Source organism: Typha angustifolia, chromosome 8 (assembly GCF_048772165.1).
Source record: "Typha angustifolia cultivar Huaian chromosome 8, ASM4877216v1, whole genome shotgun sequence".
NCBI classification, from domain to species: domain Eukaryota; kingdom Viridiplantae; phylum Streptophyta; class Magnoliopsida; order Poales; family Typhaceae; genus Typha; species Typha angustifolia.
In genome coordinates, this window is record NC_133246.1 from 10,077,130 (window position 1) to 10,149,218 (window position 72,089).

Here is a 72,089-nt window from a genome sequence, read left to right on the forward strand (position 1 = left end):
CAGGTGGAGTACGTTCGAACACAATTGTGAATGCTTGCATCACGTTCGCACATCTAAAGAGTGTGAATTGTGCGTTCGAACGCCGCGTTCGAATGTGCTGTGAACGTCTGCATCGCATTCGCAAATCCAAAGAAGTGGAAAATAGGTGCATTCGGATGCGTGTTCGAACGCCTATAGTGCGTTCGAATGCCTGCATCACATTCGCAAATCCAGAAAAGAGCGAACTAGGTGCATTCGAACGCGATCAAGCGCGTTCAAACATGGTCAGCGAAAATATACTATTTAGGGTTAATTTTCAATTGTTTGGTTAGCCTCTAAAGGATGTGAATGGCAACCATAGAGTCATTATTGAAGAATTGAGTTTTTGCCTTGCCTCCTTCGTCTTCTTCGCTCTCGTTCTCTCAATCCCCGGCGACACCGCTTCTAATCTCCCTCAACTGGCCAATCACCTTAGTCCCTTAGGGGTGACCCTCTCCTCCCACTTCTTCCAATCTATCCAACACTTGCCCTAACCCTTCCATCAACCATAACCCTTCCACCACCACTTTTCACCAGTGCCACCCCATTATCGCTAGTCTACCACCAATCACCATTATCTAGGATCTCGTGCCTCTATCCACGGATCCTGATTAGAACCTCTGACGTGTGTTCACTAATCGGACGATATCTCGAGATCCCCATATCCGATTCGCCTGAAATTTGATTTATTAGAAAGCTCTTTTCCGGGGCTACCACATAAAAATCTCACAATGATCTGATGGTAGCATCCTTCAGGATCTATTTATAAAGTTTCATGCCAGATCCAATCCAAATCTAAGAATTAGAAGAAATCGAACCTTAGCCAAAAGGGGAGATCGTATCAAGCTGGTATCAGAGCCACCGTTCCTCGGACAGGTGCTTCCTATGATGACAACCAGAGTCATGGTTTAATGGCGAGATGATGAAGAAGAGATTCTCTCAATAGAGGAGGGGGAAACGGTTGCGAGGACTTCCACCTGCGGAACCGCCCGATCTAATCAGAATACGAAAGAACCTAGTGTTCAAGCCGTGTTGGGGTCTCTTTTTGAACAAATGGCCATCAACAATCATGATGGAGATGATGCGGGAATTATGGGCGACGAGGGAAGCCATGGCGAACGGGAACGCACCATCGACCCCACGACGTGAGTCTTCTTCTATGAACCCACCGCCGCCGGTTCAGAATTTGCAACCACAACAGCCGCTGCTGCCACCACCCTATGGGCAGAGGCAAGCAAGGATGGTTACACTAGGTCTAGTTGCAGGTGAACCCATCCGATGAGCGAACCACTGTGGAGACCACCTTAGAGATCAAGATCCGTGGGCGGCTCAATACGATCCAGAACTACGACGAGTTAATCAAAACCGAAGGAGGGATCATCAACCCTTCATGGTGCATCCTCCTCCGGTTCGACAAGGACTTGGACATGATCTGAAATGAGACAACGGCATCCGTGGACAAATCGTGCGTCTCAAATTCCCCAAGTTCAAAGGTGGCAATCCAATCGATTGGTTGTATAGGGCGGAGCAATTCTTCGCATACCAAGGTACGATGGAAGAATACAAGGTGACGCTTGTGAGCTTCCACCTTGAATATGCAACGCTTCATTAGTTTCGAGCAGTCAATGCCAATGAGGCTATCAAAATTTGGGCTGAATTTGTGCTGATATTACGCGGCGATTTGGAGTGTCGGGGTATGAAGACTTCGATGCTCTCCTCTCAAAGACGATGTAAAAGACTATGGTTGGGGCATATTAAGAAGAATTTGAGAGGATAAGTAGCAGATGTCATCCCCCATGGATAGATCAACAACTTCGCAGCACCTTCATCTCCGAGCTGCGGGGAGACATACAAGCTGATGTGAGGGCTTTAAGGCCTAAAACTTTAAAGGAGGCCTTCGAAGATGTGGTGTTCATGGAAGACAAACATAGGACCATGAAGTTACACCTAAAACAGAGTTGGATGAGCCAAGGAAGCTGCAATTCAGTTCAACCAACCATAGCGGTAGGAAATGTTACCGGAGTACTAAGAATCGTTGCTGCAATGGTGCCTCCTCGAGCACCCCTAAAGCCATCCCAAGATATGAAGTACGCACCTAGAGGTCTGTGATGAGCACTCACACCTGCTCAAGTGGAGGAATGAAGGGCCAAAGGACTATACTTCCGTTATGATGAGAAGTTTGTACCCGGGCATCGCTGCGCTAAACCAATGGGATCGGTGATGCTAATAGATGGATTGGAGGATGTGGAGGATGAGTTTGCAGCTGAAAATAAAGGTGTGGCTGGACATCAAGAAGAAGTAGCTGAGGAGCAACCCGTGGAGGACATGATAGCCAAAATCTCTCTCCACGCCTATTTAGGGACAGCTGCGCTAAAGACTTTGCGGGTAAACGGTATAGTTAAGAAAACCACAGTGAGAATCTTGATCGACACCAGGTCCACCCACAACTTCATTGACAAGAGGCTCCTTAGGAAGATTGGGCTCAAGTCGGAACCCACAGAAGGGTTTGATGTGACGATTGGAGATGGCACCACATTACGAGTGGATTTTATTTATGGAGGTATGGAATTGAAGGTGCAAGGCCAAACTTTTACATTGGATCTTTATCCGTTGGCCTTGTGAGGTGCCGACATTATCTTGGAGACCCAATGGCTTCAAAGCTTGGGGCCCGTAACATTTGATTTCTTGAACCTCACATTGACATTTCGGAGGAATGATCGAAGGGTGCTGCTGGATAGAAATCAACCGCGACAAGGGCCGACATTGCAACCACTTATGGGCCTTCCTTGTGCACAGGACTGAGCTCTACTATTGCAAATGGCTGTTGCTGAACCAGAACATACACCACCAAGGGAAATAGTCGCTGACATGTAAGAGCTGCTGTAGGAGTTCAAGGATCTCTTCGAGGAACCCCGAGGACTGCCGTCGACTCGTCGACACGACCATTGCATCCAGATCATTCCAGGGGCTGAACCAGCAAATGTTCGGCCTTATTGATACCCGCATGTCTAGAAGGAAGGGATCAATAAATTGGTGGTGGAAATACTTGAGCAAGGGATTATTTAACCGAGTAGAAGTGCCTACTCATCGCCGGTGCTGCTGGTTCGAAAGAAAGACGGGAGTTGGCAATTTTGCATCGACTACCGAGCCTTGAATGCGATTACCGTCAAAGACCGGTATCCAATATCGGTGATCGAGGAGTTGCTGGATGAACTCACAAGCTTGGCTTACTTCAACAAACTTGACTTAAGAGAACGGTACCATCAAATCTACGTCGACCCGGAAGATGTGCATAAAACAGCGTTCTGAACTCACGATGGCCACTATGAGTTCCGAGTCATGCCGTTTGGGCTCACCAATGCATCGGCCATCTTCCAAGGGTTGATGAATGACCTTTTCCACCCACTCTTGCGTCGGTACGTACTCGTCTTTTTTGACGATATTCTAGTGTATAGCAGGAATTGGAGCGAGCACTTGCGGCATGTGCATAAGGTGTTGAATATCTTGCGATAAAACCAGTTTAAGGTCAAGATGAGCAAGTGTCTTTGGGGAGAACCACGAGTGGAGTACTTGGGATATATATCTCAGCAAGAGGAGTGGAAGCTGACCCAAGCAAGATCAAGAATATGGTGGACTGGCCGATTCCTACTAATCAATGGGAATTGAGGGGATTCCTTGGGTTGACGGGGTACTACCGGCGATTTGTTGCCAACTACAGCAAAATTGCTGCCCTGCTGACCTCCTTACTTAGAAAAGGTGGGTTTCAATGGACGAGCAAGGCGATAGAGGCCTTCGAAGCCTTGAAGACAACTATGTCTATCTCTTCGGTTCTAGTATTACTGGATTTCAACAAACTTTTTGTGGTGAAATGCGATGCTTTGGGCGAGGGCATTGGAGCAATTTTGATGCAAAAGGGCAGACACATGGCTTATATGAGTAAGGCATTGTCAAACTAGTCACGATAGCTATCCACCTACGAGCGCGAAATGCTAGCGATTCTACACGCCGTCACCAAATGGCGACCCTACTTGATTGGCCAACGGTTTACTATCCACACGGACTAGTGTAGCTTACCCTACTTTATGGAGCAACGTGTGCACACCCCAGCCCAGCAATGGTGGGTCACGAAACTCTTTGGGTATGACTACGAATTAGTTTACAAAAAGGGGATTGAGAATCAAGCAACCGATGCCTTTTCGCGCCAACCGGATACAAGTGAGCTCGCCTCTTTTTCAACACCAACATTTCCTCTATTTTCAGATATGTGGGGAACCAATGCAGAAGATCAAATCATGTTGGAGCTTGAGTCAGAGTTCAAATATCGCTTCCCAAATTTCAAACCTTGAGGACAAGGTTGTGGAAGCATGGTGGATTGATACGATTTGGACTTCACCGATGTCGTCTCGAGCATGAATACATTTTAGGGGTGTCTTTGTTTTTTGTTTCAATGTTTAATTTTTAAGAAAATAAGTTTTCTATAAGTCGCGTTCGAACGCAGGTGGAGTGCGTTCGAATGCGGTTGTGAACGCCTACATCACGTTCACACATCTAGAGAGTGTGAATTGTGCGTTTGAATGCGCTATGAATGCCTGCATCCGATTCGCCTAAAATTTGATTTTTTTGGAAAGCTCTTTTCCGGGGCTACCACATATCAAAATCTCACGATGATCCGACGACGGCATCTTTCGAGATCTATTTACAAAGTTCCGTGGCAGATCCAATCTAGATCTGAGAATTGAAAGAGATCGAACCTTAGCCAAAAGGGAAGATCGTATCAGCATGACCCAGCGCAAGTGCAATCTTGGCTTGTTTGGGTTTTGGACCCAACCTTGGTAGGTTAATGTTGTAATCTTTGGGCTGGTTGTAGCCCAGCCCATTGCTTTGGGTTTTAGGTTGGTCTAAGTGGTTTAATTGTTCTTTAAATTGTGGTAATTTACTTTAACCTATTCGTGTCAAACTTGAGCTTTAATTGTTTATCATCTTTAGAGGGTATTTTATTTAGTTACAATATTTGTTATAAATCCATAATACTAAATTAGACTCTATAGTCTAGAGTATCACTACTAATTGCTCTTAATAGAGAATTAGCTCTATTTGAATATTGTTAATCATATAAAGCATGCTTTCGTATTTAACAAAGTAGTTAGTTAAATATTGTCTATTTATCTACTTTAAATTGATAATAATTAGTGGAGTGATAAATTTGAGGTTAATTGGATTAATTACATCTAATAACGTACCATACCATTATTACTACTATACCATAATAAATGTACGAATTTTTAGGTGGATCTATCTAAACTCGTAGTTATTGTTCATGGATTAATGTAGACTTGTGGTTATATTTTCGAATTCTCCATAGTCTAGGAATAATATAGTACTGAAGTGATATTTTATTTTATGATTTCATCGCATTCATATCATATATATATATAGATATTTATTTATAAATCAACATAATTATATTTATTTTACTATTTTATAATTATGCATGGATTATTTGGTGTATTTCTGAGTATGATAACTTCGATTTGTATGTCATATAATTGATGACATTAATCACTGTACTACCTGCAAGTAATGCCATGTAGTTATGTCGCATCTTGCAATGTTTGTTTATCTGCCCAACCCAAGATTGGGGGTAGAGTGTATATAGTATTTATATTTTATTTTGATCAATGCCAAAGGTTGTTAGGATAGAAGGGGACTATTAGGCTATTACGTGCACTAGCTTGAATAGGTGTAATACCGTTAGTTACGAAAACTAGACATAGGATGATCTTAAACTATAATTGGGACTTAGGGTTGTAGACCTACCAGTACCCAACGTAAGATCAGGGCATCCATAAAGCTATGTGCTATTGATTTTGTAGTGTGCAATGATGATGATAGATGTGAGGATGTGGGCTTGTGACTTGGGTTCTTAGTCTAACGGCTCCATACAACTAGAATTTTAAATTATATTTATATTTGTAATTAAAGTATATATAGATTTTTAAAAATAATATTGAATAATAATAATAATAATAATAATAATAAATATTAAGAAATTTTATAAATCAAACCTTATATTTTACTTATTTTGTGATTCATACCTTGTTTGTGAGGATTTTGTAATTCGATCCTCCTTTTTTCCTATAATTCTTATTTAACACTCTATGTAATAATATACATAATAATTTATAAATATCTAAATTACCCCTATCTTCTTCAAGGGAGAGGTAGAGAGGAGAGGGCAGGGAGAGCAGGGTAGGAGGGGTATTTGAGTAATTTAGTCGATGTTAGTCGGTCAAAATAACCTTAGAGTGTTCAATCTTTATATAATTATAGACAAAAAAAAAAACAGTAGGGTTATAAAATTTTCAAAATGGGGTGTGGATTACAAAATAGGCAAAATATAAGATGTGATTTGTAAAATTCTTTAAATATTATTTTAATAGTAAATTCTTAAAATTAAGTATATATATTACAAAATTGCTTAATAATATAATATTTATGATTAGTTGCAATATTTTTTATTTTATACTAAATAAATAAAATTTAACTTAAAAGGTATAAAGGTTAGTAATTTATCCTTCCATGAAAATTAATACATTCAAAAAGTATTATTAGTATTATTATTATTATTATTATATGAGGTGGTATTATGCATGGATGGCCATGCATACTAGCACGTGGCACGAGAGGTGCCGCACAGCACCCCTCATAGTAGCTTTGTCGCTTGCCATTGACCTTATTATTAAGCTTGCCATCGCCGCTCACCATTCACCAAGTTGTCGTCACCCGAGCTCGCACCTTTGTTGGGTGCCCTAACGAGAGGGAGGGAGGGAAGAAGAAAGGTTGAGAGAGAGAGAGAGAGAGATTACAAATTTAAGTTGCGGATCCATTGCCTCAATGAGCAACGATGGTGATGGCAAAGGTGACTAGTCCCTTATCTTTTTCTCTCCCTCTCTTATAGCATGATCGACAAGTGCTGCAGCACGTACTGTGCCGTGCCAGCCAGTGATTGGCACGGTCCGTGCTTGTGGCATAACTATCGTTGGTATTATGTATTATAAGTGTTTGAGAGAGAGAGAAATGATGAATTATGATAAGATATTTGAGAGAGAGGAGAGTTGTTTAGAAAAGAGGAGAGAGGAGAGAGGAGAGAGGAGAGAGGAGAGATGAGTGATGAATTATGATACTATTTTGATAAGATGTTTGGGAAAAAGAAAAAAAGATAAATTATGATAAAATAATGATAAGATATTTGTAAGAGATGAAAGAGGAATAATGAATTATGATAGGATATTTAAGAGAACTTTGAATTAAATCAAGGGTAAATTAATAATTAGATTAATGTGTGGTATAAGATGTTATTATAATAAATAATATTTATATTCTAGAATATAACTATTTTAATATTTAGCTATTATTCTAATAAAGAGCGGTATTCTTGACTTAGAAAAATATTTCAAGAGGGAAGAACGTGGTCCATGGGTGTAAAAGGAGTTTAGAATAGTTATTTTAGGTAAAACCATGTGTGCCCATTTGTAATTTACCCTAGTATTTAGCAATATTTGGTCCATTTTCTCCCCTACCGCCTCTTTCTCTATTGGAGTCGGCGGAGTTACGCTGACGCGAGTGTCGTCGGTCTCTCTCTCTTCGACTGAGGTGCACTGATCTCTTTTCCCCTAACTTTCGGCGGCGGCGAGAACCTCCGCCTTGATTATTTCTCTTTCATGGTGGTACATGCTTGCTGTGGGTATCTGATTGTAGCTAGGGAATCTGTTGTCTCCTTTGATCTTCTCTTTCTCAACTTCTTTATATCTTTTCCCCTTCTGCTACATTATTTCCATGGATTGCGCAAGGCTATCTTGTGAATTTGAGGACTTACATGGTTTATTCTTCACTCAGGCTTAGTGAAAGCGATGATCAGGTTGAAAGGATTTCAAAGATTATTGGGACCGCCAGCTAGAAGAAGCTTTCCTCAGGTTACACGATATTCTTCTAATATTCATTCAATTAGCTTGTTTTTACTAGTTTATCTTTTAATACATGCGATTTCTCTCCATCCTTGTTTTGATATATCTTATATTAAATATCATTTGAAACTTTTTTTATCATTATCAGCTGGGAGTGTCATCAAAGTTCTACTAAGTGGAGGATTAGTGTTAAACGTTTAAATTTACATGACTACTATTGCTCTTAATGGGCGAGAAATTCATCTCCTCTTATTCCTAACTTTGGAGGGATCCTAAAGGTTGCCTCCACTATTTTTTTTCCCTGGGTTCTGATTTGAGTCTGGTACCATTGGGAATCGGTTCTTCAGTTTGGAAGATAGATACTATTGTAAAAAGAAAAGATTCTACTGAGAGTGCAGTTGATCCTAAAGGTTGTGTTTTTAGCCCCTTTAAATTAATAAAATCCTTCGGTTTGGACAGGAAACTTTCATATAGACAATAGTAGACTAGGTAATTGCAACTCACAAGAGCTTATTATTCTTCATTTATAGCTCGATAGTGACCAGTGTTGCTACTTTGCAGTGCATGTTAGCATGTAATGATCCTAACAAACATATAAATGACAGGAAACATGTTTTAATTAGCCTTTTTCTCCTTAAATTACTAGTTTATGAGCTTTTAAAGTTTTGATTTCATTATGATTATTGGAAATGTATTTGCATACTCAAATGTCTTGCCAAACTACCTTACCGGATATTATTGATCAGGAGTAATAAATCATAACTTTTAGAAAGAAACTCAAGCTTAAGATTAAATTTGGTATATTTTAATTGATTTCAAGCCATATATGAGTTAGATAGAATATATCTTTTAACTGATAGGATTAATGTCTTTGATTTTATGTAGAAAATTCTTATGAGTTATTTTGGTTCAAACCTATTGTATCACTTTTTCTAAAAAACCCTGCCTTTTATAAAAATATCTATTTAACATCTTGGGTTAATTTTAACTTATCTCACCTTAACATATAAGAATCTAGAAAAATCTAGAAATTTACATTAGATCTTATTCATAGTGGTGATACTTCTAAAATTTCTAGGTTATCTTCCTCAACACCTATAATGAACTCATATGTAATGGTTTTACACTAACAATCATATAATATTTTCTTGGGTCTTTTTCGTGTATATCTTTAAAAATCCTTTATTTGCTCATATGCCCCTCTAAAGTTGATATTTACGTGTATAGCCCTCAAAAATCAAAATATATCCTATTTGCATAAATCTCAGTAATTTAATAGAAAAAAGAAATAATACCTTAACTAAGAAAAATTTATGAAAACTAGAATAAGGATAATTTCATCTTTTTATATCTAAAATTATTCAAATTTTAACAATTAGTTAACTTCAAAATCCCCATGCAAACAATGAGGGTTTTAACATGTATACATGCAAAACTGGTGTATTTTGAAGGGTATACATGTAAATATCAAATTTAGAGGGACACAAGTATATATTGGATTTTCAAAGGGTATGTATGCAAAATCCCTTTTTGTTTCAATTCTTCCTTTCTAACTTTTGTGTTTTTAGTTCCAAATTGTTCATATGTCATTGGTATTCAAACTGTTTGCTCATGTTGCTGAAATTTAGATATAGTAACATTAGGAAAAATAAGTGATTCATTTTTAGCCCTTGTACAAAGAAAATTGATTTTTGAACCTCTTTTGTTCTCATGTCACATTGAGATGGTAATAATAGGGTGTTATTTGGATATTTTGCAAAACACAGGGGTTTTTTAAGAAAAGGAGATAAGGTAGGGTTCTCACCATTAAAAGCCCACAATGTAGTGGGGGTATTTTTGAAACTTTCCCCATTTTAAACATTATGAAAATAAGACTTAATTCAGTTTCAATGTCTTACACAGGTTACTCCTTCATCAAGAGTTGGGGAATATTCTATCTCATTTCGATATTTAGCTAGTGCTTCTACAACTTCAGAACAAAGCAACGCAAAAATATCACCACCAGTTGATTCTAATGAGGGGAAAAGGACTGATGAATCAGATCAAAAACAAGATTCTAAAAAGCCTGTCCGTGGAGCGGTAATTAATACCTTGTGTATTTAAGTGGTTCTTTGTAAAGATGAAATTTTATTCTCATATCCCTCTCAAGTTGGAGGTCTTCATCACTATTCATCTTTATTTGCTTTTGTTTGTGCTCCCAGCCATTTCAAGTTGTTTGATAATAACTAACTCATTAGTTGATATTTTGCAGCCTGTCTCGTGGTTGAGTCTTCTTTTGCTTGTCATGACTGGAGGAGGACTTATAGTTTACTATGATAGAGAAAAGAAAAAACACATTGAAGGTAGATTACTGTGGTGAGTAAATAGATTTTTTAATTAGAACCTTTGTGATACTTTTTAGTTTTTACTTCATATCAAGTGATTTATGAAAGATAATGAATTAATTCTGTTGAGTTTTCATAATACTTCAATTAGAGCATGTAGTACTTCACTTGATAGCCAGTATAAGTCCTCGGCAGTTTTCCCAAGGTGCTTTCTGTGATGGTGATATATAGACCTTATGGTGTGTTAGGATGAATCTCTTGTCACATTCTGACAGAACCCTGTTGCCTTCTTGATGTCCATCTGCCTTATATGTTGTGTTTTGAGATATGAAAATATATCTCCATCACATTTCTGATACATTTAGTTAGAGTCTTTTCTTATTGTATTAGTTGTTTATTTTCATTAAAATAAAATTCCTGCAGGTCGCGTTCGAACGTGAAAGGGGTCGCGTTGGAACGCCCTTGTGAACGCCTGTATCAGGTTCGCAAAAATAGAGAACGCAAAATATGCGTTTGAATGCGGTCGGGCGTATTCGAATGCCGCGTTCGAACGCCTGTATCGCGTTCGCATATACAGAGAATGCCTTTTGTGCGTCCAAATGTGATTGTGCACGTTCGAACGCGATCGGCAAGATTTCACTAGGATTAGGGTTAATTATTGTTATTAGGGCTTGTTGGTTAGCCTCTATAAAGGTGTGGATAGCAGCCAAAATCAGAATGCTATTGGATTATTGATTTTTTGCATTGCCTCTTATCTTCTCTCTATTCTCTCTATCCTAATCTCCCTCCTATCTCTTCACCAACCTACCACTTCTACCGTTGGCAAAGTTTCTCTGTGATGGGAATTATATATAAAATTTTTTGGATGTATTATTATCTGATTTGATTTTAGAGTAACCAATTTAATTAAAACTCCTAAAAATTTAGGAGATTTGATTATTAGTTTGCTTTAAGGTAAGTATTGTTAGAATTTGATTGATTTTTAAGTCAAAAGAGTTCCAGTTTGGTTATATATCAAAATGGGAAAAATCTTAATGAGATCAATTTGTGATTTGATGCAATCTCATTATCTCTATATGTAGAGTTGATAAGAATTCCAAAAAAGTAGAAAAAACATTTGAACATTTTGAGAAATAATAATTTTGTTGAGTATCTTGAATTTATCCTTTTGTCCTTCTTCCTCCTCTTTTTTGTGGTGGATATTGCACTTTCTTTCTCTCACCTTTTAAGTGGGTTTGATCTTATTTTCCCCCAAGCTTGGTGGGTTATCTTTTAACTTTCCTATCTATCTAGGCATGCTAGCACAAAAAGAATACTTGGAGTTATAGTTTTAAAATGCTTTTTGGCAGCCACCTTGGTAGCACTTGCACAAGTCGCCCTGCAAACCCGCAATGCGACTGACACAAGGCTGGAGTAGTCATATACCTATCTTAAATTAATAAGAGAGAGAGACTCACAAGAGCGGGGAGGACGTGCTCTTCCATCTCCTCATTTTTCTCTTCTTTTCTTTTGCTTCTATTTTTGTTTGTTTGTTTGTTTTTTTCCTCTATTTGCATTGGGAGCCTAATTTACCACCTTGCACTTAACTATCATGCTCTCCCTTTGTATATATATACATATACATACATATATACACACATACATAAATTATTATTAAAATATTTATATATGCTATATTAGTCTATAATTATTATTTATTATTTATTTTTTATATGTTAAAAATGCTAGATTACCTTGGTACTCGCTATCACGACGCAGGATAACAATCATGATCGATCATATATCCCAATAGGTTTGAGATATATGAAGTTTTAACTAATTATCCATAATATAATAAAACTCAATTTATTTAATAACTCAAAACTCAAAAACCTTCATAACATACCCAAATTACACAATCATGTCTTCCAATTATCACTTAATCAACATTTAACTTTCTAATTCAAAATTAAAAACCACTACTACAATTGAAGGTGCAAAGACCCAAAATCCTAACTAGAGATAGAGCCCTAGTGCCTCTGTTCATTTGTCACGCTACGCTAATTAGCATCTGAAATATAAAGTGTTTAATAAGCTATCAATTTTAGCTTAGTGAGTGAATCCACTCACGAGCTAGAAAATGAATATTTATCTAATATGAGATAGAAACTGAAGCTCAATAATTAAAAATAATAGCCAACAAACTCATGATATGAATAATAAGCATAAGCCATAAATGTAATTAACAAGCTAATATCATACTTTGTTTCATTATGCAAACCTTCTCAATCTTAATAATGTCAAACCCATCATAGTTTAAGATTGGGCTTATGGATCCACATTAACTAGAATTCATCTTGAGTTGCGCTCGAGTCTTTTTCTTATAAATGATCAGGCTAGGGTTACCAAAAGGTATCACTACGTGATAAACTCAATCTGTCTTTTCCAACGATAGTCGTGCCACAAGCACAGACCGTGCGTAAGAGAAGGAGAGAAAAAAATTAAAGGATACTCATATTCGTCTTTGTTGTCGCCGCTTGCCTTCGTCGTCGCTCGAGCTCGCGTCGGGTGCCCTAACCCGAGGGAGGAGAGAGAGAGAGAGAGAGAGAGAGAGAGAGAGAGAGAGAGAGAGAGAGAGAGGATTATCGGTTAAAAACTTAAGTTGCGAATCTAATCTACAACTTGAAAATAATCTTTCTTCCTCCATCGGGCTAGGACACCTGACGTGAGCTTGGGCGATGGGTAGCTCAACGACGAGATCAATGGCGAGCGGCGAAGCTATTAGGAGGGGTACCATGTGGCACCCCTCGTGCCACGTGCTAGTATGCAGCCGGCATAGCAAGTGCTGACCGACACGCCCTGTGTAGGCAAGGCCATCCATTGGTCTTTTCTACTAACCATACAGAGAGATTAGAGTCACCCTATGGAGATTTTTGGTTTAATTTAAGACTATTTTCTAATTGCGTTAGAGTTGCCTAAATGGATTATATAATCATTAGGAATATGTTTGTCCCCTGGACTGTTATTTAATTATGCTAGAGTCACCTAAATGGATCATATGTTAATTATGTCTATTTTCTAGATTTCAAGGTAAATTTGAATTACCATAGGGAGATATACGAAGAATATCTAGCCTGGGTCTGTTCTTAAAGTTTTACGATGTATCAACTATGTTTTTTCATTAATATTCAAGATCATTTCAACTTCTATTTACACGGAGTATAGTAATGTACTAAATCATATATTTTGTAGATAGTATATAATAATTAATTTGCACACAGAAATATAATAATTAATTTAACTAATATCTAATTTCTGAAAGAAAAATCTAATTTAATTATAAATGGGCCAAATTGAACCCAAAGCTTGGATGTTGAACTGCAGCCCACCTAAATATTTGAATTTGGGTTGGGCCAAGGCCCAAACCCAACCAAAACTAAGGGTTGGGTCTACCCTAGCCCAAGCCTAGTTCACCCAAACCCTAAATTGGGTTTGGGTTAGACTACACATGTGTTGTGATCTAAAGACTCCAACCAAGTCATCCACCATAACCCACTAATCCAAAAATATACACACAAAGCTCTTCATCCTCCTTAGGAGGACAAAGATAGGGATGCAAGGGAGACAACCGTTGGTTATTCCACTGTCAGCAATTCAAATTGTCGACACCAAAATGTTGACGCGACTCCGGCAAGCCACATGAAGTGGAGAGTAGTTGACCGAAGGGGCCAACAATGAGAGGCACACCATCCATGGCCGTAGACTATGGTGGTGGGTGAAATCAATCCTTAAGCCTCAATGCTCCAATAAATGATGGCAAGAGATTCTCCACAAGGTAGGAAACTCGTCCAAAATGGTGGACGGGGCCAGTGCCGAAGGCGGTGAAGCAAGATCTCATAGTATAGCCACCCACGGACACCAAGGGCTAAAATTAATTGAAGAAGGTGGAAGAGGACTCATCTGTGATACTTTTGGTGTTAGTCTCTCACTCTGTCTACTCCCTGGTGATCGACTCCGGCGGTGATGGCTCTGACGAGGTAAGTTTCTAAAAATAAAAAGATTAAGGAGGGAGTAGGAGATGATGGGCTCGTTGGACAAGAATCAGTCTTATGGGATCTTTCCCTGACGAAATCGTAAAAAAAATATCACTCATTTTGTCTCTGAGAGGGAAAAAGAACAGTGCTGCACGTGCCTGGAGATCTCTTAGAATCTTGAGATAAAAGCCATCATTTTCTAACAACGTAAACTTTTAGAATAGTTGATGAATTAACAATGCTGCTTGGTGAGGACCAGTGTTATCCTTCATACCTTTTACATTTCATGCTGCTTTGAAGTAGAGAATTGTACTGGTACTGTGACAGTTTTCATGGAGATCTTTCACTTTAGAAAGTAAATTGTTTTCTGGTACTTACTTTACTCTTCCTTCTTGATTCATAGTTTTGACAACTCTATCGATATGAATTGACAACTCATTTATTTTGTTTTTTTTCTCCTTCAATAAATTGACTTATGCATCTCAGAAAGCTTATATTCTACTATAAGAACCTAACTCATCTAGTAAGCATAATAAGGTCAAATTCCAAATGTGACTGTTATGAAATATCTTGTATTTACTATTTGCTGCATTAGGCATTACTGCTATCTTCCAAATTGTCCTCTTTCTTTTACCAGAATTGAAGACTAGATCAACTACAGTAAAGCAAGGACCATCTGTTGGCACTGCTGCTATAGGTGGCCCTTTCAAGCTTCTGAACCATGTGGGCAAAACTGTTACTGACAAGGACTTCTTTGGAAAGTGGACACTGCTTTATTTTGGCTTTACACACTGCCCAGATATTTGTCCAGATGAACTTCAAAAAATGGCTCTTGCTGTTGATAAGATTAGTAAGTTACTATCCCATTATGTGTCTGGAAAGTGGAAAGAATCATTGGTTGGATTAGGTTGTGCTGTTAATAATTCTCATTCTTCCAAACTTGTAATTTATTCTTGCTTAAATTTTCTCCTAGGTGACATGTTACTGTTAAATTTGCACTTTCTATGTTTTCCCGGTGGCATAGTACATAAATAATAGATTGGGAAAATATTGATATTTTTAGAAACCATTAGACTTAGAAGTCCGCTGCTAGGAAGTTGTAAATCTACTCTTTTGTTACTAACTTTTGTCTTTGTGCTAGCAAAACTTGTATGTGTAGGGAACGTTTATTCATGTAACTATATGTACAAGCACACTTGCATTTGACGTGACCTTTAAATGCAACCTGTTTAACTGTCTCCTTGATTCATCTAGGACTGCTATTCTCTGTTTGCAAGTGGAATAACTGGGGATAATCTATTTTCGGTCTAACCCTTTTACAGGTCAAGTATTAAAAGATAAAAGTGAGATAAAGCAATCCGGTTCCACCTTTTTATTAGAACTATTTATCCTAGGATAAAGAGATAAAAGAAAAGATTGTTGTGCCAGTTAAGGTTTGGAAACTTGGCATCATGATCGGGATAGGGTGTTCGGAAAAACGATATATATTGGCTGTATTAGTTGCTTGTATAGAATCATACTATTTTTTAATTACGTAAAATTTTAAATATTATTTAGAAATTTAGAAAAATTTCTAAAATTTAAAAAAAATAAGAAAATAATAAGAAAATAAAAATTACTCACATATGAAGCCTAAAATCTTAAGAATATATAAATTACGCAAAAGTCGAAACTTTGATAAATACTAAGCTGGCTCTCGTAAATTCTTAGCCTTTATCATCATAATTATTATAAATTTATAACTAATGATGTGTAGGTCTTGGTGCTCCAAAAAATGATTGCATCATACTAGTTATATTATATGGATCTTATTGTGTTTGAGGAAGATAATAATCACCATATGAATCTTGTCTCTGAAGGTACTAAGGATAATAACTAATATATGGATATTGTGATGGCTTCAAATAATAAATACTCGATGTATCATAATCATGAATAATAATATACTCATGATGACGTCGTTGATATGTATGTACATTCTTAGTTTCCTTTTCTTTAATTTTTATACATTTTTGACTTTTCTCAACAAGTATATAAGGGATGATCTCACCAAGGTTCGGAAAATTAGGATTGGCCTTCTGAAAAAGTGATACATATTGGCTGGATGGGCCATATTGGCTGTTTCAGCTATATTAGTCATCTGGATTAGATCGGACTTTTTAATTACATAAAACTCTAAATATTATTTAAAAATGTAGGAAAACTTCTAAAAATTTAGAAAAAAGTTTATCAAAAATAAGAAAATAAAGAAGGAAAAACTATTGTGCAATAAAAATTGAAAAGAAGAACTTAGAAAGAGAGTGAGTGGAAGAAAATCAAACAAAAGAAAGAAAAACCATGATACAGTAAAGGAGAAGAAGAAGAAACCATGGTGCGGTAAAGGAGAAAAAGAAAAAGAAGAAGAAAAGAGAAGAAAAAGGGAGAATCGAAGAAATAAAAAAAAACTAAAAGAGAAATAAAAAAATATATATAGGAATTTGTCGGAATTCACCGGAGCTAGATCTCTTCATGAGAGCAACAACAGTTATATGGTAAGGAGAGAAAAAAAGAAAAGAAGAGTGAAAGAAAGAAAGAGAGTGTGAGAAGAAAGAGTGAAAGAGAGAGAGAGTGTGTTGGGATCGGTCATGGATTGACCGATCCGTATCGAGATCGGCTGATCCGGCGAACCATGGATCTCACGAGCATGTATATCAGTATCATCATTAGTACTAGTTGGTTGACTATCTCTTACTTTGAACGATTCGTACTAGCTATAAAAAGCTGTGTAAATGTCAAATTAAAGGCATGCTAAGGCCTTGCTAATGTGGCAGCAGGACATGCCGAGCTAGTAGCGGCACACTCCGTTGCATCGAAATCCATGGATAAAAGCAAATCTGCCTTAAAATAGATCTGGATAAAAGCAGCACACTCCAATTAAAAAGCAAATCTAAAAAAGATTTGGAGAAAATCATCGAATCGTCTAATTGTTATATGACTTAAAAATAGATCTGCATTCTAGGTATTGATCTACTTTGAAATTCAATTTCTACTTGATAACATGTATGCAACTTTTAACTCTACGACACTTTTATGACTTGATGATGACTTATTTTGCTGTTTCTACACAATTTGGATATGCTATACCTATATCTAAGGCCAAAAGACATTTAGCCATTAAGACCTAGTTTAAGCTATAAAAAGCTGTAAATGTCTAATTAAGGGCATGCCAAGGCCTTGGTAATGTGCCACCAGCATTCTACTCAGCACACACCATGTTGAGCTAGTAGCGGTGCACTTCGATGCATAGTAATCCTTGGATTAGTATCTTTTTGCTTTTTTAGAAAACCAAGTTTGTCCATATCCTATTTCCTCAAAGATAAGTAGTATGGAACAACTCAGAACATTGGGGAATAAAGCTACTTTATCTCCTTTCTAGGACACAGTAGTTCATTTAACATTTTAATTGTTGAAAGGCTCGTGCAAACTTCATCAAGTATTGACATACACTTGCAAATTCTGTTGTGTCAGGGATACTTTTTCTTTATATTCTCATGCATCACAATAAATGCCTATTGTCATTTGCATATTTTTCTAGTTACAAAATTATACTTTCAGAATCATTGACAAAACCATTATAATTCTTCTTTTGCTCTTGTTTTGGTTGATATCTACTGTTTGGTGTTTGTAAGCGCATGCAAAATTTTCTGGTTATAAGTTTACTTTCAGAATCATTAACAGAACCATTGCAATTCTTCTTCTCCTCTTGTTTGGGTTCATATCTACTATTTGGTGTTTGTAAGCGCTTGCAAAATTTTCTGGTTATAAATTTAGTGTTTACTTTCAGAATCATTAACAGAATAATTGGAATTCTTCTTTTCCTCTTGTCTTGGTTCATATCTACTATCTGGTGTAAGAAAAGTGCATCATTGTTCTATTTATTGCAGAAGAAAAGTCAAGGATAGAAATTGTACCTGTTTTCATTACGGTTGACCCTGAGAGAGATACCGTTGAGCAAGTCAATGATTATGTGAAAGGTGTGTTTTCTATACTCAATTTTTGGTACTGTGGATTGCAACTTTGGGCATTTTGCTAAAAGTGGAATATGATGCTTAGAGCTTCCCAAAGCATATGTTATTAATCAGACCTCTTTTATATGCACCAAAATTGTACTACTTTTATTTGTGTAATGAAGACTAATGGAATAGAAAATGTTTTGCAGAATTTCATCCAGAGTTAATTGGCTTAACTGGTACAACAGAGGAGATAAGACAAGTTGCTCGTGCATACAGAGTTTATTATATGAAGACAGAGGAGGAAGATTCTGATTACCTTGTTGATCACTCCATTGTCATGTATGTATTTCTCTGTGCTCTTCATTTTAATACTTTTTGCATAAATTTTCCCTCCTTGATTCTCTCTTTTCTTTCCAAAACAAATCTACTAATCCACTACCTCTTTCCTTCTAATGTTCTTATGATTGATTGACAATGATGGCTTCCTCCATATAGAAGACACCATGATATGCTTGCTTAGGTATTGGGTGCAAATTTTAAAATATGTAACAATTAGAGGAGGAACCGAATGCCTTTATTCCAAGGGAAACCTTTGGTGAGTCTTCTAAGCCAAGAACCTTTTGCAAGGATTTTATTCCTTTGGACATGTAGGCAATCCTTTGACAACCCTGGACTCCTGGGAAGAGAATTCCTTATAGAACATTACCGCTGTCACATTCCTGTGTTCTCACTTTCAGTGGACTCTATAAACTCACTGCATTTACATGAAGTAACCTGATTTCATTTTGGTGGGTTCTTGTGAGTTCTTAAAAAACAATATTATGGATGATGAGCTATCTTAAAGGTTCCAGTATCACAGTACGGGTCTATGTTTGAAAGCAGGAAGCAACAATATTTACCACATATCTAGACGATGATGCAGAATTTAATGAATAACTGAAAACAGTCAGAATTCTGATGTTGATAGCTGAATAAATTCTTCCAAAAGATCTGTAGAAATTATGGTGGCAACACTTGGATTTTTGTAATAGTACAGTTCTTTGGATTAGACTGAAAGGGAAGATAGACTAATAAATGACATGTAGAGAGACATATAAGACTTTGGAGGCAAGGAGTAACTATCCATGTTTGGAATTTATTTTTGTACTGTATGACACATCAGTGTTCTACATTTAGCGACAACCCCCTTTTTTATCCTAAGAATTAGCATTGTCACATACTTTTCCTATGCAGCCTCCTAAATTTATGATTTAATACTTCTCTGTTCAAACCAAGCTGGTCAATTCAAAGCTGAGAAAAAGAGTAGAGCATAACATGCATGTAGTAGATATATATCCATTAAATGAAAAGATTCTAAATGGCCTATCTTCCTCATTAAATATTATAATTTTTTAATCTGAACTTGTAGATTATTGTCTTGATTTTTAATTTTCAAGTTAGGACACAAATCAAAAGGTATTGTTTTTCACACCTAAATCTGGAGATTTTTCCTTGGCAGTCCTACTTAAATGCCATGATAAGCTTATGCTAGGACTAGAAATTCATTATCTAGTTGGATGCTTAACACTGTTAAAAAGTGATTCAGTAATTAAATCTTCATGAATGGGAGATCCACACTTCAATATATATCGAAATGCATTTATTTGTTCAGTGCTAAGGAAACAAAATTAATTGTTCATCTTTTTCTTTGTGAAATAATATTATTATGTCATATTGTCATAGTTATGTTTTAAATAAAAATGCTTTATGAGAGATAATTAGCAGATTTGATAGATAAAGGTTCATTTAAAACCAAATTTACTTGATGTTTAGAAAAACTTTAAAAAGCATAAAAATTAGAATATATAAATTGATATATTATAATTACATATCAATGCAGTACTAGTGTTATGTGAAAGCAGATGATGGTATGATTGAATTGCTCTAGTAGTTGACATGTATATTGTCATTAAGTTTTTTTCTTTAATCTTGATCTAATCCTTATTTGCCTTGACAATTAAACAAGCTTTAAAAAGCATAAAATTTGGAAGGTATATAATTATATATCAAATTGATAGTTACAAACTAGTATTATGTGATTGCCGACGATGATATGATTGAATAATCGATCTGTTAGATGTGTAAAGTCATTACTTTTTTTTTTCTTTACCTTATCTGCCCCAAATGATGCTAAAGTTACAGCAGATTGTTAGTACATATAGTCCTTAAAGGGAATGGAAGTAACTCATAGTGCTTGCTGGTTCTAAGGTAATCAATTAAGTCCATAAAATGTTGTCTCAATTAATCTGCAGCTTTCTCTACTTTAATGCATTGTAAAATCTTTTCAATTCTTTTTAACTGATTGGAGATTTTGTTTGACAGAGTTTTGCTACGCTGATTTTATGCTTATCTACTTTCAGGTACTTGATGAACCCAAAAATGGAGTTCGTCAAATTTTTTGGTAAAAACTACGACACAGATGCACTTGCTGAAGGCATAATAAAAGCAATAACAGAGCACAAATAGAGATTTGTGAAGACATTATTAATTCCCTAGACTGCGATCTCTTAATCTTTCTCTGCCCATCTATGTAAGTGATGGTATGGAATACCATCTTTGGAATGCGGTGGCGGCATATAGAGTGGAGGAATTCCTTAAGCTACTTAGCTTCCCACAATTTCTTCTTCCGGTAACCTTTTTCTTTAATAAATGGACTGTGTCAAGCAGTGCCGACTTATAGATTTATGAGTAAGATGCATATGAGACCAATCTTTACATTGAACCAAAGGGTATTACCATTTCTTTGATTAAATCCATTACAGATTTCCATATTATTTTAAAAAGCTTTTTTCTTTCTAGTTTCTATCTCTTAGTTTTGTCCCTGATAGGGAAAATTCTTTGGGAATTTTGGACTAGATTGCCAAAGAATCTTTTGTGTTTAAAGCACAGTTGCAGTTTAATGATAATTTGTGGTTCTACAGAGAGGACAACTTGCTATGAATAATACTCTTTTCTCAGTGGTTGATGGGATTAGTGACTGGGATCTTGCTCTATGGCATTATTTCTCATTGTCGAGTTGCCCAAATCTTACTCTATACTTTGCAAACTTGATTGATACCATCAAACAAATATCACTGTACGCCATTGTTGCCGTATAGAAAGCCTCTGATAGAATGAATGTTTTATATACGAATTAAAATCACTAAAGAACACTTCACATGACATTTTAATTGCTAAGCTTGATAGTTCTTTGTCTAAGATTATGTGCCCCACTCACTAATTGAGGGCAAAGGTCCATGGCTAATCCAAGGTGACTTTAAGATTTAACCTCCTCTAACTAGGGGCGGTGTGTAGAGACGAGCTCAACTGAGCTGAGTTGGGCTTGGCACGGCTCAAAATTACAATCAAAATCGAGCTCTAACTCGAGTCAGTTCGAACTGGCTCCTCAATCCCAACTTATCACAAGAAAAGCCTCAAACGTTAGCTCAGACTTAAAAAAAAGAAAAGGGAAAATGGATAATACTAAGATTCAAACGCAGGTCAACGATAGCAGAATTTGTTTGGAAGATGGATACTACTGAGATACTGTCTGTTTGGTATTTTTCGGTGGCTATTTTGGAGAGAATATAGTAGCAGAGACTTGACGAGCCTTCGAAACTCCCTCTCAGAGATTTAGAAGCATTGGAAGCTCTCTTTCTCTTGTTGCTCCGGAATATGCTTTGACGAGTTCTCTGCTCGAACTGCCTTGTAAAGCTTTCACGACTTCCCTTTCACTTCTCCCCCTATATATTCTCCTTTCTATCACCCTTTCTTCAAATAAATATAATTGGGCTAAGAAAGTAGTTAGTTATATGAAAGCTATATTTTATATATATATATATATATACTCACAAGTTAATTTGAGCGAGCAAGCCAAGCAAGATCAACTTAAACTTGTCTCGTTTAATAAACATGCTAAAAAAAATTGAATCTTGCCTTATCTAGAGCTTGAGTCAATCTCAGAGTTGACTCTTAAACGAACGAGCCGAGTTCAAGCGGCTTGCGATCCAACCGAGCGTATTTGATACCCCTTTGGGTATTTCGTATGAAAAAACTTTATATTTTCAAACTTATGACATCGGTGTAACTATCAATTTTCTTTGAACACGAAGCCAAGCCAAATTCACTAGTTCTTTTCCAAACTGCTCTTTATTGAGATGGAAGAGGAGAGAAATCTACATTGCATTTAATGCAGTGTAGTCAAATATATCGTTCTATCATGTTTGCCTCGAGAAACAGGGGATAAATAAATTATGGCTCTCCCTAACAGTTAAAAGAAACTATATCATGTGATTTTAATTTTAATTTTATTAAAGGGAACTGAGGTACCAGCTTGGTTTAATTAAAATATCCTGGGGTTAGAAGGTCCCCAGGATTCAGCTGAGAGGATACATCTTAGGTCCGGTGGGATAACCTCCCCAACAGAAGCCTCAAAAATGGAATGTCTACCAAAATAGGCAGCCTAGTCACTGCCCTATTACAGACTCTGTAGACGTTCACGAAAGAAAATGATTCAAGTACAATAAATTTTTGCAATGACACAAAATGTTTCAGATTGATCACGACGTTTCGTCCGTCTCATTCATTTCCTTGATTACTATTGCCGAGTCCCCTTCAAAAACTACATGCTTAAGCTTTAGTTTAATAGCAATATTGATGGCTTTGAGTAGCGCTTGAGCCTCCACTTCCAGGGCTGTGTCCACCTCAATCGTCCCCGCATAGGAGTGGAGGAGGTCGGCTTGGTGCTCTCTAACCAACACTCTAACTCTATCCTTTTGGTTCAGAGGGTCCCAAGACCTATCAAAGTTAAGTTTTATGTAATTAGCAGACGGGCGAGTCCAACTCTCCACCCTTTTACTTAGGATGGTAGCTGTCTTCTCAACCCCTTCTTTTCCATAATAATTGACCACCATTTGAAGAGCAAGCATAGTGGTGTGCTCTGGCTTTGTTAACGCGCTATCAAAACACATTCTATTTTGCACCTTCCAAATCATCCATATAGTTGTAGTCACCACTATTTCCAAATGGTAGGAAATATTTTCTTTAGTAAGGTTTGGGTGGGCCCTAGTGTCCATATGAGGGAAAGGAGAGAGGTGTGAGTGGTGGGGGGCTGCTCCACCAATTTTACCTTGGTTGGTGTGAACAATATGAGACTGGCAAAACATACCAACATAAGACCCAAATCATACCATATAGTCATTTACATAGCCACCTCAGTCTGCATCTATCCATGCATGTATTTATCAGCATGACCAAGTTTGGGTGGGGAGAAATCTAGATTATCATCTCGACTTCCTGTCTCCCTCACAGGATTTGGAGATCCCACTTGATTCATTTGATTCGGACGTGCCAGGAGATGTGACTTGTTCACTGGCCAAGACACCTTACCAATGTCAACAGGGATTGAAGGGATAGCAAAGGCATTTGGTTTGGGAGTAGGCGACAGGACAGTGCCTTTATTACCTTCAGGTTTGACCCAGCCTGGTGAAGCTAGTTAGCACTTTTGGCCATGTAATATAAGCTAGGTCCATTCTAGCTTACCTGACCCAAGTTAGGTCCCTAGTTTTGGCCCGTGGTCTTTGCTCACAACCTTAGAAGGAGGTTGGCTATACACCATTATTCCTCCTTCGACGTTGAACGGTAACCCACAGGCCATTGGTGCTTTTCTCCGTAGGGGACTCGTGGTGGATTAGCCCATCCGCCTAGTCATTAGGGGTTCTCTCGGAGCTCTCCAGCCCTGTCGTAGTAGGCACGGAGCATTGGCTTTCCACATTCTCTTATGCCACCTTCTTCTCCGTTGGGGTTAGGGTGCACAAGTCAAACCGGTGCCCAACTACTCCACACCTGTAACATAGGACCGAAATGATTTTCTTATTTTTATGTCCAAGCCAATTAGCCTTTTTGATAGGCTTCAAAAGGTCAATTTCTATGCACACCTTTGCATATCGACCTTTTGATTTGTTTAGAGTAGTTTCATCCACCCAAATAGTCTGCCAAACTTGGCTGCCACCGGTATGAGGGCTTCAAGCTCCCACAATTCCATGGGTAGGTCGGGGAGCCATATCTACACCGGGGTTACCTAAAAAGCTTTCGCTGTGGGCTAGAAGTCATCCCTCCATCTTATCATATTAAGGACTTGGCCATTAATGGTAAGGTCCTTTGGTAAGGATATAGGCTAGATCTTCTTCTTTAGAAAATTGGAAGACATAAAATCTCTCAGCCATGTCGGAAACCGAGAAGGTCTCAATTCCCGACCATAGTTTTGCTAGAACTATTCTAAGATTTTCAAATGGTAAAGACTTACCTAGGAATTTGCGAAATAGGGTGAGTTTCCACTTTGCACGGCACCTCTCCATCATTTCGGGTTTGAGGACCACATAGTCTTTAGTCTCCTCCAAGATTTACGCTAGAACCTCATCTGGGATAACCTTGGGTTGGGTTTTTGGGGCCTTGTTGAGATCAGGGATCTCCCCTCCTCCAATAGGTTTGTCTTACTCGATAGTCGGGGTGGGACGTTCATCACTCTTACCTCAGCTCTTCGTCCCTAGTGGATCCTTTCCTCCACCAGGGTCATCAGCTTTTTAGGTCGCACCTGCTTTCGCGAGCTTCTTTGCCACACTCACACCAGAGCTTTTAGAAGCCATCTACATGTCCAATGTTTTAACCACAAGCTTTTTTAGAAAGTATTGGACTTAGGTATTATGTGATTTTAACTGCGTAATATAGTAAAAATAACTATATTACGTGATTTTAATTTTGTAACACCATCTAAGATATAAAATTTGAGATAATAACTATATGATGCATTCTAATAATAAATAACACCTTCTAATAACAAAACCTTCTAATAATAAGATAATACTTTCTAATAACAGCAGAATATCTTCTAACAACAGAGAAATACCTTTTAATTTTACCTTCTAATAATAACAAAATATTTTCTAATAATAGCTTAATACCTTTTAATGATAGTAAAATACCATATAATACCTCCATAACTTCTAAAGGAAAGTTGTTGTTAGAAGGTATTCCACGATTGTTAAAAGGTATTCTGCTGTAATTAGAAGGTATTCCATGATTGTTAAAAGGTATTCTGCTGTAATTAGAAGGTATTACATTGTCATTGGAAGTTATTATGTTGTAATTAGAAGGTAAGACACTATTGTTAAAAAGTATATCACTCTAATTAGAAATTAGAAAGTATTCCATAGTTATTAGAACATATTATGTTGTTTACCTCATGTAATTAGGGTGTATAGGAACCTAGCTCAATTGAGCTAATTCGTGCTTGGCTTGGCTCAAAATTACAAGAAAAGCATTAGATAATAGGTCAGCCTAGGAAAATGGGAAAATAGATAGTATCAGGATTCAAACACAAGTCAACAATAACAATCTTTGGAAAATGGATAATACTAAAATACTTGGCATCTTATGGTAGCCACTTTAGACATAACGTAATAGTAGAGTCTTCATGAGAGATGCTTTTACCGCTTCTCGCCTCCAAAACTTCCTCTCGGAGGTTTGGAAGCATCGCTCCAACAATTTATGCCGCAATCAATTAGAAGTTCTCAAACAATTTCTGCTGCAATCCATTAGAAATTCTCCAACAATTTCTACCGCAATCCATCATTTGCGGGCCTCGATTCTCCAATTCTGGATTGCGCTCCGGATCATCCAACAGCTCTCGTAATAATCTCAAAACATCTGGGTCAGCTGTACATACATACCTCAATTCATCAAGAAAAGAAAAAATAGGAGAAGAATAGGCTGCAAACTAGGTGGTATCGGATTGGCGCGATAGTGCATCCGTCGTTCTATTTTCTGTTCCTTTCTTATATTAAATTTTATAATCATACCCCAGCAATTTTGTGACCCATCTCTGCTGTGCCGGAGTGTGAATATGCTGTCCCATAAAGTATAGAAGGCTCCTTTTATCAATTCGGATCATGAATCGCCTACCAATCAAATAAGACCTCCACTTTGTTACTGCATGCAGAATTGCCAACATATCTCTCTCATAGGTTGATAATTACTAACATTTTTATAATAAAGTCTTGCTAAGAAAGGCTATGGGACGTCTTCCTTATATTAGTACAGCTCCTATGCTAATTCCTGACGCATCACATTCCACAATGAACTTTTTGGTGAAATCCGATAAAGCTAGAACGGGCACCGTTGTCATTGCTATTTTCAGTTCAGTTTTTCAAAAGCTGTAGTGGCTTCATCAGTCCATCTAAAAGAGTCTTTCCTTAGCAAATAAGTAAGAGGAGTAGCGATCTTGCCATACTCGACGATAATATACAGTCAGCCCCAAGAATCCTTGCAATCCTGTGGTGGTAGTAGGGATCGGCTAAGCGGTCATGCATGCTACCTTTTGAGGATCCACTGCTACACCTTCAGCTGAGATGATGTAGCCTAAATACTCCACTTGTGGTACTCTCCATAAATAATTAGACTTCTTAATCTTCAGCTGGTTTTGCTTCAACAAATTCAGCACATTCTTCAAATGTTGCCAATGCAACATTTCAGTCCTACTATACACCAAAATGTCGTCAAAAAATACCAAACTATACCTTCGCAGTAAAGGCCGAAAAATATTATTCATAGGGCCTTGAAAAGTAGCTGCAGTATTGGTGAGACCAAAGGGCATCACCTTGTAACCCTACCACACATCTTCAACTACCTCAACAGTGACCTCACTGCCCTCCCCAACCCCATCGACGCCATCCCCTTCTACCACCCCTCATCCGGCTTCTACATCTCCAACTCTGGTGTCATCCTCGCTCACCGCCACCGCCACCGCTCGCCTCCTCACCTATCCACTATGCCAGGCCATGGCGGACCGTCCAATTTGATCCAACAACAGTGAGGGCATGATCAGGTATTCTTGGTGGTGGAAAGGAGTAAAATATTAGTTCCTTTTTAATAGAGATTTGTCTATTTAAAGAATGTCTAATGTCGATGATGTTGTGATCTTTAGTTCTAATTTTCTTAATTTATCTTTACTTTTGATTGAAACGTATATCGGCGATTTTAATTTTGGTTAATATAGGATGATGATAGGTTGGTAATATGCATGTACTATTGAATTAGTACAGGCAAAGAGGAACGCTGATAAAGAAAATTATGAATATACAACTGATGGAAGATGCACGTGGTGCTAAAACAATGGCATAACTTAGCAATGGTAAACAAAGTATATAGGCAAAGGGGAATGCTGATTTAAGAATTTATTAGTATACAACTTGTGGAAGATGCATGTGGTGCTAAAACAATGGCATAACTTAGCAATGAAAAACAAAGTATACCTCGCTTGCCGCCTTCATCTACCCACATTGTCACCCTCCCTCATCTGCCCACGCCATTTGGTTGATTATTCTAGTAAAATAATATGATATTTGCTAGCAGGAAGATCCCTATTTGCTGATAGGAATATCCCCAATTTTTTCAAGATATTTTCTTTTATAACTTTTGTATTATGTTTCTCACTGCTATATTGATGTTTGGTTTGAGAATCTCACTTTGTATTTCTCTCTATTTTCTATCTTAATGTTGTTTACATATTTCAAACTATTTATAATTTTAAACTTTATTTTAATTGTCATAGAATTATAATTTTTATATTGTATGAATTTTGAGTTAAAAATATATTATTTTATTTATATAATACACTATTTATATGGGATAAATTAATATATTAAATTTTATATAAGGTAAACAGATTAGACGGATCATGTTATCGTGTCAACACGATCTATTTATTAAATGGGTTAGACGGATCGTGTTATCGTGTCGAGTTAATACAACCCTTTTATTAAACGGGTTAGACGAATCATGCTATTGGGTTAACACGACCCGTTTATTAAACGGGTTAGATGAATCATGTCGTATTATCTATTTAATAATCGGATCGTGTTTGTATCTACCAAATACGACCTGTTTATTAATCGGGTCGTGTTCGTTTTAGGGTGATGTTGACCCAACCCGAATTTAATCCGACCTGAACCCGCTTAATCCGACCCAATTGACACCCTTAATTGTGTATTACAGATCTGATGGCATAATCAATTTTGTTACTTTAATTCATTTGTGGAAATCACAAGGAGAACAAAAGATTTGAGAGAATAGACAAAAAGCATAATACATGAAATAAGTTACAGAGATATAATTATGAATCTGAAAAAAGAGAAACAACCTAATATGTGATAATAACTACATAATATTAAGTATATAACTATGAAAAAAGGAGAGAAACATCAAACTATGTGAAATAACTACATAATAACTTCTAATAACAACATAATACTTTCTACTAACTGTGAAAACCTTCTAACAATAACACAATACCTTTATTTGGGGAAATCAGATTTAGATAGCACGATCGGTAAAAAAATAAAAAAGCATGTAATACATTGCAGAAAAGACAGTCATAGTCCAGTGAGCAGTTATTAGGTCTATTTTGCGGTCTTACTATCTATATTCACATATTACGTGATTTAAATGTAGAATAGATCAAATAAACAATCAACAGAAGTTTATGCAATGTAATACATAATATATTTTTACAGATCATGCTATCTAATCTGCCCAATTAGAAGGTATTACACAATTGTTAGATGATATTTTACTTTTGTTGGAAGGTCCATAGTTTTAGAATGTATGATATTGTTATTAGAAAGTCTTTCGGTATTATAAGGTACTTCACTATTATTACGAGAATTCCATATGATATAAGGTATTGCTAGTTAACATAAAAAAGAAACATAATCTATTAATTTTTAACGTAATACATTAATTTTGTATTAGGTTTGTTTTTTCCTTTGACGGGAGGAAAGAGAAGAGAATTTTAATTAATATAGAGCATATGCATATTCAATCGGTTATGAAGTGCATTAAATGTATATCATAGTTATTTTATTCACATCGCTCTAAATGCTGCATACTTCTCTAGTCTCATCCCAACAGAAGGATAGTTATGAAAGGAATACTAAAATTTCTTACCATGCAAAAACAATAAATTAAAAATAAAATTAAAAATTAAAAATGGACCTTATCCTCTACAAACGAAAATGCAACGAATTCTCATTGCAAATTTACTCTAATAGAATGATAATTTGGAAAGAAAGCAAAGAAAAAACTTAATATGTAAATGAAACTAAAAATGAACCTCACATCTAAATTCGGAAATGCACTAAAATTTGTTTGCAAACTACCAAAAAGAAAAGAAAGGCGCATGGCCATATTTAGTTATTCCTGAGAAAAGAAAAAACTGATGGATACCCTACAAGTAACAACAAAATGTATCGGAAGTCTATTAGTACATTTTCACAACCTTCAAATAGCTTGCAGCTTTTAACAAGTATATTAATACATCTTCACAACCTTGCAAAACCCTAAATGCTTCATTTCAACCATTATGACCTCAACATAATGTTCAAGTTTCACGGACAGCCATATAATCTATAGCTAACCGAAGTAAACTAGTTTTTAAATCCAAAGTGATTCTCAACGAGTATATGACTACAATCAATCCAAATACATATCAACTATTTTTTAACCCTAAACAGACCTAGATAACAACTACTTCGATACAATGAATCAAATATAAACTACATTCAAATTAAACAAAAATTCCAACCTATAACAGATAAATGAATCTTCTAAACTCCATGTAAGGACTTTAATGATCCAAGAAATATCATCCGAGTCAACATTTCCTTCTACTCAAATTGCTCTTGCAGCAGAAAACATAGACGGTGAAATTCATCAAGATCAAGACATGTTTCTGTCAGTACTTCCAGTTTTGTGTAAGAGTATAAAAAATATTGGACCACCATGGATGGTAGAGACTGATTGCAAGACAGTAGAAAAGTAATAATTCAAAGTTCAACAAAGAAGAAAGGATCACAAGGAGGAAGAACAATACAAGAATCATATACAGAATTGTATCTTTAATAGGATTTCATTCACTTGCAAGAGGTTTTAATAAGTGGTATTTCAAATGTATTCGCAGATACATAGTAGTCATATTTCTTGCTTTTCTAAAGGCCGAACCAGGTAAAATAAAGGGACCATGATATTACTTTGGTATGTCTTGTTCCATTGACAGTTTTACTAGAACCATTTTAAAATATGAGTTACAAAGTCTAATTTTTAGAAGTATATCAAATACAAATTTTTAATTGGAAACATAATTGTAGATAGAACATCTTATTTGCATTTTGAAGACTCAACCAATCAATTAATAACCATGAGAAAAAGAAAAGATCTCTTACTCTATTTTCTTTTAAAAAGACAAATAGTTAACGAACTAAAATACCTGATCCTTTACGTCTAAAGAATTATGTTTGTGCTCTAATAGATTAAGTTGATTTTCTATTTAGATTAACAGATTTCAATCCTGAGGAAATGATGTGATGGAAACAGGAGTAATTGCTACAACAGAAATTTAGTCAAACATAAGAAAGAACTAGCAGGAACAATATCCGGTTAAGGTGGCCTTACACCACGATTGATTTGATTTGTTAGTGAGTACAAGATAAATAACTTGCTTCAGGTTTAATGAGAATCTACAACATCAACAGATACTCAAACAAATCGACTATCGAAAACCTGAAGCCACATTATTCACCATGCCAAAGAACAATAGTTTCATGGCATATCTAAATATTGGTCGATTCTTCCTGAACCTATTGCCCTCCCATCATTAACCACATCCTCTTCCCAACTTATACATATGACTCTCATCATATTCTTCCTTGTCAAATACATTTCCATTACCCTCATGCCCCAGCCACTAGCTTCAACCTCCTAATACACAATAGATGGGGAGAGCCAATAAGGCAGTAGCTTTGAAAATCCGATAACAGCATGCTGGTTGTTTCTTCTACAACCTTAAATTAGAAACAAGCTTTCATCCTAAGTTATTCCACAGAGTCTAGGGTTTCAAGATATCATTACTATCATAAGCAGAATGAAGTTTGACATTAACTAAGATGTCTCAATACAAGGAGAATAGCAGAAAAGAGGTTGAGCTTTAAAATTAATTATAAAAACTAAAAGTTTTGAAACAACAAAATTTTAGAAAAGAGAATTTTAGAGGGGGCACATGACAAAATGATCTGACTTTATATCAAGAACAGGTCAAGGAACAAGTACCTGGAAAATCCCAACAATGAGTACCATGTCTAACTTTACTACTTTAACTCTCCTCTAGATCTAGATTTCTCCATTATACTCTTTCTCTTCTTTGACACGTTCTCCTTCTTCTCTGCCATTTCCCTCGTCCTCTTTACTTTACCCTCTTCTTCTGCGTCGGCGGCTTGTTGCTGCTCTTCTCCAAATTCGTCCACATTATCTTCCTCCTCGAGATCCAATCCAGACACAGCCTGGTAAATAGGCAACGCCAACGATTCAGTCGCCTTGATATGCAACGACCTCACATTAGCCCACTTCCTGGGCACGTGACCGGCAGCCCCGTCGATCACCTTGATCACGTTCTCAATAATTTTATCCCTCCCCTGCGACGCTCGCGCTATCCTGATCCCGGTACATGTTCCGGCGCGGAACTGTAGAATTGTCGAACCGCACACCTCCAGGAGCTGCTCCGCCCACGACTGCCGCGAGAAGTTGATCGGCACGGCAGCGTTCTTCTTCTTGAAAAAGCTCTTGCCGAGGAGGCCGGGTAGGAGAGGGACGATGCGGCGGTCGGCGAGGAAGAGGTCGTATTCGGCAGAGAGAGCGCGGCGGGCGTCGACGGAGTTGTAGACGGAGCGTAGGTCGGAGAGGGAGAGGATTTGCGCCACGGGGAGAGAGAGATCGCGGACGGCGTCGCGGGCGGCGGGAGGAGAGAGGTGGGAGTTGGGGCGGTCATCGACGAGAAGGCACGTAGAGGAGGAGAGGAAGGAGTGGGGAATGGGGAGGCGAACGGGAGAGAACCGACCCTTGTGGGGGATCTTTTTAAGGGTTAGGATGAGGTAGAGGAAATCATCATGCTGGTGGCGGCGGTGGTGATGGATCCACTTGAGGAGTGCGGCCACGGCTCTCTCTACTGCAGCGCGCTGGACCCTGGAATTGGCTTTCGGTTGGTGAGCGGAAGACATTGATGGAGAGAGAGAGAGAGAGAGAGAGAGAGAGAGAGAGAGAGAGAGAGAGAGAGAGAGAGAGGCCTTTAGGATGAAGTCGACCGGAAGAGGCGTGTTTCGAATTGAAGGGGTTGCAGTGAACTCTGCAATAAACGGAATTCCATTCATATCGTTTCTATATCTAGGGTTTAACAGATTCCATCGTTCCAACTAGGGCTGTCATAAAAAAAAAAAAGACGAGCTCGTGAGGCTCGAGCAGAGCTTTAAACGAGCCGGGCCAAGCAACATTGGCTCGCTCGAGCTCACCTCGGTACTGTATATATATATATATATATAGTAGGTTTTAAATCATTGGATTTTAGATCTAACGGATAATATGATTTATATATTATATAAAACCCTAGTCTAACAAACCCAATACCCAAAATCCCATAGTTTCTCCCAGCTAAAACTCTGTCTCCCAGCTCAATCTCATCGCCACCTACTACCGTCGCCGACACTGGTTTGTGCTATCCTCAGATGATTAATATCATTCAAATTTTTGCTTGAAATCAGTGTGCAATATTGGTTTGTGCTATCAGTAGTTGTTGTATTAGAAGTCTGATAACTGGATATTTAGTATAACTAATGCTCAGGAATTACGAAGATTCATGAGTTGTGAGTCTATGTAGCAGTCTTCATAAAAGTTTAAAGTTAGAAATCTTTTGAACAGTAAATCTTCTGCACAAGAACTGGAGCATATAAAAAGCTTTAGCTAATTCTCATGTGCCTTATAGCATTAGATTCTTTTCTTAGATCAAAGCCTGCACAAATCCAAGTCGTAGCTTACTTGAATGGACTAATTTTATTTGCTTCGTGTTTATTTTATTTGTAAGATCAATCTATTTTATTTCTATATTAATAGGCAATTTTATTTGCTTTTTAGTGACCTCTAAACACATCATCTACATGCATTTAAAATTTCGTTATTTATCTCAGCAATCCGTGGCCTCTCCAACTGAGCATGATAAAGATTTAAGTACTGATAATGTAGAAAAAGAAAAAGTGTAGATAAAAAATGAAGAAAATGGAAAAAAAAAATGTTTTTGTGGTTCGAATTTTTTTTGACGAAATTGAGATATTAAAAATAAAAACAAAAAGTGACTATATATATACAAGTATTGTCAAAAGTTATATTCTAGAGAGAAGATTAGATGTACCTCCAACTTAAAATGACATTTCATTGGATGCAATTATATCAAAAACAAAGAAAAAAAAAGAAAGGGATGCTTAAATTCTATTACTGCGACGTTATGAATTTAGAGATTCCTGTAATTTTTAGCTCAGGTTCACGTCCTTTGGTCATGGCAAATAAAGAAAATTATAACAAAGATGATAATTGCTCATGAATACATTTTTAGAATGGTTGAATGTTTTTGATTTAATGTGCTAATGAAGGCTTAAATCTTTGTTATGAAAGAATTTCTAGAAATACCATAAGAAATTAATGCCTAAAGTTTTATGAATAAAAAAAGAATCTAAAGATTTATTTTTTTGATTCAATCACATGAGTTAAGTCGAGTCAAGTCAAATTAGTTAGTTTTATCATATTATTTTTAATTTCAAATAAATTAGATAATTCGCATATTGAGCCGAATCAATAAGATTTCTATTCTTATAAATTTGAGTGGTCATGTGTTTATAATTATCATATAATGATAATTGAGTTAAGTTATTTTTAGGAGTAGATTGTAATCGTAGAAGCTTTCTGATCTTTTAAACCCTAACTACCATCTTCCTTTAGTAGCGACCCTATCTTACATCCGTCCACCACCACTCTTGGTCGTCCGCCACCCTCTAATGACCGCAACAACATCGGGTATTTACCATTCTGCCTCGTTTTGACTTTGCTCCACTCTTTTATTTATATCTTTTTATTCTAACCTTCAATTTAGGTGAAACTGAAGTTATTAGAATCGTAACTATGAGGCTACCATTTAAATTTCATAATTTTTTTACATCTAGATCTATCCAGATCTAGTTTGTAACATTGATATTAGACCACCGTTCATCGGCCATCGATGAACATGTGATTCAAGATAAATCCAAGAGAGATCGTTGCTATAGAGGACGAAGAACTCATCTCCATTTCGGCGTGGTCTTCTCTAGCGGCACCACCACCACCAGCAACCACCGACGATGAGTCACTAATGTGGGCAATGACGATAATTAAAGATTTTTTGGCCGAATTGAAGGAGAACTAAAAGGTGATCCAAACTACCATCCTTTTGGCTTAGTGGAGTTAAGCTGGGTTCCATTACACTCTATAGGAAATGCATAAGAAGTCCACGTAGCAAACCAAGACCCTGCGTGAACCTCCTCGCCTACAAATAATAGGTATCCCCACCGGACTTGATCTGGGCCTTGATAAAGGCCCTACTAGCTGCCATCCACTACCCTGCGCCACCAGCGCCATCGACCACACTAAAATCGCCCCCACAGCGAGATAAATCCAACTTGTGAAGGAAGGGCTGAACTGGCTAGAACTGCGGCCAAAGCAACACCTCCCACTATGGTGGAGCTCCTGCCATCTATTCCAACCACTTCCACTATTGATGAGATGCCAAAGAAGCCCTAGTGGCCGCCTCGACATTGTCTTCCCCACCATAGTGGAAGCTAGGGCTCAAAACCCCTTCCACCGGCGATGATCTAGGTGCTTCTGGTCCAAGCCGTCACATCCATTCCCTTCCTCAGACCATCTACACCCAAGCCACTACCTAAACTATGTTTACTAAGACCTAGGCTCAAACCACCCATTGTTAGGATTTTGTTTGAGCCACTAACTGTTAGGGCAAACTATGGCTCAAATAAGTGGCCCATAGAGTAGAACCCACTATGGGGCCCTCCTCCACATGGTTGACGAGATCCATAGAAGGATATGCATTTCGAGAGCGATAGAAGGTACGAATAGGGCTGTCAGGCTTGACGAGCAGCTCGGGCTCGGCTCGGGCTCGGCTCGAGTGAAGCTCGAGTTCGGCTCGGCTCGATCAGAGCTGAGCCGAGCCCGAGCCATCATAATAGGCTCGAAATTAATATCGAGCCGAGCCTGAGCTGGAGCTGGCTCGCTCAGGCTCGGCTCGATAGGCTCGATAGCCTTGACTCCCTATGACTAAGGACACGTGGCATAAAGAAATATTGCCACGTGTCCCTCACTAACTTATTCTCACCCGTAACACAACATTCATCACCCTCACCTACCCCACCCTCACCTACCCTCACCTACCCCACCCTCATTAATTACTTCACCTTTCCCATCACATCACATCACCTTCCCCATCCTCATTTCCTCCACCCCACCCTCACCTTCACTCTCACCCTCATCCACCCGATCACCACTCCAAACCTCACCCCACACGCCGCCACCTCTTCCCTCCCCGTCGGCCTCCTCCTCCGTCGGCCTCTTCCTCGCCTCCATCGGCAACGACGGCAAGCCACCACCACGGCGCCACGCCTTCCTCTCTGTCGGCCTCCTCCTCCGTCGGCCTCTTCCTCCTCCTCCTCTGCAGTCGGCTTCCTCCTCCGTCGGCCTCCTCCTTCTCCGTCGGCCTCCTCCTCCGCCGTCGACCTCCTCCTCCGCCGTCGACCTCCATCCGTCTCGGACTCCTTCGGCAAGCCGCTGTCCTTGTCGCCACCGCCCACGTCGTCACCGCCCACGTCGCCACCGCCTCATCCTCTAATCGAGCCCGAGCTTTGCTCGGGCTCGGCTCGGGCTCGGTTAGGCTTAGCTCGAGCTCGGCTCGGGTTGAGTTGAGCCGAGCCTGAGCAACATCATGAGGCTCGAAACTAATTTCGAGCCGAGCCTGAGCCAGAGCTGGCTAGCTCTGGCTCAGGCTCGTTTACACCCCTAGGTACGAAAACTACTATGGAAACCTTGTAGATAAAGTGGTCGGAAGCGTGATTGATTGTTACAACCCAACCATATGGGTTAAGTCAAGTCGAGTCAAGCTAATCAATTAGCTTTATCTTATCATTTTGAATTTCAAATAAATTAAATAATTCACAAGTGAATCCAATCTGCTAGGATTTCAATTCCTATAAATAGCAATCGTCATGTGTTGATAATAATCGTGGAATGAGAATTGAGTTAAATTATTTTTATTATCTTATCTTTTTACTTTTTACTATAGTCATTAGATCGTTATTATCTATCTAAGAGTAGGTCGTAACCGTAGAAGTCTTTTGATATTTCAAACCTTAGCCACTATCTTTCTTCAGCAGTCACCCTACCTTACGGTCGTCCACCACTATCCTTGGCTGTCCGTCACCCTCTGATTACTGCCGCAACATTGGATATTTATCATTCTACCCTATTTTGACCTTGCTGTACTCTTTTATTTAAATCTTTTCATCTTAACCTCTGATTTAGGTGAAACAAAATCCATAAAATCCTAACTCATGAGGCAACCACCACCTAAATATTTATAATTTTCTTACATCTAGATCCATCCAGATATAGTTCATAATATTTATTGATCTTGATTAGTAGTTACAAGCATGCATTATTAGTTTTAAAATGGTGTTTAGCCTTTATTCTAGAAATTCCATAGGACATATTTGATTCTACTTTCACATACAAAATAGTTAGCCTTTATGTATATAGAAATGCTAATTACAGGTAGGTTCCTACTGAGCAAGACTATGCAATATAAACTAGATATTAGATTTGGTGGATAGTGGTCTAGTATGGTTGTGTCATTCAGAGTTGATAATGATGATTGGGATATTGAGAAATTTATTACTTCATCATATTCTAATATACTCAATTAATGCCATGCATCATATATGGTTGCATTTGTGATTGTTATAACATAGTTATGGTTGTCATGTGTCATATGTTATTATATTTAAATGAGTTATAGTTAAATTATATCACTGGCTATATATAGTGTTGAGATTTATAACATAATATTTATTATATATTTATATATTATTAAGAATACATTGGCATGTTTATTCAATATTTCTTTATAATTTATATTATCTAGTATATAATTTATTTTCTATTTAATATCAATGATTCTCAGTAAGTTCTATTCACTGAGCCTGTAATTATTGACTTTTTTTATTAATTTCTTTTCTAACCTTTAAATATGTGGTACCTAATAGTAATTTGAGATATTATTGAGAGATATTTTTAGAGCAAAGATGAGGAGTGAAATAGTATAAGAGAGTTTATATAGGAATTTAGTTATATTGATATTATAGCCTGTAATTATTGACTTTTTTTTATTAATTTCTTTTTTAACCTTTAAATATGTGGTACCTAATAGTAATTTGAGATATTGCTGAGAGATATTTTTAGAGCAAGGATGATGAGTGAAATAGTATAAGAGAGTTTATATAGGAATTTAGTTATATTGATATTATATTTTTTAATCCCACTGTATTAGACCGATTTGTATAATATGAGATATTGTACAAATTGAATTATATTTGTTCATATATTAATCATAAATTTGATGGTTTGTTATGGCTTGTGTGAGTCCTACCAGATTATGTCGTAGTCTAGTAAGTTATTATAAATTTGGATATTTATATACTAACATGATTATTTGGTTTGTAGCATAATCTATTTTTAGAATGAATTATCTTGACTATAATTTTATCTTCGAGTGACCATCTCGTCCGTCTTATCACGTGCAACGTGTGTGCTATGGGCATCTGATTGTGCATATATGACTGGCGGGTGAGAGTGTTTTTTACAACAAAGAAGGAGAGAGAGAATGAAAGAGACAAGAGAAAAGAGAGTTTTAAGGGAGGGGAGCAAGAAGACCTCTCCCTCCACCAAGCTAAGGAGGCTAGGTGATAGGAGAGGGAGAGGTCTTCGATATTTCTTTTCAATTAAATGTTTGTGGACTTCAATGAGACCTCTCATTTTCTTTATTAAATGTCTGTGGACTTCGATAAGACCTCTTGTTTTATTTAAGTCCACTCTTCTGAAAATAGGATTGGACTTCTAACTTTTCTTGATAAATCTTTTTCTAGGCTCGCATCCGTTTCTCAAAGCCGCTCAAAGCCTTTGACGATAAGTCATGCCTTATATTTGACTTGATTATCATTGTCATTCTTTAATTGAAACATCTATTTATTTTTCAAAAAAATTCGGCCCTTTGGTAGCTCAACCAAATTATGTCTCATTTTTATGTAAAGAATTAATTTATTTTTACATAATGATACAACTAGAGCTGAAATCGGAAGGAAAAAATTTCCTTGAGAAAATAAGGCTTTCTGTCGGGGCGTTCGAATGCTAGGGACTCACGTTCGAATGCACCATTTGAATGCCCGCACTCTTTCATAGAGATAGAATGAGATTTGCGTGTTCGAACGCCTGCACGCGTTCGCAAAGATAGAGAACAAATTTTGCAAGTTCGAACGGGCTCGAGTGTGCTGTGACGAGAACACTTGGTTTTTTAGGGATTTTTTTTATTGTTTGGGTCCAAAGGGTAGCCTCAAAGTATTGTAGAGTGCACTGTAGTTGAAATATGTTATGAATAAATCTTCTTTCTCTCTATCTCCCTTCCTCTCTCTCCCTCCTCGATCGCTAACTTCATGTCAACCCATAGCCGATATCAGCTAGATCCTTCCCCTCGTCTGTCGCTACCCTACTTCTTCTACGAGCGACCCCCTTCTCTGCTCTCGTCCGATCTCTTCTCTAATCATAAGTATCCCTATCACTATATTCATCCCCCCTTCATTTCTTCCACCACCATTAAAGAGCTTCATATAATCCAAATACTCAATCTAAACCTCTCTTGAGTCCCATTCGTAATAGTGGTAGCAGAGCCACCGGTTCTTGGACCATGACTAGCATAAGGTCGATCACAAAGCACGAGACGACAGATGCCAACTCGGACCTAGACCTGAGCACACCGGCAACCGTGGACGGTACCAACGATGCTAGCACTAGCGCCACACCAAGTGTGCCTCTTTTTATATCGCTCGATCCTAATGTTGCAGCTGTTATCCAGCAAATGATAGATTGATACGATTCAAACTTCACCGATGTCGTCTCGAGCATGGATACACTTTAGGATTGTCTTTGTTTCTTGTGTTAATGTTTAATTTTCAAGAAAATAAGTTTTCTATAAGTCGCGTTCGAATGCGGGTAGAGTGCGTTCGAATGCGGTTGTGAACGTGGTTGTGAGGTGTGCATTGTGCGTTCGAACACCGCATTCAAACGCGTTGTGAACGCCTTCATCGCGTTCGCAAATCCAAAGAAGTAGGAAATAGGCATGTTCGATCGCGCATTTGAACGCCTGTATTGCGTTTGGAAATCTAGAGAAGAGCGAACTCAGTGCGTTAGAACGCGACCGATCGCGTTCAAACGCGGTCGGCGAAAATGTATTGTTTAGGGTTAATTTTGAATTGTTTGGTTAGCCTCTAAAGAATGTGGATGGCAACCAGAGAGTCATTATTGAAGAATTGAGTTTGGCCTTGCCTCCTTCTTCTTCGCTCTCGTTCTCTCAATCCCCGGTGACGCCGCTTCTAACCTCCCTCGACCGGCCAATCATCTTAGACCCTTAGGGGCGGCTTTCTCCTCCCCCTTCTTCCAATCTATCCAACACTTGTCCTAACTTTTCTATCAACCATAACCCTTCCACCACCACTTTTCACCGGTGCCACCCTATTAATGCCAGTTCTCCACTGACCACCATCATCTAGGATCTCGTGCCTCCATCCACGGATCCTGATCAGACTACCCTAATGTTCGTCCACTAATCGGACGATATCTTAAGATCCCCACATCCGATTCTCCTGAAACTTTATTTGTTAGAAAGATCTTTTCTGGGGATACAACATAACAAAATTTTACGTCGATCCAACGACGGCATCTTTCGAGATCTATTTACAAAGTTTCGTGCGAGATCTAGTCAAGATCTGAGAATTGGAAGAGATCGAACTTAGCCAAAAGGGGAGATCGTATCAAGCTAGTATTAGAGCCACCGTTCCTCGGACACGCGCTTCCTATGACGACAACCAGAGCCATGGCTGCATGGCGAGATGTGGAAGAAGAGATTCTCCTAATAAAGGAGAGGGAAACGGTTGCAGGGACTTCCACCCGCGGAATTGCCCGATCTAATTGGAATACGGAAGAACCTAGTGTTCAAATCGTGTTGGGGTCTCTTTCCGAACAAATGGCCATCAACAACCATGATGGAGATGATGCGGGAATTATAGGCGATGAGGGAAACCATGGCGAACGGGAATGCACCATCGACCCCACGACGTGAGTCTTCTTCCATGAACCCACTATCGTTGGTTCAAAATTTGCAACCACAAGAGCCGCTGCTACCACCACCCTATGGGCAGAGGCAAGCAAGGATGGTTATACCAGGTCTAGTTGCAGGTGAACCCATCCGATGAGCGAACCACTATGGAGACCACCTTAGAGATCAAGATCCGTGGGCGGGTCAATACGATCCGGAACCACGGCGAGTTAATCAAGACTGAAGGAGGGATCATCAACCCTTCATGGTGCATCCTCCTCTAGTTAGACAAGGACTTGGACATAATTCAAAACGAGACAATGGCATCCATGGACAAATCGTGCGTCTCGAATTCCCCAAGTTCAAAGGCGGTGATCCGATCGAATGGTTGTATAGGGCGGAGCAATTCTTCGCATACCAAGGTACAGCGGAAGAATAAGAGGTGACGCTTGTGAGCTTCCACCTTGAGGATGCGGTGCTTTATTGGTTTCGAGCAGCCAATGCCAATGAGGCTATTGCAATTTGAGCTGAATTTTGTGCTGATATCACGCAGCGATTTGGAGCGTGGGGGTATGAAGACTTCGATACTTTTCTCTCAAAGACGGTGCAAAAGACCACGGTTAGGGTATACAAAGAAGAATTTGAGAGGATAAGTAGCAGATGTCATCCCCCATGGACGGATCAGCAACTTTGCAGCACCTTCATCTCTGGGCTACGGGGAGACATACAAGCCGACGTGAGGGTTTTAAGGCCTAGAACTTTAAAGGAGGCCTTCAAAGATGCGGTGCTCATGGAAGACAAACATAGGGCCATGAAGTTACACCTGAAACACAGTTGGGCGAGCTAAGGAAGCCACAATCAAGCTCAACCAACCATAGCGACGGGAAATATTACTAGAGTACCAAGAACCACTACTGCGGTGGTGCCTCCTCGAGCACCCTTGAAGCCATCCCAAGATGTGAAGTACGCACCTAGAAGTCTAGGACGAGCACTCACACCTGCTCAAGTGGAGGAACGAAGAGCCAAAGGCCTATGCTTCTGTTGTGATGAGAAGTCTGTACCCGAGGATGAGTTTGCAGCTGAAAATGAAGGTGTGGCTGGACATCAAGGAGAAGTAGTTGAGGAGCAACCCGTGGAGGATATGATAGCCGAAATCTCACTTCACGCCTATTCAGGGATAACTGCGCCAAAGACTTTGCGGGTGAACGGTGTAGTCAAGAAAACCACAGTGAGAAGCTTGATTGACACTGGATCCACCCACAACTTCATTGACAAGAGGCTCCTTAGGAAGATTGGGCTCGAGCCGGACTCACGGAAGGGTTCGATGTGACGATTGGAGATGGCACCACATTGCTAGCGGATTTTATTTATGGAGGTGTGGAATTGAAGGTGCAAGGCCAAACTTTTACATTGGATCTTTATTCGTTGGCCTTGCGAGGTGTCGACATTGTTTTGGGGACTCAATGGTTTCAAAGTTTGGGGCCCGTAACATTTGATTTCTCAAATCTCACACTGACATTTCGAAAGAATGGTCGAAGGGTGTTGCTGGATGGAAATCAACCGCGGCAAGGGCTGACATTGCAACCATTTGTGGGCTTTCTTGTGCAGGAGACCGAGCTCTACTATTGCAAATGGCTATTGCTAAACCAGAACATCCACCACCAAGGAAAATAGCCGTTGACATGCAAGAGCTGCTGTAGGAGTTCGAGGATCTCTTTGAGGAACCCCGAGGACTGCCACCGACCCGTTGGCACGACCATCGCATCCAGATCATTCTAGGGGCTGAACCAACAAATGTCCATCTTTATTAGTACCCACATGTCCAGAAGGAAGAGATCAGTAAATTGGTGGTGGAAATACTCGAGAAAGGGATTATTCAACCGAGTAGAAGTGCCTACTCGTCACTGGTGCTGCTGGTTCGGAAAAAAGACGGGAGTTGGTGGTTTTGCATCGACTACCGAGCCTTGAATGTAATTACCGTCAAGGATCGATATCCAATACCGGTGATCGAGGAGTTGCTGGATGAACTCACAGGGTCGGCTTACTTCAGCAAACTTGACTTAAGAGTAGGGTACCATCAAATCTGCGTCGACTCGGAAGATGTGCACAAAATGGCGTTTCGAACTCACGATGGCCACTATGAGTTCCGAGTCATGCCATTTGGGCTCACCAATGAATCGGCCACCTTCCAAGGGCTAATGAATGACCTTTTCCGCCCGCTTTTGCATCGGTACGTGCTCGTCTTCTTTGACGATATTCTAGTGTATAGTAGGACTTAGAGCGAGCACTTGCGACATGTGCGGGATGTATTAAATATTTTACGATAAAACCAATTAAAAGTCAAGATGAGCAAGTGTCTTTGGGGAGAGCCACGAGTGGAGTACTTGGGGCATATAATCTCAGCAAGAGGAGTGGAAGCCGATCCAAGCAAGATTCAGAATATGGTGGACTGGCCGATTCCTACTAATCAGCGGGAATTAAGGGGATTCCTTAGGTTGACGGGGTACTAACGGCGATTCGTTTTCAACTATGGCAAAATTGCTGCCCTACTGACCTCCTTACTCAGAAAAGGTGGGTTTCAATGGACGGGTAAGGCGATGGAGGCCTTCGAAGCCTTGAAGACAGCTATGTCTACCGCTCCGGTTCTAGCACTACCGGATTTCAGCAAGCCCTTTGTGGTGGAATGTGACGCTTCGGGTGAGGGCATTGGAGCAGTTTTGATGCAAGAGGGCAGACCTGTGGCATATATGAGCAAGGCATTGTCAAAACAGTTGCAACAACTATCCACCTTTGAGCGCGAAATACTAGCGATTCTACACGCCATCACCAAATGGTGACCCTATTTGATTAGCCAACGGTTTACTATCTGCATGAACCAGCGTAGCTTAGCCTTCTTTATGGAGCAACGTGTGCACACCCCAGCCCAACAACGGTGGGTCACAAAACTCCTTAGGTATGACTACGAATTAGTCTACAAAAAGGGGATCGAGAATCAAGCGGCCGATGCCCTTTTGCGCCAACCGGACACAAGTGTAAGCTCTTTTTCAATACCAATATTTCCTCTATTTTCAGATATTTGGGGATCCAATGCAGAAGATCATACCATGGAGGAGCTTGAGTTAGAGTTTAAAGATCACTTCCTAGATTTCAGACCTTGAGGACAAGGTTGCGGAAGCCTAGTGGATTGATACGATTCGGACTTCACCGATGTCGTCTCGAGCATGGATACACTTTAGGAGTGTCTTCGTTTCTTGTTTTAATGTTTAATTTTCAAAAAAATAAGTTTTCTATAAGTCGCGTTCGAACACGGGTGGAGTGCGTTCGAATGCGGTTGTGAACACGGTTGTGAACATGGTCGTGAGAGTGTGCATTGTGCGTTCAAACACGCTGTGAACGCCTGCATCGTGTTCGCAAATCTAGAGAAGTGGGAAACAGGCGTGTTTGGTCGCGCGTTCAAACGCCTGCAACGCGTTCACAAATCCAGAGACGAGCGAACTCAGTGCGTTCGAACGCGATCGGCGAAAATGTATTATTTAGGGTTAATTTTGAATTATTTGGGTAGCCTCTAAAGGATGTGGATGGCAACCAGAGAGTCATTATTGAAGAATTGAGTTTTGCTTTGCCTTCTTTGTCTTTTCGCTCTCGTTTTCTCAATCCCCGACGACGTCGCTTCTAACCTCCCTCGACCGGCCAATCACCCTAGACCCTCAGAGACGACCCTCTCCTCCCCCTTATTCCAATCTATCCAACACTTGCTCTAACCCTTCCATCAATCATAACCCTTCCACCACCACTTTTCACTGGTGCCACCCCATTAACGCCGGTTCTCCATTGACCATCACCATCTAGGATCTCATGCCTCTATCCACGGATCCTGATCAAACCACCCTGATGTTTATCCACTAATCGTACGATATCTCGAGATCTCCACATCCGCTCTGCCTAAAACTTGATTTTTTGGAAAGATCTTTTCTAGGGCTACCACATATAAAAATTTCACGTCAATCCAATGACGACATCTTTTGGGATCTATTTATAAAGTTTCGAGCTAGATCTAGTCCAGATCTAAGAATTGGAAGAAATCGAACCTTAGCCAAAAGGGAAGATCGTATCATAGATCAACAATAAGGGATGATGAACCATTAACGGCGAATGTAGCAAGCCCTTGTGTAGTCCCTATGCAAGGAGATCCGAATGATATCGTGTGGAGGACTAAGACTAGAGGAACCCGCTGCAACTACACCGGCGACTAACCAAACTCCACTTATGACGAGAGTCTTTTTTAGGCAGACAAATGCATTACTGCCCAACCCTCCTAGGCCAAGGATGCCATACCCAGCCCCACTGGGAATGAACCATAGCTTGGAGGAGGAAGAACCGGGAGCAGCGTGGCCATATGATGATGAACATGAAGCTACTCGTGAGGAAGAGGAAAGGAAGAGTTGTGGTTCAGTTCACATCCTTCATCCACTAGTAGTGAGGATGGATCCCCTAATAGACAATGGACACAATTATGGCATCCGTAGACAAACTGCTCAGTTGGAATTTTCAAAGTTTAACGGAGGTAATCCTATTGATTAGATTTTTTATGCCGAATAGTACTTTTCATGTCATGGCACGCCGAAAGAAGCTAAGATACCTATTACAAGCTTTCATTTGGAAGATGCGGTCTTACATTGGTACCAATCAATACATGCTCACCAACCATTCGACAATTGGATGGCATTCACTTTCGCATTAGCTCGACGATTTGGGACTATTGGATATGAAAATTATGGTGCTACACTCTCTAAATTAACACAACAGACTATGTGGCAGTATATCAAGAAGATTTTGAGCGCCTTAGCAGTCGTTGCTTTCTAAGGTGGTCGTAAGAAGCATTAAAGAGCACATTTTTGGTGGGGCTACGTGAGGAGATAAAAGTTGACATCTATTCCATGTAAATGTGGAATTTAATGGGAGGCCTTCAAAATTGCCACAACGATGGAACAGAAGTATACTATTTTGAAAGGGGCTATGAGGACGAGTTGGACGTCGAAAGATAGCCGATATACACGACGAACTATGCCTATCATCGGCAGCTCTAGTTCCATTATGAGACTACTAGCGCCCTCTTTGGGACAGCAGAGTACCCCAAGACGGATGACCGAGTTCACAGGAGGAGGCACGCAACCCAAAAGTTAGTCCTTGTCCTAAGTGCAGGTGGATGAAAAACTAGCCAAGGGCTTGTGTTTTTGGTGCGACGAGCGCTACACTCCGGGGCATTGATGCGCTAAGGCTACGAGCAGTGTCATGCTGATTGATAACTATGATGATGAGGTTGAGGGGGATGTCATAGAGGAGGTAGTCGAAGAGGAGCTTGATGAGATAGTGGAGAAGGAACTGTAGGCCGAGATCTCGATCCATGCATACTGCGAGACTATCGCCCCAAAGACCCTATGGGTGGATGGCCTCGTCCAAAAGCAGTGTGTGCACATCCTCATTGATACAGGGAGCATGCATAACTTTTTGGATGAGAGATTGGTATGGAGTATAGGGCTTGAGGCTGAGACCATTATCAGGTTTGATGTGACCATCGACGATGGCACCTGCATTAGAGCCAATAGTGTTTGTCAAGGAGTGGAGGTACGGGTGCAGGGACATAGCTTCACCTTGGATTTGTATACACTAGCACTTTGAGGAGTTGACCTTGTGCTAGGCACTTAGTGACTATAGAGTCTCGGTCCTGTCACATTTGATTTTTCACAAATGAGACTCACATTTTGGAGAGGTAAACGTGTGGTACAACTTGAAGGAGTTCGCATGCAAATGAGCCCCTCCTTACGGTCGTTGGTAGGAGTTCCATGAATAAGCAAAGTTGCCTACTTCTTTTAGTTAGCGCCAACGGAGCCTGAGATCGTCTCTTACTTAGGTACTAGTCTTGATTTGGATTGCTTGTTAGTTGACTTTTTTGGACCTTTTGAGGCCCCACGAGGACTGCCACCTGCTAGTCACGTCGATCACAGGATCGATATCGTACCGGGGGTCGAACTAGCAAATATGCAGCACTACTGCTACCCCATGTCCAGAAGGAGGAGATTTTGAGGCTAGTTGCGGAGATGTTGGAGCAGGACATTATCTAGCAAAGTTAGAGTTCCTATTCCTCACCAGTTTTGTTAGTGAGGAAGAAGGATGGTAGTTGGCGTTTCTGAATAGATTACCATGTGCTGAACGCCATAACTGTCAAGGATAGATATTCGATACCACTCATAGATGAGTTATTGGATGAGCTAATGGGAGCTTCATACTTCAGCAAGCTCGACCTTCGTGTAGGGTATCACCAGATCCAAGTGCGTGCACAAATTGGAGTTACAAACTCATGATGGACACTATGAGTTTCAAGTGATGTCGTTTGGGTTGACGAAGACATCAGCGACCTTCCAAGGGCTGATGAACATATTTCGTCCACTCTTATGACAATGTATGTTAGTATTTTTCGATGACATTTTAGTGTATGGCAAGACTTGGGAGGAGCACTTGGTTCATCTATGGTCCGTGCTGGCGCTCTTGATGAACCACTCTCTCAAGGTGAAGTGGAGTAAATGCCTATGGGATAAGCGACGAGTGGAGTACTTAGGACACATCATTTCAGCGGAGGGAGTCACGGTTGACCTGAACAAGGTGACATGCATGCTCAATTGGACAAAATTGAGGATGGTACGAGAATTACGTGGTTTCCTTGGCTTGACAGGTTACTATTGCAGATATGTGGCCAACAATGGGAAGATCACAGCACCACTGATAGCCTTGATAAAGAAGAATGCCTTTGAATGGACTGATAAAGCGACAAAGGCATTCGAGAAGCTAAAGATAGCAATGGCAACTGTACGAGTGTTGGCACTACCCGACTTCACCAAGCAGTTCATGATTGAGTGTGACGCATCGAGAGTAGGCATAAGAGCTATATTGATGTAGATTGGGAGGCTGATTGCTTACCTTAGCAAAGCCTTGATAGGGAGATCACAGCAGCTATCCACCTACGAGCAGGAGATGCTTGCTATTTTGCATGTAGTGACAAGGTGGAGATCATATTTGATTAGGAGGCGATTTGTGATCTGGACGGATCAGTATTATTTTATAAGGCAACAAATTCACACGCCCACGTAGCAGAGGTGGTTCACTAAGCTATTGGGATATAACTATGAGCTACAATACAAGAAAAAAGCGGAGAACAAGGTAGCGGATGCGCTATTCCGACAGCCCAGACTAGCTGAACTAGCGGCCTTGATTGTGCCTGTCTTTCCCTTCTTGGATGACATATGAGCAGCAGGTGCTACCAACCCGAATATCTTGAGGATCATGCAAGAAATAGAGAATGACCCTACGAGTCATCTTGGGCTTGTGAGCAAAGGAGGATTGCTATTGGACCATGGGGGCATTCACCTGTGGACGTGGGCCTACGATGAAGAGTAATGGAGAATTTTCATTCCACCCCTGAGGCGGGACACCAGGGACTCCTATGAACTCACAGGAGACTACTACAGAGTTATACGTGGCTTGGAGTACGATAGGAGCTGAGGGCATTCATGCATGCTTGCAAGGTACGCCAACTGGCAAAAATTGACTCACTCAGGCCAACCGGACTACTCTAGTTCTTACTCATGGCGGAGAGAATTTGGGAGGATATCTTCGTGGATTTTATTGAGGGCTTACCTTCTGTGAGGGGATACTCAGTCATATTCATCATGGTAGATAGGCTAAGTAAGTATGCTCACTTCTCAACTCTGACGCACCTATATTCAGCGAGGATGATGGTAGAGGTGTTCATGCGCGACACTGCTAAGCTTCATGGCATGCCGCGTTTGATTGTATCCGACCGAGACCAAGTCTTCATCGGTGGCTTTTGGACAGAGCACTTTGCACTCCAGGGTACCTGGTTGGACCTCAATTCAACCTATCATCCACAGACAGATGGCCAAACTATGGTGGTGAATTGGGGCATAGAGTAGTACTTACGGCGCTTTGTGGGTGAGAGACCGAGGAGATGGCTCGACTACTTGTAGTGGGCGGAGTGGTCCTACAATACCGCATTTCATAGCACCATCGAGGTGACACCATTCAAGGTAGTATAAGGAAGACCACCACCTACCCTAAAGACATACGACCCCGAGGCATCATTAGTGAGGATGGAGATAGAGCTGGCAGCGTCTAGAACATGATAGTGGCCTAGAATCACATGAAATAAGTATACGATCGTCGGCATCGAGAGTTAGAGTTCGAGGTCGGGGATCTTGTTTTCATGTGAGTTTAGCGATATTGGCAAGTTACTCTACATCCGATACGCAACCCCAAGTTAGTGCACTGGCATTTTAGACCATTTTGCGTATTGGAGCGAGTGGGACCAATAGTGTACATATTAGAGTTATTAGAGGGATCTTGGGTTCATCCCATGTTTTATGTATCGTTACTATGGGCGAGAGTATGGGCGGATTAGACCGTGGCCACACATATACCCAATCCAATTGAGGAGATACAGTATTTGAGCTAGTACACGTGTAGGCGAGACAAAGGCGACGCTAAGAGGGGTGACTAGAGATAGAGATATTAGTGGAGTGGCTCGAATGGCATTCTGACGAGGCGATGTGGGAGTTTGAGGAGCACATCGTGGGGCACTTCTAGACTTACCTTGAGGCCAAGGTAGCGAAAGTGTGTGGATTGATACAACTAGAGCTTGATTAAGTTGTATCGAAATGAATAAATTTGCTTGAGGAAATAAGGCTTTTTGTCGGGGGCGTTCAAACGCACCATTCGAATGCCTGCACGCGTTCACAAAAACAAAGAACAAGATTTGCGTATTCAACAGCCTCGAGCCCGTCCGAATGCGCTCATTCAAATGCGTGCATGCGTTCGCAAAGACAAAAAATAAATTTTGCCCGTTTGAACAAGCTCGTGCGTGTTCAAACGCATCGTAGCGAGAACGCTTGGTTTTTTAGGGATTTATTTTATTGTTTGGGTCAAATTGGTAGCCTATAAGTACTGTGGGATACACCCTAGTTGAATTATGTTATAAATGAATCTTTTTTCTTTCTATCTCCCTTCTCTCCCTCCTCAAGCCCTAACTTCACATCGACCCCTAGCCAATATTGGTTAGAAACTTCCCCTCGTCTGTTGCTGCCCTACTTCTTCTATGAGCGACCCCCTTCTTCCCCCACCTTGTCCGATCTCTTCTCCAATCACACATATCCATATCACTATATCCATTCCTCTTTCATTCCTTCCACTATTATAAATATTTCTTCAATCCAAATACCCAATCTAAACCTCTCTTGAGTTCAGTTCATAACACATTACGCATTTCATCTATCCTTTTGTTTATGCATCTTTAATTCTTGCAATGTTTTCGGCTCTCCGGCATTACTAAGTATCACATACTTATTAAAAGAGTAATTTCTTAATGGTAATGAGATTCTTATAGATCTTCTAAATTATGGTATCAATAGAGGTTGATCTTGAGAGGATTACTCACATCTAGGTTCCTCTTCTTGTTGGCTTAAACCTTCAAGAGGACTTTTACCAAATATTTCATGTTCATCTTTTTAAACATCTCCTCTTTCGTCATGAATCACCGAAGGAGAAATATACCTCAAATCAACAAGTTCATCTTTACTAGCTTGTGGCTTCTCAACTTTGTCAATATCTTCAATAGTTTGGTTTTGAAAGAATACAACATCTCGGCTTTTAACTAACTTCTTATTTTTTAGATTCCAAAGTTGATAACCAAACTCTTCATGTCCATAAGACAAGAAGATACATAGCCATAACTTGGCATCACGTTTGTTTCTCTGACCATTTGAAATATGAACTAAAGCTTTGAAATATGAACTAAGTGCTTGAAAGAGGCATCTTTATCGGTACACCTTCTCCAAATATTCACTATTCAAAGGTCTTGAAAGAGACCCATTTATCAAATAACATGCAGTCCTCATTGCTTCTCCCCAAATTGATCTTGACAATTTGGCATGTGACAACATACATCTCACTTTTCACAAATAGTGTGATTAATCTGCTCCGCCACATAATTATGTTGAGTAGTATTGCTTTCTATCTTCTCACATTGGTAGCCATACTCTTTGCAATAGCTTTTAGATGGACCTCTATATTCTCCACTATTGTCTATCTGAATATATTTTTAAGACTTTCTAGTTTCCCTTTCAACTTTTATGTGAGAGTGTTTGAAAATACCAAGTACTTCATTCTTATGCTTCATTGTGTATGCTCACACTTTTTTATAAGCATTATCTACAAAAGTAACAAAGTAAAATGCATTACCTATATATTGTTTTCTCATGCACTAATTCCAACAACTCATGTTTCCTACTAGAAAGTATGTGAAAATAAAATTCTACTTTGCTTTCCAATAATATAATGAGAATACTGGTTCAATGACACATACCCTTAATTGCAATATAATACAAGAAGTATAAGTTGCTTCTTAACACCATCTTCATGGTTATAAACTCATTTATTAAACTTTATATTTCGTTTAATTGATTTGCCATTAGTATGTCTTTCTTATATTTCAAATTAATTAAAAAAACCTCTTGAAGACATAGAGTTTGTTATTTGCACTTTTTATAGATTCTTTCGTAATGTGCTAGTCGATGTTTCATTCTCCACATAATAGTGACATTATCATCCAGCCATTGCTCGTTCAAAAGCTTCCATTTGTCTTTCGGCACGTCCTTTCGCGTAGCATCATTATCTTCCAATGTAGAATGTATTTCTATGCAATATAGTAAGTTTAACATCTTGTCTTTCCATGTTCTCCAATTAGCATCATTTAAGCTCATCATTTTACTTGTATTAATTTCCATAGCTCTCTAGAAAATTTTGTCAAATACCATTCATCAACCAAGGCTCCAATACCACTTATTAGATATAAGCTTTATTTTCCACCCAACAGATTTATCACTAACAACCTATAACAATTATATTAATTAAGAAAAATATGCAATTTAACAACAATTAAAGATATGCAAGCTCACATGAAAACAAGGGTCTAACCAAGCTCCTTATTAGTTAAGTGTGAGTCATCTCATGGGGCTAGTCTAAATTAACTTAATTAAGTGAAACCCAACATAATACCCACCCCATCTAATCTAACTCAACCTCTTTAAATAAACGGGTGAGCTCATGTCAATTTGATAACCCTATAAGATAGAGTATAATCCATAATAAAATCAAAACATTTGTATTTGATCAATTTTCTAATAATTTGAAAAAATAGCTATGTGTTCGCCTCTAATCACATGGTCTCCATCCTTTACCTTGCATTCTGTTCCCATTACCACCCTTTAATCGCCATCTTTTCTCCCCCTCGAGACCTTCTTTCTTATTGGCGGGAGAATAAAGAAACAAAGGCCCATGTGTCCACCATCCATCACTCCACGCGTCAAGCACTGTAAGAAAGAAAGAAAGAGAAAAAGAAAGAAAGTTTAGACAAAGCGAAAGCATCCGCAAACCTCAGTGCCCCATGCCAACCTTCCTCTCTTGCTGCTGTACCCCGAGCGAGCCAATTCTGTTATTTGTGGTTTGATGGAGCCAACGAATGTTGTGGTCGAAGAGCCGATCAAAGAGGAAAAGAAGGAGATTATTTCGAAAGAAGCTGCAGAGCTGACGGTCGAGTTGGTACAGTCGTCGTCGGAGGAGAAGATTGTTGCGGTAGAGAAAGCGGCGACTATGGCGGCAGTCGTGCCAGTTGATCCACCACCTTCTGCGAATCAAGAAGTCGTCGAAACTATCGAGGCGACCACCGGGACCTTCGAGGCTTCTCTTGATACCGATGCTTCGGCGCACGATACCCAAGTGAGAGCGGTTCGCGATGGTGGAGAAATTTCTCAGGTTACAGAGGGTCCAGGAGAGACTGCTCAGGTGCTTAAAGATGCGTTTTATGTTTTCTCTTTTGTTTTGTTGTGTAATAATAATAATATATTTATTTCTTTATGTGCTCAATATTGGATGCGACGTAGGCCAGTCATGCAGAGGTTCTAGAGCACCGTTGGTCATGCTGGGATTGCTGCGGATTGGTCGATGTTTTTCGCACAGTCTAAAGATACTTTCAGGTGGAAAAGATCTAAGTATTGAGAAATTTCCTAGGCAAGTTTTTGATAGAAGGAGAATATGTTGGTCTGTAATGTTAATACATGAGTCTTATATGCTTAACTATCTACACCTTCTTTATTTGCCCTATTGAAAGTTCGTTTTCTAGTAATAGGGGTAGGTGTTAATTGGAATAGGCAGAAACCAGATCTGTGGAAGAAAATAGGATGAGTAATTTAGATTAGTAAGATGGGTTTTTTCGTTAGAATGTTATCTGTATATGATTTGGATTTGTCATGGCTTGTTTTATCAAAGAAAGCTATTTTCTTTATCTAACCTATAAGAAGATAATATTTATTTAAAAAGAAAAAATTACCGACTAGTATTGATTGAGAGAAATCAAGCAAATTACACATGGTACATAACCACTTTAGACGCTGTAATTTGTAAAGAAGGAACGGAAGTGCGCTTCTCCCAAGGAATCAAAAGATTTTCGGAGAATAAACGCCAAGAAGATCATGGAGGAGATAAAATGGCAATACCTTTGATCTGGTCGATGAGTTGTTTGGGATGGAGAAATTGCCTTGAAGGAAGGGCCTAACAAGTGAGAGAAGCTAAATAGAGACTCTCTTTGCGACTCTCGATTTCCAATCCTCTCTCTCTCCCCCCGCGCATCCCTGCTCTAGTAGGGGGTATAATCAAGTTGAGCTTGATCAAGGCTACGGTTTGATTGAGCTTGAATTAAATTACTTTTCAGCACAATTATGGAATCAAGTTTGGATTTAAAATAATTTCAATTTGAATCAATTTCTAGCGAATATCGATATCAAGCCAAGGTCGTACTCTAATGAGCCAACTAATAAGTAATTTGAAGTTGAACTAATTTAAACCTAAATCGAGCATGATATCAAGCCAAGCCCGTATTTCAATGAGCTGACTAATAAGTAATTTCAAGTCAAACTAATTGAAGCCTAAATTGAGTTTGATCATGCTTGATTTAGGATTTAATCAACCTTAAAATAAGGCATGGTTCAATGTTAAAGGTATAAGAACTAGTATAGCAATATTATGAGCCTTTATATCTTGATTAAAGGTTTATATTAATCATATGTATTATATATTACATAATATTAAATATCATACTACTATTTTTAAGCCTTCTCAAGTTGAGCTTAATTGAGCCAACTAATGATCAAGCTTGCTAAAAAATAATTTTGAAATTGTCCTATAGATCAAGCTTGAATCGGCTCACTTGTGAGCCTGTTCTGTAGATCAAGAGCGAATCAACTCAATTATTTTGATAGCCCTAGCTCTATTAGAGCATATGAGCATATAAAGTGATGCATGGTTTTGTCGTGCCCGCAAGAGACCAAGTGATGCCCCTCGCAACGGCAGCTATCCATGGTAGTTTCCAAGCTGGTTGTAGCTCTCAAAGCTTCCCTTTAATTACCTTGACCATAATGTATAATTCTACCAAAAAATATTGATGAACTGCCTTTATGTGACTTGGATGTTACAATTGAGTCCTCCTATGAAAGTATCACATAAGACCTATGGGTTATGGGACCTATGTGAAGAAAGCCACCAAATTAGCTGGCCAAAGGCCCGAAACATGATTAAAACAAGACTTTTGCGCATGCGGACTTGATGAGTGCATGTCGATTGGACTCTTAAATTAGATCTGGATTATACCAAAATAGGGGTGCAACCAATCTGTGACTCTCTTCTCAATTAATGTTGCCCAATGCAGGGGTGCATCCGATCATATCTAGCCCAACCAAAAGAGGCACTTGGACCTAGACTAGAAGCAGTGCGCATTAAGGCTATCGAGTGTGTGCATAGGCCTATGTCTAAAGGTTGCAGGTGGTTGGCTATGATAGGGACAACCCTATGAGGGGTTCAGCAGAGTTTGGCTTAGAAAATATGGCAAACAAAGTTAGGATGCAGTTGATGCTCACAATTGCTGAAATATTTGAGTGGTGTCCTTTTAAAGGTGCATCATTTTCTCTTGAATAATGTATAGGTTATCAACAACACATGCTGCGACTATTCCTAGGTAGACATGACTATAAAAATCTAAAGAAGCACTTAGCTTATGGGAGATAGTTCACATTGCCCAAACAATGGAATGCTCAATCTAGACATAGATGATGTCTAAGGATGCACGACTCATGGAGGATGAGATGACTTGGCCTAGTGAAGCCCTAGTACATGAAGATCATTGAGAATGGTGGCTAGGGCTTGGCCAAATCATAAACCAAGGTGGATTTTCGTTTGGTCTAGTGTGCGCATGCGTATTAACAAATCTGAGCTTTGGTGCATTTTGGCTTTATTGAGTCATACCCGAATTTGAAATCATGTCTTCTAGAATATTAAGAACCCTATTAATGTTTAACTAGGGGTCAGCTCGGGTCTGGCAAGGTCTAAGCGAAATCTGAATTAGCTAATGGTCACACTTGAGCTGAACTTGGGTTCATCTCTAGAATGCAGTGGGTCGACGTGGAACTAGAAAGGATTAAGAGAGGTCAAACCAAGACTCATCCTAGTTGTGCTGGTGGATCGAGGTCAGACACTACTATGAACCCTTGGGTCTCGTTTAGATGTGCGGGCAAACTGACTAGTTGGGGCCTAGGCTAGCCAATTAAAACTTTGGTACATTCCAGGCTATGGGTTGCATGTCTAGAAGGGTTACATGCTTGACCAGGATAGAAAAGACGCTGAGAAGGGCTAGACAAAGGCTCAACCAAAAGGAGACAAGACCCAAACTCAAAGAAGTATCTAGCTTATTAGTGGACGCATGTGCGAGCTAAGCTGAACTAGCTAAACATAGGGCACATCCAAGGTGAACATGGATATGGAAGGCCCTAGGAAGGGTTGTACCAAGTCTCAGCTTTGGTCTTAATCTAAGCAAGCACCGAATGCGAAAGGGAACCTAATTAATTGGTGTGTGCATGTGTGAGTTGAGCTGAGCTGAGTTGTTTGGAGCACGGGCTCATCCATGACTTGTGGGGGCATGCCCAAGATGTGTATATATTGAAGACCCTAGTCTAGTTTGGATCATTGCATGGCTCAGTGAGGTGAATGTTTAGGCTTGGCTGTAAGAGGGGTGAACTCGTATGGCCGGTAGGTGCGTGCATTGATCGAGAGTGGAGAGTGACACTAGGCTTCAGAGCCACAAGTGAAGGTGGTGGTCCCATGGTGCAAAGAGCACATCATGTTTGTATAGCTGTTGAGGATTTGTTATAGGGTGGTATGATCTCCCTTTAGGCTAAGGTTCGATCTCTTTCAATTCTCTGATCTAGACATGATCTGGCATAGAACTTTATAATAAGATCCCAAAAGATATTGCCGTTGGATCGACGTAAAATTGTGCTATGTTATAGCCCCAGAAAAGAGATTTCCAACAAATTAAGTTTCAGGAGAATCGGATGTGGGGATCGCGATATATCGTCCAATTAGTGAACGAACGTCAGGGTGGTCTAATTAGGATCCGTAGACGAAGGCACGAGATCCTAGATGATGGTTGGTGGAGGACCGGCGTTAATGGGGTGGCACCAGTGAAAAGTGGTGGTGAAAGGGTTATGGTTGATAGAAGGGTTAGGGCAAGTGTTGGATAGATTGAAAGAGGGGGAGGAGAGGGCCGCCCCTAAGGGTCTAGGGTGATTGGCCGGTCGAAGGAGGTTAGAAGCGGCGTTGTCGGGGATTGAGAGAACGAGAGAGAAGAAGATGAAGGAGGTAAGACAAAACTCAATTCTTCAATAATAACTCCCTGGTTGCCATCCACATCCTTTAGAGGCTAATCAAACAATTCAAAATTAACCCTAAACAATACATTTTCGCCGACCGCGTTCGAACACGCCCGATCACGTTCGAATGCACCGAGTTCGCTCTTCTCTGGATTTGCGAACGTAATGCAGGCGTTTGAATGCGCCTGTTTTCCACTTCTCTGGATTTGCGAATGCGATACATGTGTTCAAAGTGCGTTCGAACGCACAATACATACTCTCACAATCATGTTCACAACTGCGTTCACAACTGCGTTCGAATGCACTCCACCCGCATTCGAATATGAATTACAGAAAACTTATTTTCTTACGAATTAAACATTAAAACAAGAAACAAATACACTCTTAAAGTGTATCCATACTCGAGATGACATCGGTGAAGTCCGAATCGTATCATAGGGCTATGCACATGTGTGGTTGTAGGAGCCTTGATCGGTGATCTAATTATCGACATTGATGATCGCCTGCAAGTATCTTTGCATTCCAATTTTTTTTTTACTATGATAGGGATCCTCTGTTAATCTCGTGCATGGTTTCCATGGATTGATGTGTTCAACCCTCGGATAGTGTGCAAATTTGTTGTTGTGAATGCATCGTATTTGTCTGTAGTTGTGCCGATTGCTTTTAGCTCCAGTGATGGATGTAGCTAAATTTAGTTGAGAATAGGCATGGCCGCTGTAGCCCTAGCCAATGATTTAATGATAGGTCCACAACTGTCATTTCTTTCCATCTCCTAAAGAATATGGTTGTTTTTTTTGAAGATTGTCTTCAGCTCAATAAGTCAGGAATGCACTATTGGCAACATGACTGGGCCAACAAAAGGTACTAAGAAACTTAGATATTACTAAATTATTATGATCTGCTTAGCTAGAATACAAAATTTATATGGCCACTCAAAAAATCATAATTGAATAAGCCTTAGACAGCAAAGAAGGTCCTTTGTTGCTGTTTGGATGCGGTGTGCACTAATGAAGGCAGGTGCTCACAGAGCTCAGTCAGCCCACAAATTTCTCATAGGTTTCTAGAACTAGTGTGCACCTGGTTTCTTGTCTGTGCACCCATGCTAAGTGGTGAGCTTGATGAGTTTGCTCTAGTGGGCTGTTGTGGATGGGGCTGATGGGTTACGGTACCAAAATTAAGCTACAAAATGATTCCTTCAAGATTTGGATTTATTATAGGAATCAGTCCACGTAATCGTGAGAAAATATTCTCCTGTAGTCAGAAAATTACAAAACTAAGTAGATTAGATCCGTAACTCCATGATATACAATTTTCATATTTACACCCTTCGCAGATTCGAACTGAAACTGAGACAAAAACACAAAAGAATGCGGGTGGAGTCGATGTAGGGGTTATGGATGATTATGGAGATGAAGGTGGATGGTGGATGTGGTTAAGGGATATAGATGAAGGGAAAGAGGTGGTCGAGATCCTAAAGATGATGGAGGACTCGACAGATGAGGAAGATTAGAAGTTAGAAGAGACCTTGCCAACGATTGAGGTGGAAGGTTGGTGAAGAGGAAGGAGGGAGAAAGAATAGAGAGAAGATAGGAGGCAAGAAATTAATAATCCAATAGCATTCTGAATTTGGCTGCCATCCACACGTTTATAGAGGCTAGGCAACAAGCCTTAATAACAATAATTAACCATAATCCTAGTGCAATCCCATCGATTGCGTTCAGACGCACAAAAGACGTTCGCTGTATGTGTGAACGCGATGTAGGCGAACCTGATGCAGGCGTTCGCAAGGGCGTTCAACCGCGACCCACAAGAATTTTAATTTAATAAAAATAAACAACTAATACAATAAGAAAAGATCCTAACTAAATGTATTAGCTCACCACGCTTCCCCCACCTTGCCCTCAAGGTGAAAAGTTAGGAAAACGCTCCAAAATTTCAGTCTCCAACTCCCATGTCGCCTCATCGGATAGCTTGCCAAACTACTCGACTAGAATCTACATCTCTAATCTGGTACTACGTCATCGTCGGTGCCTAGCAAGTACACGAACTTGCTCTACGATCTCTGTCTCCTCTAATGGCTTCGGTAGAACTGATCCAATAACCTCATGATCTCTAATCTGCTCCCTCAGCAATGAAATATGGAAGACAGGATGCACTTTCGATCCCTCCGGCAGCTCCAAACGATATGCAACCGGACCAATACGCTCTAATACCCAAAACGGACCAAAGTAGCGATATGCTAACTTTTGGTTATGCATTGGATACAAGGTCACCTATCGATACGGTTGTACCCTCACAAATACCCAACTGTTGATGTCGAACTCCTGCTCCCTATGGCTATGATCATAACCTTGCTTCATACGGTTTTGAGCAAGTTTAAGATGGGTATGCAACCTCCTCAATGTGGCGTCTCTATCTATCAAAGCAAAGTCCACCTTCATTCAGTCTGTAAATGCCACTATATCATAAGCGCATAATGTCAGAGCCATGCGTCCATACACCACCTCAAATGGAGTCATGCCAATGCTGCTTTGGTAGGTGGTATTGTAAGACCACTCCGCCCACGATAAGAACTCCAACCATCGTCTCAGCATCTCTTCAACAAAGCACCTTAAGTACTGCTCAATGCCTCGATTAACCACCTCAGTTTGGTTGTCTGTCTATGGATGGTAGGCCGAACTAAAGTTCAATCAAGTCCCCTGCAATATGAAAAACTCTATCCAAAAGTCGCTCATAATTATATGATCATGATCCGAAACAATCGTGCGTGGCATGCCATGTAACTGAGCAACATCTCTAACAAAAATTTTAGCCACTAACTTGGCTGAAAATTTTTAGTGCTACCGGACTTCACCAAAGAGTTCATTGTGGAATGTGATGCGTCGGGTGTCGGCATAGGAGTTGTACTAATGCAAGGAGGACGTCCCATAGCCTATCTTAGCAATTCTGCATGCGATGACAAAGTGGAGGCCTTATTTGATCGGTAGACAATTCATTATCTAAACCGATCAAAGGAGCCTTCCATACTTTATGGGACAACATATACACACTCCGGTTCAGTAGAGATGGGTCACAAAATTGTTGGAGTAAGATTATGAAATCCAATACAAGAAGGGAACGAAAAATAGAGCGGTGAATGCACTATCGCGCCAACCCGATACCATCGAACTTGCAGCTTATTCTTCTCCTACTTTTTTCTTCCTTGACAAGCTAAGGTATGCATGTACATTTGACCCAGATATTTTAAGATTATTGTAAGAGGTGATAGATGATCAGGAGCGCCATCCAAAGTTGAAGAATCGAGACAGTTTGTTGCTGGACCGTAGATGCATTCGGATGCCTGCAAATGATGGATTGTAGTATAAATTGTTGGAGCACTTCCATCAAACTCTAGAAGCTGGTCATGAGGGTGTCATGAGGACTTATAGGAGGATATCTCAGAATTGCACTTGGCCACGATTGAGACGGGATGTGAGAAGATTTGTCCATGCTTGTGAAGTCTGTCAAAGGGCTAAAGCAATCACATTAAAACTGGCAGGATTACTACAGCCTTTACCTATGCTAGACCTTGTTTGGGAAGACATTTCTACGGATTTCATAGAGGGTATTCCGCTGGTACGTGGTTATTTTGTTATCTTTGTGGTTGTTGACAGATTAAGGAAGTATGCGTACTTTTCGGCATTCACATTCATTTTTAGCCAAGTCAGTGGTTGAAATTTTTGTTAGAAATGTTGCTCAGTTATATGGCATGCCATGCACGATTGTCTCGGATCGTAATTGTGTATTTATGAGCGACTTTTGGAGGGAGTTTTTTATATTGTAGGGGACTCGATTGAACTTCAGTTTGGCCTACTATCCACAGACGAACGACCAAACTGAGATGGTTAATCGAGGCATTGAGCAGTATTTGAGGTGCTTTGTTTGAGAGATGCTGAGACAATGGTTGGAGTTCTTATCGTGGGCGGAGTGGTCTTATAACACCGCCTACCATAGATGCATTAGCATAACTCTATTTGAGATGGTGTATGGACGCACGGCTCTGACGTTACGTGCTTATGATCCAGTGGCATCTGCAGACTGGACGAAAGTGGACTTACCGTTGATAGATAGAGACGCCACATTGAGGAGGTTGCGTGCCCATCTTAAACTTGCTCAAAATCGCATGAAGCAAGTTTATGATCACGGCTATAGGAAGCAGGAGTTCGACATCAATAGTTGGGTGTTTGTGAGGGTTCAACCGTACCGACAGGTGACCTTACGTCCGATGCATAACCAAAAGTTAGCACATTGCTATTTTAGTTTGTTTCGGGTGTTGGAGTGTATTGGTCCAGTTGCATATTATTTGGAGCTGCCGAAGTGGTCGAGAGTGCATTCTATCTTCTATATTTTATTGTTGAGGGAGCAGATTAGAGATCATGAGGCCCTTGGATTAGTTCTACCGGAGCCATTGGAGGAGATAGAGATTGTAGAGCCAATTCGTGTACTTGCTAGGCGCCGATGATGACATGGTACCAAATTAGAGATAGAGATTCTAGTCGAGTGTTTTGGCAAGCCATCTGATGAGGTGATATGGGAGTTGCAAACTGACATTTTGGAGTGTTTCCCTGACTTTTCACCTTGAGGGCAAGGAGGGGAAAGCGTGGTGGGCTGATACACTTAAGATCTTTTCTTATTGCATTAGTTATTTATTTTTATTAAAATAAAATTGTTGTAGGTCACATTTGAATTTAGGTGGGGTCGTGTTGGAACGCCCTTGCGAACGCTTGCATCAGGTTCGCAAATATAGAGAACATCGTTTGTTCATTTGAATGTGATCGGGCTCGTTCGAACTTGATCGGCGAGAATCCCCTAGAATTAGGGTTACTTATTGTTTTAGGACTTGTTGGCTAGCCTCTATAATTATGTGGATGGTAGTCAAATTCATTATGCTATTGGATTATTAATTTCTTGCCTCCTATTTTCTCTCTAGACTTCTCCCTCCTCCCCTTCACCAACCTTCCACCTCTACCGTTGGCAAGATTTCTCCTAACTTCTAACCTCCCTTGTCTGTCGAGTCACCATTCTTCTTTAGGATCTCGACCACTTCGTTCTCTTCGTCTACATCCCTTAATCACATCCACTATCCACCTTCATCTCCATACCCATCCATAACCCTAACATCAACTCCTCCCGTAACCACCACCATCACCTACGTTATTCCGTATTTTTTTCTTAGTTATAGTTCGAATATGTGAATGGTGTAAATATGACAGTTGTAGATCAGGAAGTTACAAATCTAACGCATTTAGTTTTGTAATTTTCTGACTATAAGAGAATATTTGACAAATATGTTCTCATGGTTGTGCAGACTAATTCCTATACTACGTCTAAATCTTGAGGGAATTGTTTTATAGCTGACCTTTTAGTACCGTAACCTATCAAATTTTCAATCGGTGTTCTAGGTGCAAATTGCCCATCTCAATTGCCACAACTTGTTTTTGCTGCCATCTTGAGACCCTTATACTTTTGCTCCATTCTCACAGCCTTCTCAAAGGCCTCCTCAAGAGTGGTTGGACATAGAATATGAATATCTGCTTGTATCTAATTCCGTAGCCCTAAAATGAATGTGTTTATCAATAATGAATGTGTTCATCAATGTCAGTTCGGGCCAAGGTGGCTCGCAACGACTACTAACTCTTTCAAATTCAGCTTGGTACTCTAATACGGTCATCCTGTGAACCATCTTGCTTAATGTGGTAGCAAAATCTTCATATGTCGTGGTCCCAAATCTACATGTAATCCTTCTACAAAAGTTAGCCAAACTAGTAAATTCTCCACCATGAATAATCGATTGATACCAATGCAATGCCGTTCCTTAGAGGTGAAAGCTTGTCATTTGAACTTTTGCATCCTCCACTGTCCCTTGACAATCAAAGTATTATTTAACTTGAAACACCCTTTCCGTCGGATCACCACCTTAGAATTTTGGAAAGTCCAAGCATGCAGTTCTCCCCCGAATAGCATTGTCGGGTTCGCGAAAGATCCTTGGTTCAGGTCTGAACCTTTGTGCATATTGATCTTCTCTAAATCCTCGAGCATGTCCATCACCATCTCCGAAGGGATCAACCTCATCCTCAAAGTGCCAATCCTTCATATCGACGAAGCGCACCGATAGACCTATGGGATATCGGTTCGGTGTGGTCCCACCGCTAGTCCTTCTTGAGTTACTGATCGTCGTCGAGAAGATTACGAAGCCGATCGGTTCATGACATATTCCTTTAAATCATTATGATCCTTTTGTATTGCGTCAACTCTAAGCAGCAATATTTGGAACATGCCTCTAAGTTCATCCACCAAGCCTATTTTCACACCCATGGACGTTGGTTGACTCAGTCCTACCGTGGTCGCTCTAAAGGAATCAGCCTCACTGTTAGGGTTATCGTGGGCTGAGTCTTCCCTTGTCGGTGTGCTCTCCATTGGTCTCCTTGTCGACGTCATCTTCCTTGTTTCAACCATTAATGGACGTCTGAGGTTCGCCTAGCTCTCACACCAAATTCATGGGTTACGATACCAAATGTTAGGCTATAGAATGATTCATTTAAGATCTAGATTTATTATAGGAATCTGTCCGCGTAACTGTGGAAAACTATTCACCAAATATTCTTCCGTAGTTAAAAAATTACAAAACCAAATGGATTAGATCCGTAACTCTCTAATCTACAATTTTTGTATTTACAATCTTCACAGATTCAAACTGAAATTGGGATGAAAACATAAAAGAACACGGGTGATGGTGATGGTGATAGGTGGAGTGGATGTAGGGGTTATGGATGATTATGGAGATGAAGGTGGATGGTGGATGTGGTTAAGGGATATTAACGAAGGGGAAAAAGTGGTCGAGATCCTTAAGAAGAGGGAGGACTCGATAGACGAGGGAGATTAGAAGTTTGGAGAGACCTTGCCAATAGTTGAGGTGGAAGGTTTGTGAAGAGGGAAGAGGGAGAGAGAATAGAGAGAAGATAAGAGGCAAAAAATTAATAATCTAATAGCATTCTGAATTTGGCTGCCATCCACACGTTTATAGAGGCTAGCCAACAAGCCTTAATAATAATAATTAATCCTAATCCTAGTGCAATCCCGCCGATCGTGTTCGAACGCACAAAATGCGTTCTCTGTATATGCGAACGCAATGTAAGATTTCGAACGCGACGTTCGAACACATCTGACCGCATTCAAACGCACTTTTCGCATCCTCTATATTTGCGAACTTGATACAGGCGTTTGCAAGGGCGTTCGAATGTGACCCTCCTGTGTTTGAACTTGATCTATAAAAATTTTATTTTAATAAAAAAAAAATAATATAATAAGAAAAAAATTCTAATTAAATGTATCAAGGGCTTTCAGTGAGACTTTTATAAATTGCAGGGAGCCATGGGGTGATTTTTGGACTCAAGGAAAGGTCATGAAAAGCCCTGGCTAGGAGCTGGGTTGAGCTAGAGTTTGAATACTGTAGATGAATGCCTACGTCTAATGTGGGTGATGGTGGAACATGGCTAAGCTGAGGATATGATAACGACAAATTATGGAGGCTAGTCATAGGATAGTGATGATGGTGGGGTAGAGGCCAAGTTATTGATGGAGATGGATCAATAAGAATGAGAATTGTACAAGTGGTAGGGACAGCTAATGCAAAGAGAGACATAGGGGGGAGAAGTCAAACACAAAAAAGACAGTGGGCTAAGAAAAATAGAGATAAAGAGATGGAAGAAAAGTGTAATCTTCAATAATTCAATGCATGTCTAAGATACATAATGTCATATGGCCCTATTTATAGGTAACAAAACATAGGGTCCTAAAATCAAATAAGAAACAAACTAATAAGCTTACAAAATCTCATTCAGATTAGACTGCTGATCTATCCGAGGTAGAGTCCAAATCTAAATGGAATTGAAAACTATATATCGTGATGTTATCAATCTAATCCATATGGTTTTATATTTTTCATATATCATATCAATATTTGTTAATTATTTCTTCGAAATTGCACTAACTATAAATTTCTACAATTCATGGACTTAAACTAGTTTTCAACTTGGACTCAAATTAGACTTTGGTCATATCATTTTATTACATCATTACGATGAATACATGATTTATGCATTGTATACACTTAGTATGCTTATTATGCTATATGTGATGAAGTATTATCAAGTAGTTAGATCTCGTCTATGTACACCATTTTACTCACTTAACTAGGGTTAGGGATAAAGTGTGTATAGATAGTATTTATATAATATCGGTCTACGTTTGAGATCACTAGTCTTGGGAGGGCAATTATGTGAACAATGCATCGGCTTTGAGTAAGCTTAATTGTTTTCAAGTATAGAGGTCAAACACTTGATGATTTTAAAAATAATGATTCTGAGGTATGGTTTATGACTCTAGTGGTACTCGATGACATAGGATTATGACATTTTCCTTAGCTGGCTATTCATGATCTCACACGGAATGCTGTGATGAGTGATAATGGGCTTTAAGACTAGGGTTCTTTGTTTGATAGCCATAGATAACCGATCATATGTAGCGTTATTAAATATATAATGGAACACTACCTCTAAATGTCTATCCCTCCTTGTTGAGTGATGCTCTAGAGAGAGCATGCATTATTTTATGTGCTTGCTCTAGAAAAGTGTATGACTATATAATCTTAAGGCTTTGAGAGCATATAATGTGATGCATAGTTTACTTTCCGTTATCAACGATGAATCATTGTTATTGTATTTATGAGGTTACTATATTATCTTCTAAGAATGCCGTATATTGTTACATTATCTTAACATTATCTTTTGAAAATGTCATATATTGTTATTGTATTTGTGGGAATAAGATCACAATAGTTTTAGATTGTGTAGGCAGGTATTATACTTACTAAAATTTATATTCATCATTATTTTATGAAATATGTTTGCAGATCAGTAGATAACATTGCGGTCTTGGGGAAGCAGACGAGGATTTCTTAGATCTCAATTTAATTTTTTTTTGGTTATTTATGTTGTCTCTATGTAGGTATTTATTTACTTTTTATTATGTTGTAGATATGTATTTCTAAAGACTGGGCTTGTCATAGCGTGGTCTTATTCTTTGCTTAAATTATTGTAATAATTTTGGCTTCTTATCTTAGAGAATGGGTTGAAATATTAACTAATGGGTCATGAGAATTACTTGGGCCACACCCACATAAATGACATGTATATTTCGTGATGGTTTTTTCTCTAATAATGGTGTTGTGGAGGACTATAGACTGCCTAATGGATAGGTGTGGAAAGTGGAAATGGGGAAAAGAAGATTGACATGACAATTTAAATGATGTGACAAATAATTATCCTATAGTGGTATTATTTTTAAAGGTAACTTAGTTTGGTATTTAATATTTGGAGGAGGCCATATTGGTTAAAAACTCAAGGTTATAAAAAATAATAATCGGACAACTAGATTTTAAGGTAACTGAGGCAATTTAGGTATTTTATTTTGTAATTAAAAAATGTACTTGAATATTTCTTATCATGTAACTACTATTACGTTAAAGCTAACTTAGGTTGTTTTTGCGACTTTGAAAATCAAAATATATGATATATATCTATATGGTAGGTGTGGATGATAATAAAGATAAAATCTAAGGTGTCTTTAATAAAAAATAAACTTTATTAAAATCTTACTATCAACATCAACTCAGTGTCACCAGTGGAACACAAAATTGCTATTCAATCGATAAGGGAACATTAGATTTTCTAATTCTACTGTTCGACCAATCTTCATAGGTCTTCATACCGTGGTCATGAACTTAAGGACGCCAAACCTTTATTGAAAAGCCTATTGAGTCTAGGTCTCTTGTAAGTATTCTTGTTTGTAGGGATGCCTATGGCAAAGGAGATTTGTTCTAGGGCTAGTGCCTTATCCCCTCCATTACTCTTACTTGCATTAGTACTTGTTTTGTTACATGTTGATATCTTAGGTCCTTATATTGGTTAGTCTATCTTCAGCCAAGTGTGGGGATTGTTACAAGATTTTATCCTATCTCCTATATTTATTCATTTGTGTATCACGTTGTAATAATTTTTTAATGTTTAATGAAATATTTATCCGTCTATAGACTTTCTTTCAAAAAAATAATGCTATCAATGAATAACTGGTTGAATGCTTCCTCTGTCATTCGATTGCTAGAAATTATCGTTTTGGTCAGCTTCTAAAGAACAACTATCGTACTGCTGAATTCTAAAGAGTTCTATTACTAAAACTTTACTCTAATGATCTAAATGAACTATCAGTTGATCATGAATATATAACAATCATTGTACATCTGATTTAGAGTTTAATGTGATTCGGACCAGACCAAATCACCTCAAAAGATATTGGACTTAATAGATTGAGTCTAATTATCTTACTTATTATTCTTATGTGGTTTAGTCAATGTTTTAGTATGTTAAGATTTTATTTAATTAGTTAAATCCAGCTCTGCATACTTTTAGGAAAATATTTAGATTATATTTGTTTGGTATTAGAATATTATGAAACCACTTAGATAAGATCGACAACCTCATAAACTGCAACTTTTGTACTTAAGGTTTCTCCAAGCAAAATGAAGGACTAATCCGACAAAGATAAAGAAGATCAGTTTAGTTAAGTTTGTTTATGCTCTTTTTATTTAATCTATATAAATAAGGTTTTATAATTTGTATTTTAGGCATGCTTAGAATGAAGAATTAATTGGCTTTTGTAATTGCATCTCTCTCAACTTGGCCGCTAGCCTCAAAATCTCCCTCCTCCCTCTTCACCAATCAGCACCACCTCTTTCGTTGGTAAGATCTCGTCTAGCTTCTAATCTCCTTCTTCCGCCTATCCCCCTAATCCCGTAAGGCAGACCTACTTTTCCTCCTTCGTCTCTCTATCTTAACCGTCTCTACCTCTAGTACAATTTTTATCTTTGCCCGTTACCATAGTTGTAAGCCAATCATAGTCTTCGACTATTTATGGTATCTGTATCCACAAGCCACCACCATCATCATCTATTATACAACAAACTTAAGACCTCTATCTCGTAGATCCGTCCTTTTTTGACCTTTGGTAACAATTTAGGTGATATCTTAAGATCTACCTAGCCAAACTTCACGATTTGAGATTTGATGGAAAGTACTATTCTAGAGCAACATCATATCAAAATTTTAGAAGGATCCAACGATTAGATCAGCTGAAATATCACACTCACATATGTCCTCAAATATGTCCAGAACCATTATAAATCAGATCAAGCTAGTTCGAAATAGAGTTTGTTTTCAAACACGAACTTGTCACCTAAACAATAACACTAACAAACTTTTCTATAGTAATTTTGTGACAAAAGACAGCTCCTAAATAATTCTTGAAGACTTTACAATCTCTTAAATGACTCGAGGCATGACTAATAGGGATTATTATATCTCCAGCTCAATTACAGTCAATGCCAAGTAAAATGCAAATGCGTAGTTCAATTTGATATAAGATAAGCAATAACACAACCAAATTGAAATCAGAAGTTTCACAATGAAACAATTGAACCAAATTGAAATGAGAAGTTTCACAATAAAACAATTGAGCGCATATGACCACATAATAAATCAATTATAGAACTGGAGCTTATATGATATGATAAAAATATAAGTTTAGGAACTCCACCTGAACTTGTTCAGAGACCCCTAAACTAGTTTAATAACCAAATATCTTTTTATCTTATTTTATATCTAATCAAGTTTACTTTTTAAAAAATCAAGACTATGAAATGAGACTAATTAATCAAATTTGGGGCTTAGTCTCAAACTAAACAAGGTCTTACACTAGGATACATTCTCAAGGCATTCAAAACGTGGAAGTGCCTCCATCTGAACAACTGAAATTACAAATGATGAAACACCGAAGTGTAAGATCTCAAGAAACCCTAATTTTACTCTTCCTTTTTGTCACAAATTGATAAAGGATGAATCTAAACGTGAAGTACAAATAGAGAGTTGACATCAATAATTAAGTGACTCATGTAATCAATTGACATTAGAGATACAGATGATGTACTAAAAAGTTTTAAGTTGAAAATCCAATTGACATAGAAACACCACAAATATCCTTAGTCACAAGGATGTACAAAGATATAAGTAAATGTAATTACTTATATTTATCAACAGAAGTCAAAAACATGTGCATATAATCATAAGTAATATAAACATAATTGTAAGCATCCAAAAGTGGTATCGCAATACCAAGTATGAGAAATATGTACAACAAGCGTACTTGGTAATTCCATCCAATACAGACAAATTAACCACAAATAGTAAGCTTCGAATGTGACTTTGAAACAAAGTAACAAAAGAGTCCACTTTTGATTAGACCCTGTTCAAAGCAGCCTCTAAACTATCCATCCAAGCAACCAACTGATGGTAGATGCTACATGGGGGGTAGCTGTTACACTTTCTTTTTCCTCTTCTCTATTCACCTCAAATGGGAGAATGTCATATCATTGACATAAATCTGTGCTATAACAACATTTTTTAGATCTCTTTTTATAAAACAAAGTTTTATCTCCTCCTTGAATAAAGCCGGACTCAATAAATTAAGATGTAACGTTTTTCATACTAAGCTTTACAAGCCTATTTTAGTCCGTAGAGAGGTTTATTTAATTTGTAAACATATGAGGGGTAGTAGTGTGGTCCTCAAGTCCCTTAGATTGTTCTACAAAACCTTTTCCATTTAAAGTACCATTTAAAAAATCACTTTTGACATCCATTTGAAACAATTTAAATTTCATACGACAAGCATGAGCAAACAAAATTCTTAGTCTCGCTACTAGTGCAAAAGCTTTATCAAAATTTGTGCCTTCTACTTGAGTATATCTTTGAGCAACTAATCTAGCTTCGTTACTAATGATTACACCGTTTTCATTAGCTTTATTCTTAAATGTTCACTTGGTACCTTAATGTTCATATCTTTTGATCTAGGAACTAGCATTCAAACATCATTACACACAAATTGTTCAAGTTCTTCATGTATAGCATTAACCCATGAATTATATAATAAAGCTTCCTTGACATTCTTGGGTTTGATTGAGTTTGATCTCCAATTACTTGCATCAATGTTACTTGCACCAATGGATGATTGAGTTTTACATGAGTGGACGACTTCAATTGTGTTTGATCTTGAGTCACTTCAATATTAGGAGTTTCAACTTCTTCTTTGCTAACATCCTTTGCAGTCTCATGTGATTCCTTTGGCTCCTCCATGGCAACATTAGTTCATACAAAATCAAAATCAGAAGAAGAATTAGACAAGTCCAAATTTGTATCATAAATAATAACATTAGAGGAAGCAGTAGATGCTATCATTTGAATAACCTAAAAATTATTTCCTTACTGCTTCTAGAATCAAATATGGTTAAGTGTTCGTGATTTTGAAGAATATAACACTTGCTCCCAAAAAGCTCTAAAATATTTTACGTTAGGTTTTTTTCCATTCTTGATTCCATAAGCTATTTATTTTGTCCTAACTCTAAAATAAACTCAATTAATCACATACACAGTGGTATTCACAGCCTCAATCAAAATCTTAGGAATCTTTTTGCATGCATCATATTACAAGCCATATCTTGTACAACACAAACTTTTCTCTAAACTATACCATTTTGCTAAGGAGTTTTTGATGCAAAAATTCACCTTGATGCCATAAAAATCTGGTAAGGTACGAAACGTCCTCTTCAATATCTGAATTGATTGTAGAACGCAGTCCGCGCAACCGAGAAAAAATATTCATCAAATATTCTCCTATAGTCAAAAAATTGCGAAACCAATGGTTCTCGATCCGTGACTTCCTGATCTACGTTTTTGGTATTTACACCCTTTACATATTCGGGTTGCAACTGGAACAAAAATACACTAGAGTGGGGGTGATGGTGGTGGTGATGGGTGGATGTGATGATAGGGTTATGGATGATAATAGAGATGAAGGTGAATCGTTGATGTAGTTTAATGGATAAAGATGAAAGGAGAGAAGTGACTGAGATCCTAAGAAGGTGGGAAGACTCGACAGACGAGAGAGATTAGAAGATAGATGAGACCTTGCCAACGGTAGAGGTGACTGGTTAGTGAAGAGGGAGGAGGAAGATTATGGTAGAGAGACTAGAGAGAGGATAGACGAAGATAGAAACCAATATATATTCATCATAATAATTTTAGCTACTATTTACACCTTTATAAAGGCTAGCCAACAAGCCAAAATAATAATTATTAAGCCTAATACTAATGGACTCTCGCTGATCGTGTTTGAACAGGGTTGACTGCATTCGAGCACACAAAAGACATTTTCTGTGGATGTGAATTGATGCAGGCGTTCGCACGCGGACGTTCAAACGTGCTCGACCACGTTTGAACGCACATTTTACAATATCTGTTTTTGCGAACTGATGCAGGTGTTCGTAAAGGCGTTTGAATGTGCCCTCTTTTGCCTTTGAACGCGACCTATAGAAAATTTATTTTTTTGAAAATAAATAACTAATGTAATAAGAGAAGACTCTAGCAAAGTGTATTAGCCCACCACGTTTCCCCCACCTTGTCCTTAAGGTGTAAAGTCAGGGAAACGCTCCAAGATGTCGTCTCTAGCTCCCATGTCGCCTCGTCGAATGGTTTGCCAAGCCATTCGACTAGGGCCTCCATCTTTAATTTGGTACCATGACATTGTCAACGCCTAGTAAGTATACGAACTAGCTCCACAATCTCTCTCCCCCAATGGCTATGGTAGAACTGATCCAACGACCTGATCTTCAATCTGCTCCCTTAATAATGAAACATAGAAGATCGGATGTACTCACGACCTCTCAGGCTGCTCCAAGCGATACACAATCGGACCAATATGCTCTAACACTCGAAATGGACCAAAGTAGCGATGTGCTAACTTCTAGTTTTGCATCAGACGCAAGGTCACCTGTCGATACGATTGCACCCTCACGAACACCCGACTATCAATGTTAAACTTCTGCTCCCGACGATTGCGATCATAAACTTGCCTTATGCAGTTTTGAGCAAGTTTAAGATAGGCACACAACCTCCTCAATATGGCATCTCTATCCATCAATGCCAAGTCTACCTCCGTCCGATCGGTAGATGCCACAAGGTCATAGGCACGTAATGTTGGAGTCATGCGCCCATACACCACCTCGAATGGAGTCATGCTAATATTGCTGTGGTGGGTGGTGTTATAAAACCACTCCTCCCATGGTAAGAACTCTAACCAACTACTCGGCATATCTCCCATAAAGCACCACAAATACTACTCAATGCCTTGATTGACCACCTCGACTTGGCTGTCCGTCTATGGATAGTAAGCCGAACTTAAGTTCAATCGAGTTTTCTGCAATCTAAAAAACTCTACCCAAAAGTCGCTCACAAAAACACGATCACAATCGAAGACTGATACGATTCGGACTTCATCGACGTCGTCTCGAGCATGGATTCACTTTAGGAGTATTTTTATTTCATGTTTTAGTGTTTAATTTCCATTAAAATAAGTTTTTCGTAAGTCGCGTTCGAACGCGGGTGGAGTGAGTTCGAACGTGGT

The 72,089-nt window shown here is 39.1% G+C and overlaps 3 protein-coding genes across 4 annotated transcripts; 2 read left to right on the forward strand and 1 right to left on the reverse strand.

Annotated features, from left to right (window-relative positions):
- Nucleotides 1–7,535: 7,535 nt before the first annotated feature.
- LOC140765326 (protein SCO1 homolog 1, mitochondrial) lies at nt 7,536–21,042 on the forward strand. 2 transcript variants are annotated; one of them, XM_073104359.1, is made up of 8 exons: nt 7,536–7,671; nt 7,915–7,991; nt 9,885–10,061; nt 10,234–10,324; nt 14,957–15,169; nt 18,243–18,332; nt 18,518–18,650; nt 20,711–21,042. In XM_073104359.1, exons 2-8 carry the CDS (start codon nt 7,929–7,931, stop codon nt 20,814–20,816), a joined length of 873 nt encoding a protein of 290 aa, XP_072960460.1. In that variant the 5' UTR covers nt 7,536–7,671; nt 7,915–7,928; the 3' UTR covers nt 20,817–21,042. The 2 variants fall into 2 exon arrangements, with proteins under 2 accessions (XP_072960460.1, XP_072960459.1); XM_073104358.1 differs by having other exon boundaries at nt 7,618–7,758.
- Nucleotides 21,043–31,525: 10,483 nt separating this feature from the next.
- On the reverse strand, nt 31,526–32,431 carry LOC140764553 (uncharacterized). The gene has a single exon (XM_073103163.1). It carries the CDS (start codon nt 32,429–32,431, stop codon nt 31,526–31,528), a length of 906 nt encoding a protein of 301 aa, XP_072959264.1.
- A 3,228-nt stretch (nt 32,432–35,659) lies between these two features.
- LOC140764778 (uncharacterized) lies at nt 35,660–53,027 on the forward strand. The gene is made up of 2 exons (XM_073103524.1): nt 35,660–52,569; nt 52,668–53,027. Exons 1-2 carry the CDS (start codon nt 52,234–52,236, stop codon nt 52,746–52,748), a joined length of 417 nt encoding a protein of 138 aa, XP_072959625.1. The 5' UTR covers nt 35,660–52,233; the 3' UTR covers nt 52,749–53,027.
- Nucleotides 53,028–72,089: the final 19,062 nt, after the last annotated feature.

Bases quoted from the DNA above. Each gene is read 5' to 3' on its own strand.
- LOC140765326 (XM_073104358.1), top strand. The intron at 7,992-9,884 runs GTTACACGATAT...TGTCTTACACAG, and splicing joins CTAGAAGAAGCTTTCCTCAG to GTTACTCCTTCATCAAGAGT. The intron at 10,325-14,956 runs GTAGATTACTGT...TTCTTTTACCAG, and splicing joins AAAGAAAAAACACATTGAAG to AATTGAAGACTAGATCAACT.
- LOC140764553 (XM_073103163.1), bottom strand. From the start codon at position 32,431: ATGTCTTCCGCTCACCAACCGAAAGCCAATTCCAGGGTCCAGCGCGCT.
- LOC140764778 (XM_073103524.1), top strand. From the start codon at position 52,234: ATGGAGCCAACGAATGTTGTGGTCGAAGAGCCGATCAAAGAGGAAAAG. The intron at 52,570-52,667 runs GTGCTTAAAGAT...GATGCGACGTAG, and splicing joins GTCCAGGAGAGACTGCTCAG to GCCAGTCATGCAGAGGTTCT.